Below are 72,089 nucleotides of genomic sequence, written 5' to 3' on the forward strand. Positions count from 1 at the left end.
AGTACACGTAATTGACGTTTTTTATACCTTATATAAGCAATCTTCGTAGTTTCAAAAAATTTAACGACAAAAACAAAACTGTCCAAATTATTCAATCGTTTCGCGTTGCAACGCTTTATAATTTTTAGGTTTTAAAATCGTCAAAAGATGCATATAATGGCTATATAAGACCATGGTAAATGTTCAGTATTACTGTTTCCTCACAAATATCATAACTAAAACGAAAATTTGCGAATCTGAAACAACTTTTTTCAATTTTGTCAATTTACCAAAGCGTGAAAAGATCCCTTTAAAAGCATGTGATAAAAAAAGATCTGACACTCGTTGTCATATCATACCTTATTTTATTACACTCGTCAAGGAAATACGTTTGTTAGCTCGCCTTAGGCCTTCTTACTAACAAAAATCCTGATCTCGTTTAATAAAATATAGTATGATATGGCAACTCGTATCCGAGCCTATACGTATTATCTGTATAAGACAAATCAATACAGGATTCCATATACAGTTACAAAAAGTCCAAACTTCAATCTGCAATTGGCTTACAAATAGTCAAATCTTTCTTTTTCAATATGGCCGACAAACATTTAACAAATACTTGATGTCTGGCTTCCGCTTTTCCATTCCAATAATGCTTGTTAATATATACCATGCTGCATCATGACCTTTGGCTCAAAGTGTGTCCTTGACCTATCATCTAAAGGTTGACAAGCCTTCTTCGCATGATGAACATTTGTGACAAATTATTATAAAATCTCACAATAAAAGATGAAGTCGCTGCCACGATAATCTGTTTAATAGCAAAATGAAACGTTTTACCCGTATGTGGGACTTTGACCTTTGAGTTTGGGGGATACACGAGACGCATTGAGTTTTCGTAGTGAAAAATTTCGAGTTGTTATAAAATATAATAATGAAAGATGAAATTCGATCAGCAAATACCGTTTTATGACCAAATTCGACACTTAATCTGTGTCATTATTGCCATTTGAAGCATTAGACGATTGTTTCGCGATATGCCTGCTCCTAAATGGTGTTCTCTTGTGGTAAATTTGTAAAATTACTTGATCAATGACAGATTTTAAATTTTGATAAGCTGTTTTTGCCCACTTCGACCGTCGACATCTAATTGTGAAAATTACCTTAACGGTAGTGAGACGAATGCCAACGCGACATGTCAAATGGTGTTCATTTGTGGTAAGATATGTCAAATTGCATGATGAATGACCTGGTCACCGCTACATATTATTTCCGCAGTCGGGACCGTCGAAAATTTCTTAAACGATAGAAAGCATTTGACTTAATTCTAAAATGCTACATGAACTAAGTTCTAAACGTAACCTACATTGTTACATTTTTAACTAGTTTGTACACAGTGCTACACACATATAATCCACAATTTTATCTTAGTACTATCTTACATGTTAACATGTCCAAGAACGTATGCATAATAAACAGTGAAATCGGTTCGTATGGGAAACTTGTACTTTTATTCACATAAAGATGATTAAATATGATATTCAACACTTGTTTCCCCTGTATAATTTAATGATGAATACGGAGTCTTTTTCTGAAAGATCAATGAGATAAACCCATGTCAAGCATTTTAAGGCGATCAATGATTGTCGGTTGATACATAAACGCATGTATCTAATTTTATAACGTAAACGGCGTGAAGTTTTATCTTTCAATGCTTGATTGGTCACGACAACCAGAAGTGAAGATTGCATAAACAAAATAACTAATAGTCGGTGAACACAATACGGGATATTTATAATACATTTAGGTATGTATATAATATATTTAATAATAAATATAAGTGTAAATTGTCAAGCTTGCATTAAATGAAGATCAATATATCATTGAAAATAACGCTTGCATTTGCTATATATTTGGTCGAGATTATTGTTCTTTTTCACTGTATACACTTATAAATAACTTCTTATCAATATTTAAAGTGGGTATATACGATTTTGTCAAATATTTATGAGTTTATATAAAATGTGTAAACAAACTTATTATATATATATATATATATATATATATATATATATATATATATATATATATATATATATATATATATATATATAAATATATATATATCAATATAAATTAAAATAAAAGTTAAGAAGAGCATGTGTCGAAAAATGCGAAATAAGCCAGATATTTAATTCAAAAAATGAAAACGGCTGTATAGCCGAATTCGCCAGCATGTATACCATACATGTACGGTGTGAATCTAAACTTAGTGTAACGGTTTATTTGAATTCCTGCAACGATATCTATTCATACGACACACGAACACTAACTCCGACCCTAATACAAAGACGAATGATTCGGTTATTGTAGGAAAATATGTACGTCGCAATCGGCTCGAGGCGCTAATTTGTCTTTGCTGCATTTTATGAAATTCGGCGTTAATGTATAATTTTTCTTGCCCATTGTATGTTATTGTAACATATTTTATCAATATAATACAATTAAACACATATAAAAAATCGTATATACCCGCTTTAAACATGTACGACTATTGCAATAGTTGACGCTGTATCAACATATTTGTACGATTTTCAACATGTATTGATTGCCTTTTGAGATATAAATAACCTTTACTATCTCCGCGGAGGTATCTGACAATACCTGAATACGCGTTGAAAGCGTCAGTAGGAAATGAATCATTCTCGGTATGCAGTATTTTTTCCATGCACAACAAATAACATATAACTCTAAGTGAGTATTTTTTGTTATAATGTTCGCGGCAGAAAATGTAAGTTAACTACTTTAAATGATTCAGCTTCGAATGCTGTAAAATTCATTGAAATCTTGTTAAATAAATAATGGTAATGGTAATGGTAATTTGCTCTCCAAATGTTTGAAATTAATGTAATACCAATTTAAGGAAACAACTATGTTGCTGCAAATAGTCAAACAAACAACCGCGCTTATGAATTATGATTTCGGAAGCACGCTAATTACTTTAGTAATAAAACCAATACCGGAAATATAAATCTTAGATCTAATCTTAGATCTAATCTTAGCATATTTTACAATTTTAGTGGGTTTGACAACCGTTCAATCAGCGCATATTAAACCTAAAAACTTTAACACTGAACAGTTGTAAATACATGTGTATTTATAAATAGATAGCATGCAGATATGCTTGCTAATTTTAGTCTACTCTTTATGTTTCGCTAGGCGCAGATAGGGCTTTACAATACACACACTAACGTACTTATACGCCTTTGACAATTGGTGTGTATTTTGTTAAACAAAATGGGTCTGAATGCATTTAAGGATAACCTCATATTGAATTGTAAAACACGAAAATATAAAAACATTCATTCAACCAATAAATTGGAGGCTTGGTTACATTTATTTATGTGCGATACTACGTAATCACGGACTGTGAGTGATTACAGTTGTACGATTTATCAAGCCACGAGCATTTCATGGTTCGAAGTGACTTCAAAACTAGCCATCGCTGGTTATACTTTTAATTATGCTCTCCATATATATAAATGACAATACCTGAATACGCGTTGAAAGCGACAGTAGGGAATGAATCATTCTCGGTATGAAGTATTTTTTCCTTGCACAACAAATAACATTCAACCCTAAGTGAGTATTTTTTGTAATAAGGTTCGCGGCAGAAAATGTAAGTTAACTTCTTTAAGGTTCATGGGAGGGATAAAATTCATAAAAACTTTGCTTTGTTTTTTCTTCATTCAATGTGGTACAATATGGTCAAACTATATATCATTTTAAAGGTAAAGACGGATAGAATAACATAAACACATTTGTGGCATTCAATATTTTTTGCTTTATTCATATTTTTGTTTAAAACCAATACATTTGTACACTAATTTACAAAATATCAATCTAAAGTTAGGAAGGATATGCACGACCGTAATTTGAATAAATACAAAGCTATATACATATACAAGGTCAAGTTAGCATAATTTCACAGGAAATTATTGTCGGAAAACAACAAATGTGTTATTATTCAACTACATTTTTGGATAATTTTCCTAAACAAAGTTCTAAAAATAACTAAACTGAACTACTTTTTAAAAATCCAGGTATGGTGGATAATAAGATTCACCATTCTATTGCAAGGGCTTAATACTTTTGCTAAAACCAAATGGAAAATTTTAAACCATCTCAAATTGAAAGAAATTGCATACGACATATACAATTGTAAATAAATATAAAGAAATAGGTTTGGCTGGGCAGAAATCATTGTGATAAGAGGAGATATTGCTCATTAATAACAAGATGTTATGAGTTTTGTGCAGACGACTCTAGAAAGCATAGTTTTTTACATAGAAATACACAGCTAGATATCATGGTTTTTTCTTTCTTCCTGCCTGAACAACTACTGTCCTTGTACCATTATGAATAATGTGTTCCTTTTGGCACACCGACTCTTCTTATACATTTGAATATCGATATCTTCTAGCCATTTTGAAAGCGTGGCACTCGATGTGCTCCGTAGAAAAATGTGCATTACAAATCGGTCGAGATCACGTGAAGTAGTAAGAAAACGTGGTATGTGTATACACATACCTGAGAAAACACATCATTTTTTGACATTTCGATCGCGACTAGTAAAACAACTGTTAACATTAATCAGGAAGAGATCGCGCTTAATAACAGAAATGATCACACAGAGATATAATTACTTACCCCATTTCAAATATTTTCCAGCTGAAAATTTTCCCCCACACGTCTTTTTTTAATGTATTTGTATTGTTTTTCTGGAGCCGAAGTGCATCTCACAGAATATCCATCCGACTTCCGTTGATTTCACTTTCGTTATTACAAACTCCGTTTAAAAGAATTATTTTTACATTTAGGTTGTTGAAGCGAATTGTTATTATATATTATCAATAAAAAAGTATACCGTGATGAATTGAACGGAGTTTCGTATCGATCTTTCTGTCAGTCTGTAAGCGTACTATTTTGTGCGCAATAATACAAGTGCATGTGATTCGACAACAATTGTAAACATTGGTGAAATGCTTCTTACAAAGTTATTTTATGGAGTGTTTATAAGGTCTGATCATGAAGCTTGCACACATCAACGGAAATATTACAATTCAATTCATTTGTCATCGTCAACCGTTTGGAATGTCAATTAGGCGATGAGTAAAATCTTAGCATGTTTCTTTCGATTTTATTAATTTAAAAATGGCTGCCCCCATCGTCATGAAATAACATGTGTTGGAGTTTTGATATTTCTAGATACGTAAACTTCTTTTACTTTTTAAGCGAAAATTGCCCTCATCAATGTCGATATTATTAACTAGTTATATAATTTTCCGCCGAAAAACGTTGAATAAACATCATTCAGATTTTTGAAAATAATGTCTTTTTTTGTGTTAAAATCGCTTTGTATTTTGATTGATTATGTCGATGGTATGAGACACGTTGCTGCACAAAATTGGTAGCAGTTTGAAGGAAAACCATATTTTCAAGCAAATATATATACATTTCCAATGTGGCACTCTTCGTTTAGTCAAATTTGAGTTCAATGCTAGGGGTCCCACATTTTTCAAACTGAAGCCTCTACATGAACCTTAAATGATTCAACTTCGAGTGCGATAAATGATTAATTAACACAGTGATTCACGAGAATACAGTAGAATTCATTGAAATCTTGTTAATGAGATTGAAATGTTTTGAAATAAAGTAATGGTAAATTTTTCTCAAAATGTTTGAAATTAATGTAATACCAAATTAAGGAAAACACTATATTGCTTCAAATAGTCAAACAAACAACCGCGCTTATGAATTATGATTTCGGAAGCACGCTCATTACTTAAGTAATAAAACCAATACCGGAAATATAAATCTTAGATCTAATCTTAGCATATTGTACAAGTTTAGTGGGTTTGACAACCGTTCAATCAGCGCATGTTAAACCTAAAAACTTTAACACTGAACAGTTGTAAATACATGTGTATTTCAAATACATAGCATGCAGATATGCTTGCTAATTTTAGTCTATTCTTAATGTTTCGCTAGGCGCAGATAGGGCTTTACAATACACACACACGTACTTATACGCCTTTGACAATTGGTGTGTATTTTGTTAAACAAAATGGGTCTGAATGCATTTAAGGATAAACTCATATTGAATTGTTAAACAAGAAAATATAAAATCATTCATTTAACCAATTAATTGTAGGCTTGTTTACACATGTTTATGTGTGATGTTAAGCATGTCATGGTTCGAAGTAAACTTCAAATATATATATATATATGATATATGTATGTATGGGGAGCATATAGTTGCCAGTTTGTACTTCCGTACTTCCTTCCGTCACACTTTTTTACAGTTTCTAATAGCGCCTTCAATATTATACCGATCTCTAACATATTTGGCATGTTGGTACCTTGCATAGACCTCTTCCTTTTGATGAGGTTTGACGTCACTGGGGTCAAGGTCAATGTCACCAAAGCTAATAATAGATTTTCAGTCACACGTGTGTTACAGTTTCTCAAAGCGCCTGAATATTTTACCGATCTCTTACATATTTGGCATGCAGGTACTTTGCATGGGCCTCTGCCTTTTGATGAGGTTTTACGTCACTGGGGTCAATGTCATTGATGCTAATTATAGATTTTCTGTCACACTTTTGGTACAGTTTCTCATAGCGTCTTCTATATTTTACCGATCTCTTCCATAATTAACATGTAGGTACTTTGCATGAACCTCTATCTTTTCATGAGGTTTGAAATCACTAGAGTCAAGGTCTGGGTCACCAAGGCTAATAATATATTTTTTCTCAAGGTCACAATTTGCTTACAATTTCTCATAGGGCCTTCAATTTTTGACCGATCTCTTATATATTTTGCATAAAGATACCTTTCATGGGCCCATACCTTTTGACGAGGTTGGAGGTCACTGGGGGCAAGGTCAAGGTCACCGAGGATAATAATAGATTTTCTCAAGGACACACTTTTTCCATTCAAATTACTCATATATCGACAAAGCATCATCGGGAAACATCCATCAGTTTTACTGATATCCTTGTTGTTCATAAAGTTGTTTAATTCAAATAAGAAATTGAGTAATAATAAAGTGGTATTATTTTATCCTCAAATCATGTTGAAACGTGGTAAAGTTATAATGTTCAAGTTTTATGTTATTTTTCAGCCGTTTGAACAAAACATGTCGTCCTATTTCAGCCCAGACACTCCAGATGTCGTTTTACAGAGCCTGTTCAAAAAGTACGATTTGGACAACAGCGGCTGCATCGGCCGTAAGGAGCTCGCTAATTTACTAGAAGACGACCTCGGTGTGACAAGCGACTAAGCGGACGTGTATGTACATCTACTGGACAAGGACGGCAGCGCGAAAATCAGCCCTAACGAATTCTGCGCATGACTTCGACGCAACGAGCGATTCAGTATAGTGAGCGACACATCACGCTTTTATGCGGTTAGCAAAGCCGTCGAGATGTTTCCAAAAATATGATAAGGATGGATCGCAGTGTATTAGCTGTGAAGAGTTCAAAGACGTGTTGACCGAGCTGGGTCACAATAATGACTTTGAAGCCGCATTCAATGCCATCGATAAGGACGGAAACGGAAAAGTAGCCATTCCGGAATTATTGAAGTGGCTAAACTGGGTTCCGTTAGATTGACACCGTCTGTAATTTTGAAATGTAACGTGTATTCACGTAAGATCTAGGTTCACAAAGTGGGAAACCAGACCGGTCTTGTTACATCGTTTTATAATTCAATAAAGCCATGGAATTTTTTATGACTTGTAAATAAGTTTTATGTTGTTTTGTATTGTGCTGTTTTGTGCTGGTTTGTTCTGTTTGGGCGATTGGTCACTTGCCTTAAATAAAGGACCAACTAATTGTTTTTCATAAGAATTCAATACTGCTCCAGCAGCTGGAGTTTCACTTCTTTATATTGAAGCATATTTTTCTTTTTGTGGGAATTAAATATTTGTTAATTTATTAGGACTTTTAACTTTTATATTTCTGTTTCGACCAACATAGCAAAGGGAAACAAACCAAGCAGGGCACTGGAACCTCCTACTTCACTGAGGGTTTTTACCTATCTTGGTGATACTGTATATATGAAAGTATAAACCATTCGTATACAAATATACATCAAGTAACAAAGATTTCATCCTGCCTAATTAAAATTAATCCCGAACACGGTATTGTGTCATAATAATGTTTACATCAACCAAAATAATAAGCACTATCATTTATCTTACACCAGAACTTATGTGTCGGGGTTTTCCTTTGAACATAACAAGGGAGAAAAAATCTTATCTGTTTGAATCATTTAGTTTATTTCTAACATAAATAAACGAAAACAAAACGTGTAATACATTCCCGAGTTTTGTTACACCTTTAATCTAGGCACATGTGAAATGTGATATTTTTTAATTCTAATGATAACATGTTCAAAATTTAATGTTTTGGGGCTTTATAAACTAATATAAAACGCCTTAAACGCTTGACAACAGATGTGCCACATACACCTATTTTACCAAGAAAACTGTTTGAAAACAAACAAAACAACTAACTGTAACTAACCGTCATTTCTCTTTCGATAGTCTTACCATCGTAGATTTTATCACATGCCATACTCTGGTTCCCATGCTATATAACCATTACAAATAGTTTTATCTTACACATGTGTAATATACTTTTTAAGCGTTTTCATTGGCTTAGTTTTTGTTTATTGACCAATCGCATTTTTTATTTTGCTGGAATTACGTTGCAACGACGTCACGAAATGTAAACAACAATCGGGACTTATCATTATGTTTGCGTTAACATTTATTTAATTTGCTAATGTAAAAGCAAGTTATCAAAAAGATCTGACACTCGTTGTCATATTATTTCATATTTTATTTAACTCGTCCAGAAAATATGTCATTAAGCTCGCCAAAGGCTCGCTTACTAACAAAATGCCTGAACTCGTTATAATATGGTATGATATGACAACTCATGCCAGATCCTATATATCAGGAACTTTTAAGCAAAGTCGTCGCCCGGTTGAAGACCAGCTCCCACCGTAAATGTATTTTCATATACATATATTATTAGGTAAACGAAAACTTTCATAGTAATGCAAGAAATTACAGGAATGCCCAATCGGTTGGGTATGCACGACATCAATTGAAAAATGAGCCGCGCTTTGAGAAAACTTGGCTTAATGCATTTGCGTAGTGTCATCTCATATTAGCCTGTGCAATCCGCACAGGCTAATCAGGGACGACACTTTCCGCTTTTATGATATTTTTTCGTTTTAAAGAAGTCCCTCCTTTCAGAAAATCAAATTTAGGCGGAAAGTGTCGTCCCTTATTAGCCTGTGCGGACTACACGGGCTAATCTGGGATGACACTTTACGCACATGCATTAAGCCCCGTTTTCTATTAACGTGTCTCATTTAATACCAAAATATAGCGATTATCTGTACACTTGCGAGGTACTCAAAATCTGTTCTGGTTTTATGTTGTTTGCACATACCTTTTTTCACTTTGCTTCTGATTAGAAAAGGGATAAGCGGACTTTGCACGCTGTTCAAGCAAAACACATTATACAGAAATGAAGCAATATAAACAAGACATGGATTAATGCATTTCCATCAGGTAAAAAGGTAAGTTGGTAATTGAAGTTGTTTAGATAAAGCGTTGTCCACTGTTTATAGTTCAGTCGATAAGTCGTTTTAAATATCAAAAGCAATTACTCCAGTATATTTTGCTTAACTCGTTTTCCCCAACGTGACATAGTCGAGTTACGTAATCAACATTTTATATGAGCATTTGAATAAGGATAGAACAATTATAAAACGCACAAAAATCACGTCAATTGACGCATGATATTTTCACAATAAAATGTGATAATATCTTTTATCACGATTCCACTTGTATATATCACATTCAACTCACGTTAAATGCCGCATGCTATCTACACAATTGACAAATGCGATGACATCAAATTAAAAAACTGACACGTTAATTAGCGAAGATCAAATGTTCGTAACCTTTTTCATCGAGACATAATAAAAAAACTTAAGTCTGAATTAACAAATTGTGATCCAGTAAAAATATGTTTAATTTTATTAAACAAACAATGACGTCAACCGAAATCTAGCAGGCAATGAATCAAGCTCGTTAGTAAGTCTAAGGGCATTCAAAATAAATTATTTTGATAGACACTCAATCAAACGTTGTATAAAGCAATCTTCTTAAAATCGTCTTTGTCAATCTGAATCAATATAAACACACACAAAACAGTAAAAACCAGCTGTTTTAATATACAGATATATAACAATCACAGAAAAATAGGGTTAAGTCCTAAGCTATATTTGTGGGCGATATAACAGAGTACAACATATACACCAAACAGCAACGTATAAACGTTTTCATACGGGCGTCGCCGATTGTTTTAAGCCGTGTCATGGAACTTATGCCATCAGCGACCTTCATTTGCATTCATTTGCGCTGTCGCCATACGATTAGCAAGCAAAGGATTCGAGGTCTCATTTGCAGTCAGGGTAGCTGCTGAACAAACTGTGCGCATGCGCCGCCTGGCCTTTGTCCACATATGTCACGAGACTCAACTTCGCATGACGCGGCTCATTTTTGACTTTATTATTACTGAGAAGTGTGCATATTTTCCCCTAAATCAAAGTTTTGTACTAATATTGGATGACAAGTGTATTATCTTTAAGGACGAAGATGCAGAACTATTTAGTGGCACATGCCTTTTACACACGCCTAGGTTAGGGCTGCAAGTAGAACAAATAACTGTCTAAAGCTATACATTAAATCACAAACACCGCCTATGTTTTGTAACACAATGGCAATGTGCATTCGCGTGTTTTTCGAAAAATGATTGCTTTGGAATGCACATATAACGATATAACGCACGCATCCGTATCTGACGCTAAAATGTTTTATACATGGCTTTAGTACTAAGCAAAACTTTCATCTGAAATATTTTCGGATAATGAGAATAACTCTAAAGAGTTATAATAATATGTTGATTAAATAATTTCACGTTAAAGATAATTATAAAGTTCAAGTGGTTCAATCACAGCGCAAATAGCACATGTTGCATTTATTCTCCATAATTACAGCAATTATTGCATTTAAACAGACATTGGTTCTTATAACACAATGATACTTAAGGAAAATATTTCCCAACAAAATAAATCAACATTATTAAACGCGTTTTCATTACAGAACGAAAATAAGTGAAAACCTCGCTTAAATAAGTATGTTTTTGTTTGTTACACATACCGCCTCTATTGAGGTCTTTTTTTCCCACAATGACTTGAAGCCAAATATATAATATCGCCTCAAACCGCTATTTCAAGCAGGGATTTCAATCATATACAATTGAGGCGAGCATTGCAAAAAAAAACGGTCTTCATATATCAAATTGCCCAATCCTAAGTGAAGCTATTTAACAGAAATTTGCATCTTTTTTAGACAACAGTGACCTTGACCCAACTTACCTAAGATACAGGTTTCGTTCTACTAGGTGCATGCAAACATAATTCTGATTTCAATCTTGCATTCAAACTGTATACTGATAGTACAGGAGAAAACATTGGCATATTCCTGCTAAAAGACTGGTCTTAGTTATAAGTCTTGGTCCGGGGCTTTTAATAAAGGCAATGAACGCAAATGTAAACTTGTTGATTACCTGAAGTGGTTATGAGGTTGTTCAACGCAATGATAAACATGAATTAATATGTATACAAAGGGACATAATTAGCCACAGAGTTATTAAAACGTTGTCATTGACCTCATATAACAATCCAGAACACATGTCTGAAGTTCCAAATGAACACCTGTAGTAAGATCAGTGTTATTAAGATGTTGCACAGTTACTTTCACAGAGCTATTTTATGGCTAAGAAATGTGCATACCTTGACCCATTCGTTGACTAGTCGAGCTAGTAAAAAGGAGTTGACATAAAAACACTTTCTAATGAAAGGGCGAACGATATTCACCGTGTTTACTGGTAGAGTGTATCAGTATAAGGCGTGTACACGGAATCTAACTTGTTAGAGCTCGGCTATTTATTTTACTGTTTTCGCGATGTCTATTCTCCTCTAGATGTACAAATCGTACATTGTTCAATTTGTTTTGTGTAAATCATAAGAAAACAACAAACAAAATAACTCATTCTAATCACTCTTGGTCTCATTTGTATTCACTCCTTTTTGCAGTGAATGCAATCTCTATAATATTAAAAGAAATTTTGATGGAACGCATCTTCGTGCCCCTACATGTAACAATCCTTGCAAAGGCTGGAAATTAAGTTTTTATGTATTTAATTTCAACAGAATATCCAAATTTATTCTTGATTTGTTTATTAAAACCACTTTGTCTATGTGATTTAACCCATCCCATATCCACTTTAAAGATAGTTCTCTATACGAGGTATATTAATAATTTAAGACTTTATGTTTAAAAACTATTTATTCAAACATAACATTCATAAAAACTTCTTATGCATCATGCCATTTTACAAACCTAATAACTGTCTCGTTATTAGATGCACGTCTTTAATCTGGGTTTTTTAATTATTAAATTTCATTTTTCTCAAATATGTAGCACTTTCTCTGATGATAAGTGCAACACTGGGCAATACATTTTAATTCAAAAGAATTAAACTTTTCCTCTATAGCCATGTTCTATCAGGAATAGTTATGTTATAAATCAATGTGTGTATACAATTGCATGTTTTGTTTTTAATGTTGTTTTACATGGTAGTTCGCGTGACCTTTAACCGGTTCAGACCGCCAGAATGTTGCTTTTTCATCGAAGGTACCTTTATTGAACCATTCGTTCGTCATTCGTGTGTTACTTGACGCACTTTATGTAGTATCCAACAGGTCATTTGCATTTCTTTCCAGACTTACGGTTTAGCCCAAAGAAAACACGTATTGAATAACATGTTTCGCCGGTCATTGCCCGGTCAGTAGTTTGACATGCATTCTATTCTTTGTAAACATGTCTCTTTCCTCATTTCAATCTCAACGGCCCATTAAGAACCCAATTAGATCTGTACAAATAGAAGATATAGGAATTAATTAGAGTGAAACGTCTTAGCCTGAGGCACTTTGTAAGACACAATACGCAAATAATGCTAACACCTCCGAACGGAAACATGGTAAAACAAGTGATGCAAATATTGTTAGAAACGGATGAAAATGTTTCCTGTAATCATCAATGGAAAGGAAATAAATGTGACAAACAGACCAAGCATTTTGTTCTCTAAAACATTTATGGAGAAAGGATGTGAAATATAGTCTTCATTTGAACATCTACCTATGGAATAAATTCCAATGCACGTTTTAAAGTGAACACGAAAAAAAACGTATCATATCGAACATTATGTTTTGTTGTAGTAATAAATCGATAGTTTAAGTTATAATTTTTTTATACGCCTGATTTATTATTTCGTAGTTATTTCAGCGTAATTTAAACATTCACGCAAAATAAATGGATTCTCGTATTCAATGTGTATCGTTCGGAAAGTAAAGACTATGTTTTAGGAAAGTTTCTATACGAGTCGTAATATTAAAACAAATAGATATGGCCATGTTATGTTTACTGTAAATGACAGATGTGCAGTTCATTTGAAGGTAACCATACTCAATCTAGAAAGACTGTTAGTGTATTAAATGAAGCCATAGCTTTTACACGTTACACTACCTAAATATAGTATCAATCCTAACAATCTATTGGTACATATCTCTTTGCTAATCCTATTCAAAATAAATAATAAACTTGAACTTTTCTGAAGTTATTGGTGTAGTTGAGTTATTATTGTCTGCATAGATAATAGGTCATCTTACAACACGTGTGAGACTTTCAAGGAGACAATCGCTCGTGAGAACGTCAACATGATCAATGTAAGTTTAATAAATATGATAAATACAACTGTTATAAAGATATAGCATACACAAATTTGAAGTTAAACGGTTTTGGGAAATTTAATCTAAATAGCGTTCATATTTTGTTGAATACATAAGCATGTGTGTAAAATTAACATACCAATACGAAATTGTGAAGGTAGTTTTAATTAAGTGTTTGGCTGGAATTATTTTAATAGAAATATAAATGTTTAAGCTTTATTATAATTTCAACTTTTGAGAACATTGGCTCTTATCTATATAAGTAAACTTGAATGTATTTTAACACGTTTGGTCTTTTAAAGCAGTGATTAATTTATTTATTTTGTGCATTGTCAGTATAGTCACAATACGTGGTCGCCATCTGAGGCAGACGTGCTTTATGTGCTCTTCAAATCAAATCAAAAGAATATTTATTTATTGTCGGTATGATATACAAACATTATAACATAAGCTATGAATAGCTTTTGACCGACAGATTACAAACACAACAATATAACAAATAAGCATATGCACACAAAGTTAAGAAATTACATGGACATGCAATTTATAAGTTAATTTATAAAAGCACGTTGTAGAATCACAGTGAGAAACATCCATAAAAGAAATATTCTAAAAATCCTTAACGGGGGTAATAAATTAGCTTATTTAAGAGCTGTGTTAAAGCTGCTGATCTTGACCCTTGACCCAGGGTCTAAAAACTGCCATAAAAGGAGAGAGGGTAAAAAACTGACATGGAAAAAAGAACACAAAAGTGCGACACTTAAAATAAGTTTAAAGAACTTATCACCTCAAATCAGATTTGAAGGGAACTGATCAGCAGCTTTTACACCACAAAAACGGTAAGTATTGTTAGCAAACAGCGTAATCAGATACACTGTGTAAATCTTAACTGCCGGTCAGTGGTGAATAAAGATGTGCTAATTGGTCAATACTTGAGAGAGAATAAAATCGATTTTGCACTTTTTACCGAGACATGGTATACGGATGATGAACAATATAAATTTGAATGTTCAGAATTGAATCAAAACGGATACAAAATACGTGTTGCAAATAGACAAAACAGAATAGGTGGTGGCATTGCTGTTGTATGTAAAAGTAATATAAATATGGTTATACTGAAACGCAGCTGTAAAAGAAGTTTGAGTTCGGCATATGGAAGCTAGTATTCAAAAACATTACAATACATGTCATTGGCGTATACAGGCCCCCGTCATTTTCAACATTTAGTCAGTTTGTCAGAGATTTTTGCTACTTTTCTGAAACAATTCTCCCGTCATACTCCAATAGTCTCATATCTGGTGAGTTTAATATTCACATCGATGAGAACAATAGCCCTGTTGTGTTGGAATTCCAGGAATGTCTTGTTGCCTTGGGTCTAGACAAGCATGTAGATTTTATCACTCATATCGGTGGGCATATTTTAGATTTGGTCATCACTGAGTCAGTTCAGGATGTTACTATAAAAAATGCGAAAAGGGACCATTGTTTTCGGATCATTTTGCAGTGAAGATTACTCTCGACATAGAAAATGAACACATAATACGAAAATCAGTTAAAAATAGAGACTTTATAAAAATTGACAAAAAGTCGTTCTCGAGTGATTTAAAAGATATTAATATTGATGCTGATGCTGTCGATGGTTACGTTGTTTCTTTTTAATCGCAAATTGAAAGCACATTTGAAAAGCATGCGCCTTGTACGAAAGTTATGAAAATCGGTAGAGCGCCAAAACCATGATTCAACAAAGATATTTACCGATTGAAATGTGCATTGAGAACGGCCGAAAAATATTGGTTACGACATAAAACTAGGGATCTTTATTAACAGTTCATACACTTGAGAACAAATTATGTAAACGCGCTAAAACGCGAGAAAACGAAAATTTAAATTGATAAAATTGCTGGTGCTAAAGGAGATACGAAGCGATTGTACGGTTTAGTGTCGGAACTCACTGGATCGAAGTCGACGAATCCATATCCAAACTGCGTTATGTGAGCAATTTGCTGACTTTTTTCTTTAAAAGATTTAAAACATTCGTGACTCTCTTAGTGCATTTGAAAACTTTCAGCCAACAAACAAAAATTCTCCAATGTTGCAGTTATTTGAAGATCTTAACCATGAAGAGATACGGAAACTGATTGGGGAGATGAAAACCACATCATGCGAGTTAGATATCTTACCCACTGATATTTAAAAAACTCATATTTACGCTCTTCTTCCTTTTACCACTAACGTGGTAAACATGTCACTGCGACAAGGAGTGTTTCCTAGCACATTCAAACACGCCATTGTTCGTCCACTTCTAAAAAAGGCTGGCTTAGATCTTGATCTTTCAAATTATAGACCTGTGAGTAATCTGGCCTTTCTCTCAAAACTGATTAAAAAAGCAGTGTTACTTCGTTTAAATGTGAATGTTGACGCGCATAAGCTTCTACCGAAGAACCAATCCGCCTACCGTCGGCATCATTCCTGCGAATCTGCCTTACTGAGGCTCGTAAATGACATATTGGAAGGCATGGAAAACCAGGAAGTAACAGCCATGATCGCAATTGACCTTAGCGCAGCCTTTGATACCGTGGACCACGACATTTTGGTTGTAGTGCTTCAGGCCCATTATGGTCTTCAAGACATCGCACTTGCTTGGATGAACTCGTATTTGAGGGTTCGTTGTTGCACTGTTCATGTGAATGACGGACGGTCAACGGCGCGCCCCCTTCAGTGCAGTGTACCACAAAGAAGTTGCTTAGGACCATGGTTATACCTTGCCTACACTGGTACTCTATTTGATGTCATCCCAGAAAATATATCAGTATATGGGTTGCTGATGATCACATTGCCAAGACAACTTTTAAGCCGTCCACTTCAAATGAAAAGAACGCAATCACTGAACTTGAAAATGTGCATTTACTATTAACCACTGGATAAATGCAAATAAATTAAAAATGAGCAAATCAAAACTAAGTTTATTCTCTTTGGCAGTCGGAAGCAACTCCAGAAAAGCCATACAAAGGAAGTAAACATTGCAGGGGACATAATCCAGCGAGAGCCAACAATGCGGTACCTTGGTGCATTCCTTGATGAATCCCTAAGTTTCAAAAAACATGTATCAATGAAATGTCGTTCTGCCATGTTAAACTACTTAAGAATCAAAAGCATAAAAAGTATCTTACAAGACAGTCCGCAGAAATTCTCATTGTCTTCCTTGTTCTATCACACCTTGACTATTGTAATGTAATTCTTTACGGTGTGGCAGAGTGCGAAATCAACAAAATGCAACGAATTCAGAATATGTGCGCCAAATTGGTTTTACAACGAAGCAAGTTTGACAGCTCGAAACAAGCGTAATATGATTTGCACTGGTTGCCGATCAACGCAAGGATACTATTCAAACTACTTACATTCATGTACAAGTGCTCAAATGATGAGGCCCCGACTTGCCTCACTAAACTGCTCACGAAACATACTCCAAATAGACAAGGTCTGTGGTCATGCGGCTCTAACATGGGTCCATATGACGTTCCGTTCAATAAGCGAAAGACATTCAGTAACAGGAGCTTCAGTACCGCTGGGCTGAGACTTTAGAATTCCTTCCCTCAGGATCTTAGACAATCGAATTCTTTAGAATCTTTGAAGAAGAATTTAAAAACTTACCTTTTCCGTGATTTGTATGCATTTTTCTGAGATCATGTTTTTTATCGAAATACCGTATGTGGTTCAATGTTTTAAATAACGCCGAATTTATCTCTTTTACCAGGTTTATCATTGGATTATTATTTATATATTGTTTAACTTGCTTTATTTTCAGCTTACTGTAAAACGCAATAATTAAATACTTTTACCAGGTTTATCATTGGTTTATTATTTATATATTGTTTAACTTGTTTTATTTTCAGCTTATTGTAAAACGCCATTGAATATGTATTTTCATAGAAATTGGCGTTTAAGCAAATAAAACAGTTTCAAGTTTACAAGTTTCAAGTTCATAGTGGTTTGACATCATTTAACAGAGTCCTACGATTTCGTCTATAAATTAAGGTTAAAATAAATATTAATTCTACATCGGATAACGAAACATTTAACATTGTGTACATAACTGTTATACTGTGTCAGTGCGCAGGACTATTCTGTTGGATGACAATTGATCTAACAATACATGTACAATATCACGCCGTTGACTCGAGCTTGAAGTGAACACACCTCTGGTAACATATAAAGCAAAGCATATATAGTGATTTGTGTTCTTGTTATACAATCTAGAAGATTTTGCAGTGTATGTTTTAATACTGTTAAAAAATTATCCCATCGGCAAATCATGCTAACTGTGAATGGTCTTCGAGAGAAGATATAGATATTACACAAGTTCAATTTGACAACATTACCAAGTATATCAATGTAGTATGTTATTATGGCATGCGTGTTTGGAAAGGATATATGCGATGCGACTTGTCCTGAAAATGTTAACAAAATTATGTTGCATAAAATCTACAGAATCCCGGGTTTTACGATGTACATCGACGCCACGTCGGAAATAGTCATATTCTTTTAAGGATGACAATAATTTATGTTTGACAGACTATGACTGTCAATGCGCCTCAAAAGCGAATATAAATAAAGATGTGTTAAAGAAATTGTTTCCAATTGTGTATGTGTATCGAGACCAATAGACAAGTTCTGGAGTAAAAAGGCTTATGAATTAAACGAAGATGGCTAATCGCGAACGGCATAATAGCTTGGCAACTGGGTAAAAGAAGAAACGATACGTAAACGAATATTATTTCGTTTCTGTCATACTCAAAACATACATTGTGATTAATAATTATATTTATACACTATGCTGCCCTCAGGTTCGAAACATTTGTGTTGTTTATGAGTAGTCTTATATCGGTAAATCTGTAATTTACTGTGTGTTTGGCTAAAGCAGAAGCAGTACGATTTATGTTCATTATTTATTATAATATATGATGTCATCAAATGCAAACTTATATGCACTTCTTTTTGCTCCGATATTAACAGAACAGATGAAAATGCTTATAACAAAGTCCCTAATTGTGCAACGATAAATAACTGTAGTTATAACTACTGTTTCTGTTGTTGTCAAGTTTTGTCCTTATACTGTTGACATATTTATATAACCGATTATTTGTTATCGACATTTATGTTAAATTCAGATGCGACTGACCCCAGCTACTAACTACTGACTAATAAATTCGTACATTTTGGTGTCAGATATGTCAGATATGGGCTCAATTGTATATGACACTTTTTGTTGGTTGTATAAGCTTATGTTGCTTTTGTCAGGTTCGTCCATGTTGGTTTACATTCATAGCGATAATTACATTTTTTTTTAAGAAATATATAAATATTATAAGGACAAATATATTAAAACAGCGAATAGAAATAGTAAAAAATTCAATTTTGTTTATATTTAAGATGTTTTATATGAACTATCGAATGTGGAGAACAAGTTGTATGATTTTCACGCATCTTCCACGGCTATCTCTTGCTCTCTTGTCAATTTTACGTTTCGTATTTCCGAGTTACTTACATCGCATTCTTAAGGAAGGGTTAAATACGTCTATGTCTTATTGTCACTACTTTGTCAGTTATCATGTATGCAAGCGATGAAAAAGCACCTTTCACCTTAAGAATGTTATTTCCTTGTCGCGGGGTGCACAAATCAGGGACGACACTTATATTAATTTTTACCTTCGAATTTACTTTCTTGTATTTGTTACAATTGATATTCAATGTGTTGTGACCCGGCTTCATTGTTCGTTTCCCTTAATATATTGTGTTCCTTTTTATATGACACATTTTGTATGCTTAAATCCTTTTACCATCGTTTTTTAATTTTCCATAAATTCGAAGATCATTTTGCATGTTAAAATCAACTACATTTGTAATCATTTTTTGATTTAAAGTTTTTAATTTTGATCAGATTAAATTAAATAACGTTTAAAAAAAGGACTAATTGTTAAAGTATTAAAAAGTATATTTATCCAATTTTAAACCGGGATCAATAGTACAGGTTCGTGAATGCTTATAAGAGGGTCAACAAATTATATGTGGGTAGGAATTAGAAACCATTAATATTCCTTGTCATGTCGGTTAAATTTTCTGTAAATATCAAATAAGCCGTGTAATTCCTTGATTTCATTAATTTTCTCAGAGCAATGTTGGATTTTCTTTTTTAAATCATCTTAAGAATATTGGTATATTAGAGCAGACACAATTGATACAAAGGTCATTAAAGAATACGTTCCTATTTAAGTTAATATTCAAACCACGATTATGTTTTATATAACAAAACTACAACACGTGTTACATAGGCATCATGCAATCTGAAGTACTCAGCTTGTATTAGAACACTGTCATGCGTTCGAAGAGGGAGAATTTTTCCAGCTAATGTTGACTGTTTCTTTTTCATATGTTTTAATAGCATGCACAATTCGCAATTGTACTCGCAAACTGATTTCTTGTGTGATTCGATTTCTTCACTTGAAACCGATCCGCAGATAATAAGCAATACGCCTTCAATAATGTTGAGACTAAAATAGTGGATTATGACCACCATCCTTTAATAGACAACGCCCCTTACGTTTAGAGATCTGTAAAATAAGTGCACTTGGTATAAATTTTGTATGTAGGGAATTGTCTTATATGTTCTAAACCAGAGACACGAGTTGTCAAGTTATAGTCAGTCCACAAAGGCTAATTAGGGTAAACAAATTCGAAGTATGAGCGAAAAGCAGAGGATAATCTGGAACGATACTTGACGCACATCGATTAAGTCCGATTTTCCGTGTGGCTATTAAAAGTACTTTATCCCATTTTCAATGCGACATTGACGGTATAACACCTTATGGAATATACTAGCCTGTATTCAACACTGTGGGATATACCTGTCACGTGCACGGACTACTTTTTACTTTACCACTGAATGATTTTTCATAATTAATAAAGTCGAGAAAACTTGAGCTTCAAAATTATTCGACCTTAAAGCTTAAAATTTAGTCATATGACAAAATATTTCGCCATTCGTATAATGAATCAGCTGATTGATGGCGTCATAAAATGACACTTATTGCGTCATTTTCCCAAAACAAACTTGTGCATTGTTTATAATCCATTCATATACTTTTGACATTTAAGAATGTACAACAAGCCATACAAATATCACTCAATTCATAAATAATCTGCAATATTTGCTATTCGATTTAATTCACGTTAACCATAGAGCTGTGTTAACTCTTAAGATGGTAAAAATAGCACCACACTGGAATTCGGAACGTCCCATTTTGTACACGGGGTTTATCCACTGATTTATCTGTTGCGTAATTGAATGTTTTCCATTATTTGTGTATTTATATATTAAAGTATTTTCTTGTACACAATAAGGGCATTTATCATAGACAAATAACATTGTGCAAGTTTAAACATAATTATGTTTGTATGCAGAAATCTGCAAATGCATCCGAGTTTACCAACGGTTATTATTTGATAAACGTCTCCGGTTCATTTTAACAACAGTAATGTTCATATAGTACATGATGTAGCGTGTTACGAATAAGACAATTTAACGAGTTCATATATTCATTTGATAATAGTGATAGGATGGCATAAGGGTCTTTATTTAACTATGCTAAAATAATTATTAAAGATCCTAGATGCAAAATCGCCAATTATTGAGTTAAATGGATTATGAGATGGATTTAAAATGATAATTAAAGGTAAGATACTAGTTCGAACGTGTTTTGGTAATTGTTTGTACTTTTATCGTTCCCTGTTCTCGGCGAAATGATTTTAACATGGGGGCCATTGATGCATTGGATCACACACGGCTTACCCATAACATTATATAAAAAAAAACACGTTCTGCGCGTCCTCAAATTCGTCGTCCGAAGTCGGAAAACGTATTGCCCTGCATATTAAGTCAAATTAAGTGTCAGTCGCTGCAATTGTCTGTTTACTCGTCGATAGTGTACATGTAGAATCTATGTTGACATCGATATCATTTTGTCAGAAGCAATCGCCGCCATATTGGATTTTGATCATTTCTTTCGAAAATAAAATGAATTATATTCAAGTAAAATCTTCTTTTCGCGGTCGGAATGTGTTACAATTCGCATGCTGCGTAAAATTGAATTGAGGCATATGGTGATATGTGTACTTGTTTTACAGTGTGTGTGAATTTTTTTAAGACTATTTTGCGTACCAGAACAAATACATTTATATCACTAAGCATGGTTACATTCGTAAGATTTTAAGCGATTTTTGAGAAATAATTAAAATAACTGTTAGGCTAAGGTTATTAGATCTAGTTATGTTAAATGTCACGTTGAAAAAAATCAAATCGGATAAATAGAATACTAGGATTAGCGTTGAATACAGAGACGTTTATGTTGCTCGGCTCGAACGCCGAAAGCGCTCGCCAATGCTCGCGCTCCCGGCGTTCTAAGGTTGTATCAATCGTTGCAATAAAAAAAACCTATTACGCTACTCGCTGTTTCTAATTCCGTATTACCACACTAGCCAGACTTCTTTCTTCAATCCATTTAATGATGTCACATAACGCGCACCGAAAATAGGAAACCCCAATATTACGCAATATATTACGTAGTATATCGTGTGACGTCATTTCTGTGACGAAATACAATAGTTTTATTTAAACTCTCTGCAATGGAATTTAAGGACAATCGGACGTGGTGTTTTTAACAGTAAACTATTTGTTTAAAACAAACGAATGCAGAACGTTTTTCAGAGTGTGTGTTTATCATGCATCAATATAAATTTGAATAGGAATACAATAAGATAGTGTGGTTTTAAATAAGTTTCGATAGAAACATGGAAGAATAGAAGTGGAAGTGCATATCGTTTCAACGCTTTTGTTATAAACATCGAATCAAAGTTATCTACTTAATTGTTATAAACATTGGATTAACGATGTCATTAAAGTAAGCGTGTCGGAATCCTGTGTTCCCGGTTTAAATGTTTACACGGTAATTTACATAAACTGTATTCATATGCGTCTTAAATAAACAATTGCGTACCGTTGCAGTCATTGTTTTGTCTGTTTTGTTAAAGCAAAAATACAACTGTTAACTGTTTTCGTTAGTTGTGTATATAATAAAAGGAATATTACGCTAGTCAATTGTTCCAAGAGTTTGTATTCAGTCGAGTGGCTTGTGTTATTTCGCATCACACTCGAGGCTCCGCCTCTCCGTCTTATCCATGTTTTATAATGACATAGAATTAGAAATGTATGTAGGTTATTTCCTTTTGAAATATTCACCAAATAAGCTCCTTCTTGACTTAATAATAGACATCATGTGGCCATTACATGTGTGCATTTTATTTAATCTTAATTAAATCACCTTTTAATCTCATTAGTTCGCGTTACAAGCAGCAAATAACAATTGGAAAAGCATTTCCAAACATTCTTAACGAGGCGTCTAAGACAGAGTTAGGCCACATTTAGGACCTTACTCTTACATGCACATTAGATGGAAATGGACGTACATTTAGACGAAAAATACAGGTTGACGAAAATATCCCCGTATTAATAATAATTCAAACGAATCTATTGGAAGAAACAATCAATCAAAATATTCAAGGTACTTGCTTTTTGGATGTTAAGCCTCTTTTTCGAGTATTAAAGCCATATATCTGAGACTATTCACTCCCTCACCCCTGTGTAAACTATATAACAGGAACAAAGTAAACATAAGTAAGTCACAACTAACCTGCATGTATTCAAGTTAAAACGCACTTTGAAGGACAAAAAAACATTTGTACTTCCGATTCCCAAACTGGTTATGTGAGCTGTCTGTGAATCAAACCCAGGATTCGTAAATGCTACCCTTTAAACTAAGTTAAGAAGCCAAGCAACATTCCATGTAGAAATGTTGGTCATGTTTCTTATCAAGTATTATCGATGACCAAAATCCAAGAAGCCTATATTTATATCGAGCATTGTGTCATTACAACAATTATCATTATTTCGATCGAGTCTTATACACTATACAACTGTCACGTAATCGTTCCTAGTTCTTGGACGACACATAGTTACTAACAATGTTCATTACTCTTAAATTACCGGTGTGTAGCCTATCATTCGATATCTCGTCATGCGCGTATTGCCAAGATGACAAGTTTTGCATTAACTACCATTTTCTCGTGTCGCGCATGGGACAAGTCGGTCCCTCTCTATTATGTTGGTTTCTCTGCATAATGTAGGATAAAATATTCAACAACACCATGTATCAGTTTCTAGTCCAATTTAATGTCTGACTAAACTAATATTTCAGTTATACAAATACGATGTGATTGCTACTTGATTGTGTCTTTGTCCAACTGTACACCTCTAAGTCTAAACGCTAACCGACTATTTCCCTCTAACATTCGCCCCGTGAAATTCAGTTATGAATCCCATTGGTCAGTAATACAAATAAGCCGCTTGGCTGGATTACTAAGAATCCCATTGGTCAGTGTTCTATGCGTTCTTATTTCTGATTGGATATATTACTTAAGGTACTGAATCAATGAAGCCCTGGGAACGGGATAAGCAACCCACCTAAATATTTACAAGCTTTATCCAACCCTTTGATGAGAGATTTAACTGAATAAACACGTTTGCCTGACCAATACAAACATACCCGGCCTTGTGTCAACTATACTATTCTTTGATCTCTCCCTCATCGATAAGCTTATTTGAACATATGTGCACTTTGTGACTGTCATGTTTACTGGCCCTTTTGATAAAATTTTCAATATTTCTTATATAAGGTAAACCCACATATTCCACCTACAATTTTTAACCATATTGTGACACAACTAAGTAAAGTAAACCAATAAACTATAAAAAAAAATTCAATTGAGCAATGGTCATTTTGTAACAAAGTTTGCTCCAATAACTTCAGGTGTTTTCAATCGTCAATAATAATCAAACTTAAGTGTTAAAATGTTATTATTTATATGCCCGAGAAATGAAAATATAAAACTCAAATACGTGGTGTTTAAGTATTTCACAGAAAATATGACAAGATGCAAAAACATGCAAATGAACCACAAAAGCCATCATCTGTTTCTAAATAATATGAATATGTTCAAAGGTTAATGCTTGTTTACGGAGTCAGTGAAGAGTTTGTAAAGCACCTTAAATAGCGTTTCACTTAACTGTATGGAAAACTTGATCGCATAAATGTCATACGGATCAAAGTCAATAGGATGTTGCCTTTTCGCATTTTATAAAAATACAATTATATTTAAAAGTAATGACACTTATGCAATTTGAGATCCTTTTCCAATATCACCTAGAGTGAACACGTGCAATCTAGTTGTTCAACGCCTTATTGGGCGGGCGCATCTAAAATAACTTTAAATATAATTATCTCCTTTATTGTCAATGGTATACCAACAAGTGCCCAAATGTACGTATAATAGATCAGTTTAAATTCTCAAAACAAAATTAAATGCACTAAAACTTTATTTGATAAAAGCCTATATGCAATAATATTTACTATTTACTCTATAATAAAATCATACATGTATTTTGCGTTTTCAAATATATGTACCTATACTAATGTACTTTATACTACATTTGTAAGATACTTTTCATAATTCCTTTAATAATAGGAACATCTTGAAAAATATTCAGTATACAACGATATGGATGCTATTTTTTGTGTTCGCAAACGTGTATCAACAATTCGTAGACAAGTTGATTGCTAACATAAAAATGGTCTTTTAATAAATGAATATTAGTTCATCATAGTTTCTACGATAATTAGAAAGCTTGTATTTTTTTGTTTTGGGTTCGGGAATTTTTTTCCTTCTGAACAGTCAGGCAAACAGGAAAAGGCCGGTCTCATTTAATGAAATTGCTGGGAGATGAGGCCATTTTAAGTATATCATAAATTTGCTGTGATTTAAATAGGGGCTCGTCCCGTGTGATTTAAACTTGAATATAAAGGAACGACAATAGCATACCAGACAGACTTAACAAACAAAACGAGATTTAAAAAGTTGTAAGTCGAGATTATGCGCTAATCAACCGCAAGGAAGCACAGACTGTCCTTCAGCCTTCGGCACTCAAGCAATTATCCTCGGTCGTGTTAAATTATCGCATTATGGCGAATAGCAACTAAATAAATTAATATATACACGAACTTTTAAACACATCAGTTCTTTTAAGTATACGACGTTTAGCAAATTTGAGTGCATACTGCTGCATTGAATATTATATAGAAAGTTAAAAGGAAATAATGAATATAAATGAAGTTTATTATTTATTACTTATAATATTTATTTAGAACGCTTCATAGAGGGTACAGTTTTGACATTATACAAACTATATATGTAGAAAATCTAAGTAGTTATTACATACGCAACGAGGTTAAAGTAATGAACTCAGACGGTTCATCAAGCGATATCGATCTCAATTGAAATATTCTCTCGAAATCACAAGAGAAAAACTTCAAATAACGTTAAGATCAACGTTCAATTTAGACAAGGTTATCAAAAGAAATCGTAAGCCGGATTCGAAAATATGTACCATACACCTGTTTATATCCGTAAATGCCTGTCAGTAAGCATTTTCATTTAGAAATGACGCATTTTCAACGAAACATTCCATAACAGCGAAGAGAGTCGTTCTGTTGCAATAACCTTCATGCTTAAAAATTACAACAATCGTATGAAAAATGATCATAACTAAATGTATATCGCAGTTTGTTATCGTAAAGTGGCAATTAAATGCATTCTGAATAAAATAATATAACAGTGTTATCAAGAAATCCAAAATCAAGTGTAAATATAAGGTTTTAGTTTGGTTGCACTCAATCGATTTAGAGCGTAATGGGCGAATCGGCAAAAGCATGGAGCGCTAGCTCCGATCATGCATTTGCAAGTTTGACTGTTTCGTGAACGCAACTAAAATTATATTTAATCTTTAAATAGGTACGAAAATATTTAAAATGAATAAGTTATTATAATGATGACCGAAATCACTATTTGCTTTGGCTATGGTCTTCTCACTTACGACCTAAATGTAAATAATAAATAGCTTTAGTATTCAATTAAAATTCAAGTTTATTCTAATTGATAATATGGTTTTCTTAGGTATTTTAATTGTGTATATATAAATATTGCCACGACTGTCATAGTGTTGGTGTTGTTGTTTCATGAAAATTACTAGTCTTTTGAGAAGTGACACTACTCTTAATATGTGAATGATTTAATGCGCTAGCATTAGGCTGCACTCAATGGACGACAGATGCAGCCTTGTTATATTCAGACAGCATTACTTATTTATAGGCAAGTTGACTTTGTATGAAACCAGCTCTCTATCGATTAAAGTAAACAAGACAACCTACGCTTCACAGTTTTGGGAGGCTTGTTAATATCTTTATCAGGAAATTGAATAAACGTTTATTTTTGATGAAGGTGGGAAGCGCTGATTGTTCGCTAAGTTGTATGTCATCAGTTATCAGTCACGTGCGTGTTAACATCGAAAGAGCATGTGACACAAAACAATTTAAGACGCAACTATTACACACATGCTATATATATATATTTGTATATGTATATGTATAAATGAATATACATATATATATATATATATATATATATATATATATATATATATATATATATATATATATATCCTAGGTTGGGAGAACATTTTTATTCAACTTTTTGTCTTGCTGTTGATATTGCTATTCTACCTAAACATTATTAATGTGTACGTTACCATATACAATGGCATGTTAAAAAGATTTCTAAATTCTGTGAAGAACTCACATTTGATGCAACGTAATTTCATACCAACTTTGCAGCCATTACTAGCGTCAGTTTTCATTATGTTTCCCATAAAAAAAATCCTTTGAATACATTACTTAACATAACTTGTATGGTATTGTATACATGTTCACATTTCATGGTTTAATTCATACTTATGTATAGATCATTGTATGGAAACTTATTCATATGTTATGCAACAATTTGTTTTAAGTGATTAAAGCAATGTGTGCGTTTGATATCGGACTGCATCACTATACACATGATATATAAGCACGAACACTTTATCAAAAAAATCAATTTCATGTCAAAAGAATGGCATGATTTCATAAAAATCTAGTTCTGTATTGTCAGGGAGAGAACTCGTAATAATTTGATTTCCATGACACGATGTCGTGCTGAATTGATCGCTACTGACTTAATCATTTTAAGAGAGGAAAACGTCTGGTGGAATAAAATTTACGTAAAAGTTCATGTGCGCTTAAATACGCAAAAGCTAATTGGTGCTGAAAATGTGATTCATTGAAATGAATTGCTCTATATGATAAATATTAAGCAGTGGACAAAATTGACAACCTAAATACGTTGCAGAAAACGGACGCCTTCGCACGACGTTAGTGTATGCAGTTATCAAAATTACTTCACTGTACCCATACAATTTATTATATATATGTCGCAAACATGAATACATGCCAGCTATGCCATACCAATGTTTTGAATTTCCATTTATCATGACTGTGAACAGGGCTTCAGATTTATCTAGAGTCTAGAGGTCATGGGTAATCTTAACTATCTATATTTGTGCAGAAAATGTGTTTTAATTACGCTGTATTTATTACCAAGTATTTATAATAGCCATCTCCTGAAATATGTATTGTGCACAAGTGTCTTACCTATAAGTAACATAGCTCATTTATTGTATTACGTAACAAACATTCATGTAAATTGATGGCATGGTTTCATCAATGTTCAAATGTGCAAAGTGTATACATCTTAAAGGGGCCTTTTCACGTTTTGGTAAATTGACAACATTTTAAAAAAATGTCTCAGATTCGCAAATTTTCGTTGTAGTTACGATATTTGTGAGGAAAAGGTAAAACTGAACATTTACCATGCTCTAAAAAAACCATTATGTGCATCGTTTGGTGATATAAAATATTGAAAGTTATAAAGCAATGCAACTCGAAACAATTGAATAATTTGGAGAGTTACGTTGTTGTCGTTATATTTTGCGATACAAAGAGGATTGCTTATATAAATTATAAAATACATCAATGCTGGTTTGATCAGGGATGGCCGAGCGGTCTAAGCGGTAGACTTTTACTCCAGGGCTCCAGGGCTCAGTGGTTCGAGCCCCTATGAGGGCTACTTTTTTCTTTCTTTAATTTTATTCTTGCTTTTTTTTTTAACCGGAGCCTTTTAGATCCATGTTTACATTATATATATATATATATATATATATATATATATATATATATATATATATATATATATATATATATATATATATATATATATATATAAAGCTTTTAATGACACACTTCAATACATGCAAAAATCTGTGAAAAGGCCCCTTTAATTTGTTATATTCTTTACACCCGTTACATTTCCCTGTAGTCTCGGGAATATTATTTCATTTTTAACTGACCATGTGCCTCAAACGTAATAAACAACACCAAAACGTTAAGTTTCGTCAAGATAAGTCTGTGTGAACTGAAACAGGCTAATCTGGGACGACCCTTTACGTACATGAATTAAGCTCGGTATTCCTGCAGCGTGCCTCAAATATTTCTGCACAAGCGGCACCATTCATTACATATTCTATATTTTTACAACCTGTTAGTTTAGTTTCGTATTCAACAAAAAAAATAAGTTGTCTTGAATTGAAATGTTTAAGAAATTAATAGATTAAATGCAGTTACATTGAAATGTGTAGGTTGTTAAAGCCCCGTTGAGTTTAATTAGTATTATTGCATAAACTCTATCTATAATGCCTACTGGCGAGGTGCAGAAACTTGGCAAAAGGAGGGCTTGAACGGGAGAAATCGTGCATTAACAATGCGATTCACGTGCCGTTCAAGCCCTGTTATGTGTTTTTCATATCCATAATCTGGTTCACGCGCAGTTACTTCCCTTCTCCAGCCTTCGACGACTTTCCAAGCATAAATGGGGAACTGAATAAGCACCATATTCCTCATGCATGCAGGGATAATGACTATTTCAATCCACTTTTCATGTTATATCATCTGCACTCTCTTGACAACAGCTTTATTTTATTGGCAACGTCAATGAAGTTAAGGTTATTTACTCAACACTTTCAAAAGACTATGCTGTAAATGTAAGTGTTTATGTACCTTCAACGTTCCTGATGTAAATTCCAAAATAATTCCTCATTTCTTACTTTGCGCGGCTGCATTTCAACTTTGCATTAAACACATTTTAAATCGAAAACTGTCTATCCGAAGGTAAAGCCTCGTCATTTCGGATGATGACCAAGTGAGGCATATGTAACACACAACCTTGAACTGTATTGAAATAATCGAATTATTTTGTCGATGTCGAATGAACAAAACATATTGTTTTCAATGTTATTTCAAATTATTTTGGTATGTGTGATGTGTTTATGCAGTAATAGCGAAAATACACATTTTCTCGGACATGACCATCTGCGGGCGCTCTCAAAATCCGTCCCTGCCCTCGTGCTGCGCACTCGGGCAGGAACGGATTTTGAAAGCGCCCGCAGTTGATCATGCCCTCAAAAACGTGTATAATCCCTTTAATGTAGGCTTGATAAACTAGTATGCTGCACGTGACTTGTATCAGTCGTAGTTTGGGGTTTAAAGAAGAACTTCATATTATTGTATTAGCAGGCTATTACACGTATCGAAAACAACAACGAAAAGTGTTGATTAAACAAGACGATCACACAATTTATGAAACGTTATTTTTCATAAGAGTATGATTCGCATACATATAAAGTTGTATCATACTTTTATATTACTTGTCATAAACTGTTGTTTCATAACGATTACATTTTATAAAATATTTTTACCGCATTAAAGTCGTTTTGCACTAGCATTTATACAACTTAATTTAAGATCGCTAATTCTGCTAAAAAGGCCAAAAAATACCAAAATGCCCGATAGAACAATTTGTTTACCTCAGGATTGAATAAAAATATTTCAAACACTTGAGTGACATTGTATATAATGTATTGATGGTACTGTATGTCCTTTAAGTAATGTGCTAATCAATGAGATTGATGCAGACTTTGGAGGTAAAAATTGTAGGTTTTAGCACATACGCAAGTACGCATCCCCTTCGTCCAAGAACATGATTTAGTTATGAAGCTGTGTTCTTGTACTATTGTTCTGAGTTACTATTTTAATTGCAAAATATTTCTCAAGACTGCCTTTATATTAGAAAATGCCTTCGGGTCGTAGTTTTTACTTCTGTTACAACGAAACGCGAACTTAATAATGTGGGAAATAGGAAGCCATATATTGAAACAAATCCTAACGACACATTTATAGTATTGTGTAATAATCATCGGATGCGACGTGTGTCTTATTTCGCGAAGCATATCTGAAACGTCACCTGTTTCAGCACGCTGTTATTTTAATAAACATTTTAAAATCGTTTATTTGCCGGAAGAAATAGACGAATGACAATTTTATTTCAACACAAAATACATTAATCGAACCGAACATAACATGAAAATAATGAATATGTTTAATCAAAACGTTTCATTGTTTTTTTACTTATTAAATTATTTTTACAAAGGGAGAAAAATTACATGAATTTGCCAGTTTACTGCTTTTAACTTGTAATCCCAGGCCTCAGATATTGAAATACAGAACACACTATATAAAGGGTGAGTTTTTAAGAGGTTACTTTTACAGGAACTTTCAATAACAGTATTCAATAGTGCATTTAATAACCATATTCAATAGTGCATTTAATAACTGTATTCAATAGTGCATTTAATAACTGTATTCAATATTGCATTTAATAACTGTATCCAATAGTGCATTTAATAACTGTATTCAATAGTGCATTTAAAATCGTGAGTGTGTTTTATTCGGATCGCTAAATTCTGATTTATCATCATCAACTTAGTTATGTTTGACATATTTGTAACGAAAAATGTTAAAGTTGATTGTGTATGTTTATACAAAATGTTAATGTATAAGAGGAATTCCCAGTCCACATTCCTGCACTGCATACAATATATTAATCATTTTGGAAGTTAACATTTTAAATCAACTCACATTTGTTTAAACGTGCTACTACTTAGTTACTGTAAGAGTAACACGTAATGCAACGAGATTTTTAAGAGTCGTGCACCTCGACTATAATGATGGCCTTTAAAACAACAGCTGAGATAAATTACAACGCGTTACATTATACTTATCCATTATGCTTTCAATTTGTCAGTCACATTGTTCGGCGTGTGGACCGAGATCTGTATTGTCTTAGGTGTCGGCCACAACGGCTCTATTACTATGGCCCACGCAACAGCCGCCGGTAAAAAGTTAAATAGATATGTTCGTTTTTGTTTGTGACATATATATGCACTAAATATATTAATTGCGTTGTAATATGTTGCACTATTGTTATGGCCTTTTTATGAACCTGATTTATTTGACAAGCAATTAAACCGCCTTAGTTGTTCATGTACGAGTATATTTGTACATTAACATGTTGTTGTTTCAGTTAAATATTGCATATGAAATATTCTAGTATTGTCAATCATATTATTCGCAATATACTTTATATACAAGTTCAGGTTCCCTTGAATACCGTAAATGCAATTGCGTTAAATTATTGCTTGTGCACATGTCCTTGTTTATACTTTCTTATTTCCTTCCCCGAATCGAACTCAAAATTACGTCGAACCAATATATCCGAAGGATGAAGCGAATATCCTGAGACTTCGGAATTTTGCTGTACAACCTGTGCAAGTCCTCCAAAATCAAACTTATAAGCGTATCTCTTCCCATGAACCTTCGACATGATGTTCTTGTCATAATAGTAACGCAGAGCCCGACTTAACTTGTCGTAGTTCATATTCGGTTTGCATTTTCTTTCGCCCCATTTTCTGGCAACCTCGTCAGGGTCTAGAAGTTTAAATTCACCATCTCTACCTTCCCAAGTGATGTAACCGCCATTTGAAGTGTCCGAGAGTAATTCTAACAAGAACTGCCATAGTTGAATCTGGCCGGAACCTAAATACAAAAAAAAACATTTACATGTAAATATTATATTTGAACATAATATCCGGGACATTTCAAAACATTTACGAAAAGAAAAAAAACCATTTGATTTGTATTCTGATCATTTAGCATACATTGTATACATGTTGTAACTATCTCTGACATTAAATGTGTCTTGTTCTGAGAAAAATGGACATAATGCATGTGCGTAAAGTGTCGTCCCAGAATAGCCTGTGCAGTCCGCACAGGCTATTCAGGGACGACACTTTCCGCTTAAACCAGATTTTCGGTAAAACGAGACTTCCTTTAAACGAAAATTACTATGAAAGCGGAAAGTGTCGTCCCTGAATTGCCCTTGCGGACTGCACAGGCTAATCTGGGACGACACTTTACGCACATGCATTTTGCCCAATTTTCACAGAACAATACACGAATAGCTTACAACTTGTTGATCTGGTATTCAAAAGGTTCACTACGCCACATATATTTTGTTATATTCTGTCTTGTGGTTTATTGTTTAGCAAAGTCAATCGCATTGTCTTAGAATAAGATCAAGGAAATGAGTCGCGTTTTGAGAAAACAGGGCATAATATATATACGTAAAGTGGTATTCCAGATTAGCATGTGCAGTCCGCACAGGCCAATAAGGGACGATACTTTCCGCTTTTATGAAATTTTCTGTTTAAAAAAGTCACTTCTTATCAAAAATCTAAGTTAGGCGGAAAGTGTCTTCCCTAATTAGCCTATGCGGACTGCACAGGCTAATCTGGGATGACACTTTACGCATATGCATTAAGCCCAGTTTTCTCAGAACAAGACTCAAATGTTCAAGCCCTAACGTGTTGTGTCCATATTGAAAAAAGTTGCACATATGTCAACATAATTTGTTCCGTTCGTGATAATAAGAATGGTTATAATTGTTTGTATTAATACAGCGTACGAATACAAAAAATACATAAAAAGCCATCCCTTCGTGTTTGCATCGTAATTGTTTCTTATTGAGGAGGCGAAATGAAGTAAATATCTATGCTACGTTCAGTACGAACGCATCGTATACAACTATGTGATACTGGGCACAGAAACGATTGTTAGGTGACAAAACAAGGCGTGTCTTCTTGGCATGATCATTAATGTTTCCAATCTTCTTTAAAGTCCATTCGAGCATAGCACAGAAAAACATACTAGCAAAAAGGAAGTTTAGTATACAACTAACTATTGCGATCGTTAAGAGAATAAACAAACACAAGTTTAAATTAATTATATAATTTGGCCGAATTTTTTTTTGGATGTACTTCAAATAAAAACATAATATAAACACAAAGGTATTAGACAGTTCAAAGACAGCCAAAAACCTACCTTAACATAAAAATAACAAGAAACCGTCGGAGGCGGGTGATGCTCCCCAAAGGTTTTTTGTCACAATATTGCACTATATATTCAGATTAAAGGAAACGTCTTAAGGGCACAGTAGTTGGGGGGACAATAATTTTTTAATAGAAAATTTCAAAGGGTCATAACTCTGTGAAAAATCATCCGACCAGAACCGGCTGATAATATGCACATCTCCTCTTGGTAGTGAAGCTTCCCATAAAGTTTCATTGAATTCCAGTCATTAGTTGCTGAGAAATAGCCCGGACAAGAATTACACTATATGTACAGTTAATGGAAAATTTCAAAGGGCCATAACTCTGTGAAAAGTCATCCGACCAGAACCGGCTGATAATATGCACATCTCCTCTTGGTAGTGAAGCTTCCCATAATGTTTCATTGAATTCCGGTCATTAATTGCTGAGAAATAGCCCGGACAAAAATTGTGCACGGACGGACGGACACATGGACACACGGATACACGGACACACGGACGGACAGACGAAGCGGCGACTATATGCTCCCCCAAAAAATTTTAGGGGGAGCATAAAAATATGAAGCTACATTAACATAAAGTAACATGACAATTTCATTAATGTGTAATATTCATATATCATGCAAATACATTATACATAATTAACCTGCATGATATAATACCATTTTTTTCTAATATGCAGTTCACAAATCAAATTACTTTAACTGATAAGTGGGGGAGGGAGGGTTAGTCCGCTCCGGATAAATACTAAGGCGCCATATCGAGATTTCGCAATCGGGAAAGAGAGGCCTCCATTTATAATTATTTAATTTTATTAAAATTAGTGACATTATAGACAAAACACATTTTAAATATGCACGAAGCACATATAATTCTTGATATGGTTTAATTTTATCAAAATTAAAATGTGAGGCCCTTATCAATTATGATAAGTGTATTAGATTTTATGAGGCGTTTGTAGTGACCCGGTGTTGCTCTAAAAAGTCAAATAAAGAAGTCAGAAGCTGGTTTTATTTTAGACACATAGTATCTGAGATATGATTCCGTTTACTGCATATAATAGGTACGTTATACCTTGGCTGATTCGTGTGGCATCTATATCCTGGCAATGTCCGCTTTGTATTGGACACGGGCGGTCAGGTAATAATGGTGAATGCTGTTGAGGATTTTTAGGACCGGGATACCCTGTAAAAACAATGCATACAAATGTAACAAACACCTTATTGTGTCTCAGCGCCAGACCTGCATTTGCCTTAATGCGCTCTCTCAACGTTTCTTTTATAAAACCGGTTAACTATTTTGAAAGAAATCAGTTCGTCACCTGTAATCATTGTTCATTAACGTATACCATAGATATGTTTATTTTTTTAAGCAATATAATTATAAAATGTTATCAACAAATACCCAACTATGTGATATTATATATACCATCTATTCATTCAAAGCGATTATAAGTCGTATAAAGACATCAGCAAAGTGAAACATAGACTACATTCAATTTAACAATTTAAACGTTACGTTAGCATGTAGTCCTTCATGTATGACAATGGACCGCATCTTAAACAGTTAAACACACGTTAGACATGACGCACGCATACACAAAATACACTAAAACATGAATAAATCTGGGATCAAGTACCTAAAACAGTCAGTGAAATGCTATTCAAGGAGCATCGATAGTCACACTTGTCCAAGCGTAATTCACAAAACATTTACAGCTGTAAGTGTAAGTTGCTCTCGTAGCCGCAGAACGCAACTTGAATAGCAGTAGAAGACAATATGTTCTAGTTTAATTACTAGTTCTAATTTAATTACTATTAAATTAAATAAATAATTTGATATAAACCTAATAGAAAATTTCTGAGACACTATGAAGTGAAACTAAACAAGTATCAACGACATCTCGTATATAATTAAACAAACACACGTTTAACACAAAGGATCATTTAGTTTAATATGCAGATCATCGTTATACAAGTACACCAGACGACACGAATATTAAATCATACAGAATGAACTAAATTAGATCATAATTATGATATGACAATCTTGTTCTTATGTCAAACATTTAAATGTATATAAAAATCACCTCAAAGCATCACATGTCTTATTCCATCAACATACATACATTTAAATTTACAATAATTACATACTCAATTGTTTGGTGCTGACTATAAAAAAAACAGAATCGACAAATATAAATATACATAAACTTACATTGCTCGGCCTTTGAAGAAATTGGTTGATTGTCGCCATATCTTCGAAGATGTGTCTGATGCTCAGAATTTGCCGCAAACGGATGCCCTGACCATCTACAAGAACCATACGGGACCCTGCATGTGCAAGGAATACCCACAGAACCGCTGTTCTGTTCGTATTTTTTATTACACACTAATCCGCTGGAACACACAGGCCCAGTTTGAAATTTTGAATCAACGGTGTTGAAATTGTTGAAACCATGACTGTGGTTGTATAAACATCGGTTAATGGAATTATCACTGAACTGCACCGGGAATCTAAATTCTGAAAACTCTGAATTAAGTGGTGAAGACCCGTAGGTTTTAGGTAGTCCATCAACAAAATGACCGGTGCTAACATCCTGTGCTAACCACTGCTGCGAAGCATCAAACTGTCTGTTACATCTCTCCAAATTCTACAAACATATTACAAAGACAGAAGTTTTTGTCTGTATACTAAGTTTTGGGTGTTGTTTCAACAGGAAAAGATGAAGAATTGGTTATTAACCCAAATCTACATAAACTTTAGCACGCATAATTGTATACATGTACACATGCATTTATATACATTTATGTTTTATGTTCAATCAACCATGGTATATTTGTCAAATCAACAAACGCAACATGATTATATGGTAAATTCCAATCTACGAATATTTTAAAAATTCGCAAACGACCTTTGGCTTTAAATAAATGTTGTTGTTGTTGTTGTTGTTGTTGTTGTTGCAGTTTTTCTATTATTTTGCCAATCATTATTAAAAGTCCGCTTAAATATTGCCAGTATTGCGCATATTCTGAATAACCTTAAAGACTATATTATCATTAAAATTTTGAATTTTCCAAAAGACGTTACTTATCAAAGCAACGCAATGTTAGACTATAATTCGTTCTAAGGCAACGTAACGTGCTTCGTAGATATTTCCTTAAAGTATTAATTGTCTTACCATTTTATATGTACCAGACAATCCGCCTGTTTCCGATTCAACTGTCTATCTTTCCAAAGGCTTTGTCAGATTTCCGGTAAAGTGCCAAAGTCCGACCAAGAGAGTACAGAAAAAAAGACAAAACGTTTTCCGGTCTCTATGCCTTATACGTTGGACCTTGGGACATTAAGAAATTGATTTGTAAATAACAGGTCCTCTTATCTAGAGTTTTATTAACACATCTTGCTCATTCAATTAATAGTTCATCCATTATTAATTAAGATGGGACATTTTAAGTTTCGCAAGTATCTTATTCTCAGATCCTTAGCAGGTTGATATAAAATCTGCATATTGAATTCTGCTCACAACCAATATAATGTCTTTTGTTGTATTTCGCAGCGATAATTAATTATACGTTATTGTCATAACAAACGTATTCGTGCAATATTAAAATGAGCGAGGTAATTATCCATTTGTCGAAGAAAGCATGCACAGCGTATAGCTTCATTTTTTCTTGTATGACTGCAATATTAGTTTTTTTTCGCATGAGACGTACACCTGAATCGTAATAAAATTATGACCATAAGAAAAACGGACATGTGATTGGCAATAATCAATGTAAATTATCATAATACTGTTATATCATACAATAGATTCATTTTGTGAAAACTATAATCTGATCTCAAATAAATATACTTCACAAAAAAACTACGCCTAAGAAAAACGATATGTGAACGACTAACTTGAAAAGAGATCTAAGCAAATTGTATAGTCGATACTGCAGTAATATATATATATTATCATTCAATTGAAAAATAATTTTCGATTTACAAAAATATTTTTGGATTGCCGATTACTTAAGATACGCAATAATTCGATTCAATTTTGAATTTATAAACATGTGTGCAATTAAAATTAGATAAACAATTACCGTAAAACTTTCTTGCTTGTCCGATAGTTATTTGAAAAAGCGGATTATTTTTAAGCCAATAAAAAACTCAAGTAGTATCATTTTAGTATTTCCGTCGTTGGATAGCTCTTCTATGAATACTTTAATATTTCATGGTTTATGTGAATTTGCCAACTGCCACAACTCAAAGAAAATTAATTACAGGAATCAAATTCCAGTAATAAGCAATCGCCTACACCTGCGTTTTTCATAATCACTAATTGTCTCTGCAGTTGATTTACGAGGTAAACGTTGGTTATTGTTTTCTTTTATGTATTCTGAACGAGCAGGTGGTCTCTCGTTTTATAAAACATGGTATAAATCAGGACACTTGAGAATGAATATTTGAAATTGATTGTATTTTTCATAATCTTTTGTTTGTTTTATATAAAATTCAATTGTTAGTACCAGCCATTTTTCACAATTTCTTGTTAGAAAAACCCACGCATTTGTACACTTTTATTTCAATATGGCTCAACTTTCCAAAATCAACAAATTTACTCATAACATACAGTGTGATTATAAAAAAACACCATTAATACGTCCAGAAAATATGTCCACAAGGTCATCTACATACAAGAAAAATATATGTCGTACTACACACATATAACAGCAGCTTGAAAGCTTATGACGCAAAGACGCACATAGAGTTCATTAATGGAATGCACGTGAAATAACTATAACTTTAAAGAGGTACAATAAAACTGCAATTACGATGTTACAGACATACAGATAAAAATGCTATGTAACTGACGTGACGAATCACACATAGTGTACCAGTGTGCAGGATCAACGGGGTTCCCAGAGGTAAACACGCCGTTTACAACTTTTTTTTGCAAATATCTCAAGTTTTTTTAAATACATTTTCAAAACATTTTGCATTGTGTGTCGAAATCTTAAGATTTTAGAATAAATCATTGAATACGTCTGAAATATGTGAAAAATTTCACGTTTTTTTCTATGTACAAGCAATCAGTATAGATAACAAAAAAGTGAGTTTCGCTTCTGTTGTAATTTGTTGCGGGTTGAGGCTAATTTTGATCTAATTTGACTGTCCTATTTCGCTACTTACAGACCCCAGCTTGTTCTGTCGCCATGAACAAAATACCTCATACCTAGAATTCCGAAAAAAATAAAACTTATCTGACCCCAAAATTTAACATAATATAAGACTTTGATACCTGAACAAGAAATACACAATTGAGTTCTAACTCATATTATTGGCCTCGCACTGAAGTGCGGCGACTAGAATGTAATACGGTTTTTTTCGCTTATGGGAGAAGTTATTTAACGGATCAATGTATATATTTTTGTTGTCAGAATATCTTGCGTAGTGGTGATTTTTGTGTAAATTATTGTAAATAAGTACTGCATTTGTGCCTATTACATTTACTACAACATTTATTGCCAATAATGCAAAGCTAATTATTTTAATTAATAACTGATCACAGGGACTGGGCAATATTAAAAGATCACAGGGACTGGGCAAATACGCGAACCGGTGAAACTTTCTGGTTTTGTATAAAAATAAAACTTCTTTGTTCCACTATCATAGCAACCACCTAGTTACTAATAAAGGCGCTATAGAGCGCGACACGTATTATTAATTGTAATAATGAGTCTTGATAAAGGAAGCAGCCGCTTATCAATGAGGAGCACCATCACAGCACCCCAGTCTCATTTCTATTAAGTCCTCCTACAGGTTTTTTTTAAGAACCACATATAGAAGGCCGCAGGTCTGACCCGTATCTTGCCAGTGGTATAGACCCTTTGGTATGGACCTTTAACCCCCTCACTATCCAGCGTTTAAACTTCCGGGTTTACATTTAAACCGACTATTAATAGCTTATTAATATATTAGTTAGAAGGTCATTTATCAAGCGGTTCCGTAGTGTAGCTGTTACACGCTCGGTTCACGTGTGAGAGGCCCAAAGTTCGAGCCCCAGTAGAATCAAATTATTTTTTTTTTGTTCTATGTTAACTTTTTGTTTTGATGTAGACATTTTAGTTTAAATAAATATGCTGTTTTATTGTAATCATTTTTTGTTTTTATTATGCCCATGAAATAAATGTGTGAGAGGGTGGAGGGGGGGGGGGTCGCAAACACATTTAAACTTTTACAGTGTTTTCATATCAATGAGTACTCAACCCCTATCGTAAATGAGCAACGTAAAAATAAGTTCAGAATCATCTCCCCTTGAAGTTGAGAAAAATATGAAATTACGCTTACAAGATGAAGCGGATTTTTTAAAACCTACATAGTTCTGTTCCATTAATGAAAACTGCACACGGATGCCAGTAAAAAAAGGAAACCAATATAATTAAAATGAACTATGAAATAGTTGGGGGTTACAACACAAAATCATAGATAATGGTTAGTTGGGGGTTATAACACAACATCATAGATAAAGGTTATTTGGAGGTTATAATACAAAATCATAGATAATGGTTATACCAGAATCTTTTTCTATTTTGTTTAAAATAATCGGCGAATATATTAATATTTACAGTAGAAACAAAATCGTTCCATGTAACTTCATTAAGTGCCTTTTACAGTGAAATTCCCGACGCCCTTTGATGCGTTGCATCAATACTTATCTTGTCATCACATGAAACTTATAGATTAATAATTCATGGGTACAAGCTTATAAATGAATGAATCATTGAATGTGTCAGAGAATCATAATAAATATGTAAATATGTCTACAGTACTTATCAGTAAAAATGCAAATGGTATTTTGGTACACGGTTATCATTTTGTAATTGGTTGATTGATAGTTAATAAAACGCAACCGCAATTCAACACAAAATGACACGCAGAATAAATAAATAATAAATCTTCGCCATTTATGGAACATAATCGAAAGAAAGCCGCGAGATAAACGTGTATTTGTATATTGATCGACAATGGCCCGTTGGATCAGAGCTTAGTATGGATTTTGTTATCTAAATATTTCGCAATTAAAATTTTCTTCAAATGTGTTTTTTAGAGCGTCCTCAAGATTTAAACATTTTCTCTGACATTGGGAAATTAGAATCTCGCTGCCCACGGCGCGGCCATTTTAAATGTAGTTTAAAGAATGGCAACCATTCAACCAGAGATTGATTTACGGAATAAATCGTCTGCTGATCCAGAGTGTTTCCGAAATATGAAGAAACGTGATACAAATTAATGATGTGGCTGTAGAACCTTAGCTGAACATAGTTTTAAGAAGATAACAAATGAGTCGTGTTCTGAGAAAAGTGGGCATAATGCATATGCGTCACCCGATACGACTCGAGTTAGTCTGTTCAACAGGCCTTAGGTTAACGGAGTTAGCCTGTATGGACAGGCAATGGTATTACCGTCATACCATTTGGTATGTGGTAAGCCTCTAGATAACCTGGCTCATAAATAAATAGTCAATTTATAGATAACGAAGGAAAAGGGATTAGGCTACGGTATCTCGATCTTCTCGATTATGTATTAAAAATAATGAAAGAAAAACGCCTTTTTAGGTCTTAAACCAATAAAGAATGGAAATATTGATTATAAATTTATATTCTATTCAATGAATTTAGAACATCTTAAGACTGAATATAATGAATGCTAAAGTGAATCTTGTTACCGCGTGGTTTATTTGTAATACATGTGAAATGTACAACAGATTCTTAATATTGAAAAACACTATGCATTTGTTGATATATGTAGTTAAATTATAATTAAGTATGCAATAGCAAAAATAATAACAAACAAGAAGTGTGAACGTAATTTTATTTAGTTAATTTTTTAATTATTTACCCATATATTTATCAAATTATTAATTAATTCATTCATTTATCGTTCCATCCGTCCGTACGTCCGTCCATCCGTTTGTTTGTTCGTTTGTGCGTTCGTGCGTGTGTTTATTGTTTGTTGGTTGGTTGGTTCGTTCTTTGGTTCGTTCCTCGGTTCGTTCGTTTGTTTGTTCGTTTGTTTGTTCTTTTGTTATTTCGTTCTTTTTTTGGTTAATTCTTTTTTTCGTTCGTTCGTTTGTTCGATCATTCAGCCGTTCGTTCGTTCATTCATTTATTCATTCATTTATGTATTTATGTTTTATGATTTTTTTGTATTTAATTATTTATCGTCCGTCCGTTTGTTTTTTCAGTACTTTGTGCGTTTGTGCGTTTGTTCATTGGTTCGTTCGTTTGTTCATAAGTTCGTTCGTTCGTTCTTCCATCCATCCATCCATCCATCCATCCATCCATCCATCCATCCATCCATCCATCCATCCATCCATCCATCCATCCATCCATCCATCCATCCATCCATCCATCCATCGCCATTCCATTCATTCATTCATTCATTCATTCATTCATTCATTCATCCATCCATCCATCCATCCATACATCGATCCATCGATCGATCGAACCATCCTAGCTTCCTTCCTAGCTTCCTTCCTTGCTTCCTTCCTTGCTTCCTTCCTTCCTTCCTTCTCCCCCCTCCCTCCCTCCCTCCCTCCTCCTCCCTCCCTCCCTCACCGTCCCTCCCTCCCTCCCTCCCTCCCTCCCGCCCTCCCTCCCTCCCTCCCTCCCTATCTCCCTTCCTTCCATCCATCATCCATCCACCAGCCAGCCATTTATTCATTCATTTATTTCTTGATGTATTTAATAATATATTTACTTATTTTGTGTTCAACTTTTTAGCTTCTTTTAGTTAATTAAATGCATTTATTTTCTTTTTAAATATATTGGTGTAACAAACATACAAAATAAAATAAAATTATAAAAAAACGTTCTAAATTGAAATAGCGTAAATTGTTAAAAATATATATTTAATAGAAAGGCGATTAAACCATACTGGTCATTCAGTAAGATGCTTGATAAATATTAAATTATTACGATTATTTGCCATAATGTATGTATATGTAAATATGTGTACATTCAAAACTTGTCCGTATGTAAAAGTCTTCAGGGAAATAACATCGGTGAAGTACCATGGGTGCTTTTCACAGTATAATACAAGTTTAAACTCTTACAGACGAGAAAAAAATTCAAGGCACGTTATTAAATAACTTAATAATTTATGCCCAAAGTTGGTTTCTATCACAGCACATACTACATTTGAAATAAACATTTACTTGCAAGACATCTAATTGGACAGAGATGCAATTATATTCCTTAATAAAATACTATTTTTAGCCTGAACTTATCTGTTGACTTTTAAGTAAGATATTATCTGACTCCATGGGATGCTTATTAGCTGTTTTATTATTTACTTAATTGTATGTGTCGTCCTCAGTTATCTCCAGGTGTCTAGAAAATCACTTCTTCGACTTTGATGTCATCTATAATCTTCAATTAAAAAGTCAACGGCGCTATTTTCAGACGATTTTTTATTTCAAAATTGGATTCCATATTATTTTGTATATGCTTTCTAAACAAACATGTTACAACAATAAAACAGCGGAAGCCAACATTGTGTATTAGCAACCTGCTGTGGTGATCCCTTTCTTATCCATTTGAGCGTCAAGTTATATAGATCAGACATCGGCCAGCTCCCTTATATAGTAGTCTGACTTAAATTTTCTGTCGTAAAGTATTGTGGTTAGATTGTCCAATTAAAAAACGCAAGTAGTCATAAATGTGTGACTGGAATGTGTGGAAAGATAACTGCGTCTAATTAAAATACTTAAATACCATATTGTACAAACGTTCACATTAAAATTCGCTAATCACGCTCTGTCTGGTTTAACTTACCATTGCTAATCCCTTTATTGCCCCCAATTAACAAACCATATCTACTAGTCAAGTGATCCAGTGTTGTTTTGACACCTTATCAGTGATCTATCGGCAAATTATTGGTTTTATCGCGCTTTCACACCATTGTGTTTTTATGATAGGGGTCACTAATTGCTAGCGATAGATGCATCGTAGTGAAATAAAAACAGACTGCTTGTGTATTGCCCATTTGATGTGTTTGATATGCGACTAAAAACTGAAAAAATCAGTAATTTAAATATAAACGTTTTATTTCAACCTTATTTTTCACGATCGGGATATGCACCGAGCATCTTTAAAAAAAGGATATTTATTGCTACCATTATCGTAGTTTCATAAAAAAATAAACACATGTAAAAGTCAATTGCTTTGGTAAATTAACAACTTTTTTAATGTAATTTCGTATTAAATCTTTAAACTAAAGACAGTCACAGTTAAGATAATCAATATACTTTTAATATAAATTGAAACAAGAGTCAAATAAATAACCTGTGGCATTTGTTTTCGCAGCCTCGTATTGTTACGCAATCGAAATTACGGTTATCACCATTATTAAAAGCGGCTTTATCGCATTAAGGGTCCAATAAACAGGACAATGTAGCATGACATACCGACATCAATCACCCTGTCGACATGAGATGTCATAACCCAAGGCACCCTTCCTCCTGCTATGTGACGATTACACCAATTGATTTTTGTAACTTCATTCAACATTTATTTTGTTTTAACGTGGCATTATTAACATAATATGCATTTAATATAATACAGTACAAATAATACAAAATATATAAAGAAATGAAATAAAAAATAAATAAAAATAAAAATGATGATAATGATGATGATGGTGATGATGATGATGATGATGATGATGATGATGATGATGATGATGATGATGATGATGATGATGATGATGATGATGATGATGATGATGATGATGATGATGATGATGATGATGATGATGATGATGATGATGACGAACGCAGAAAAGCTCGAACGCACAAACGAACGAACGAACAAACAAATTGACGGACGCATGAACGAACGAAAAAAATAACAAACGAGCGCACGAACGACCGACCGACGGGCTGGCCCGCTCGCTCGCTGACTGAGTGACTGACTGAGTGACTGACTTAGTGACTAACTGAGTGACTGACTTAGTGACTGACTGAGTGACTGACTGAGTGACTGACTGCCTGCCTGCCTGCCCGACCGACCGACCGACCGACCGACCGCCCGACCGACCGACCGACCGACCGACCGACCGACCGACCGACCGACCGACCGACCGACCGACTGACCGACTGACTGACTGACTGAGATTACGAACGAACGAACGAACCAATAAACCAATGAACAAGCTTACGTACGCACAAACGGAATGAATAGATAAATAGATAATAAATAAAGAAAGAAAGAAATACAGGAACGAATGAATAAACGCATGAATGAACGCATGAATGAATAAATAAATAAATACATACATACATACATACAAAATACATTAATACATAAATAAATACATTAATACATAAATAAATGATTGAATGAAACCCTGTTCTGTCTACAATTATTGATTATTATTTTTGGTATTTCATACTTTAATATAATTAAACTACAAACAAATCCATAGTGTTTTCAAAATTATTAATCTATTCACTATCAGTGTGCAATAATTATATTTAATCTTAAAATGTTCTAAATTCATTTAATAAAATATAAATTTATAACCAATATTTCCATTCTTTATTGGTTTAAGACCTAAAAAGGCTGATCAGGGACGACACTTTCCGCCTAAATTGGATTTTTGCTAAGAAGAAACTTTATTTAAACAGAAAATATCATAAAAGCGGAAAGTATCGTCCCTGATTAGCCTGTGCGGACTGCACAGGTTAATCTGGGACGACACTTTACGCACATGCATTATGCCCTGTTTTCTCAGAAAACGACTCAAATATTAAACATATGAGCCTTATTTTGTTTGTGATCTCAAGGGCTTGCCAAGTTTCTGCTCCAGTGGTATAATTCAGCATCGTAAGTGTTATTCGTGCTCCAATTAAATAGTCCAAAAGAAATAGTCATTTTATTCTACGAACGTATATTACATTCTGATAACATCTAAAAATCAGGACAACTGCGCAAAATATCGTTAAAGAGTTTGATTTTTATAGAATTATCGATAAGTATGTTAATAACAGCCTAATTTAAACAGTTGTGTTAATAAGTATCATCAGAAAGATTTCAACAGCTATTGCTTTCATTCCATACGTTTAGACAATTTTTAAAAAGAATGAGCGTTCAATGCACTACATTAAATACCGTAAGAAAACTATGGCAACACATTTAAGACATTTCGATACATAAACAAACACAAACTAATTACAAAATGTGAGCATGATTTTTTTTAAACAAAATAAAGCGTATGCTTTGGATACTAAAACCCACACGTATACATTCATGAGTGATGACCGTGGAAAAATATGTATAATATTTGTATAGTATTGCTTTATTCGGTTTACGCGCGATTATTTATATTAGTTTGATGTAATGGTGCATAAATTTTCATGCATATTTCATTGGAATGCTAACACACAAACACATACCGATTACATATCAAATATGGGAACGTTTGACAGTCTAATAAACATATGCATTGAAGGATTGCTCAACCAATCAGTATGACATTGACCTTCAAAGAACTTGACCACATACAATATATATTGACTAAATGAAAAATCACACACTTACAGAAAATTTAGAAAAACACAAAAGCTATGAAATACTGGAAAAAAATATTATGTACTTAGAACTGCCGTTCACTGTTCCTTATCATGGTATGATCTTGTATAATACTACCCGCGTAATGTGAAAGTGGGTCGTATGCGTTGTGCGGTTACACTCAAGCCCGTCCTACGAAATCTCTCAGTCCGGTCAGGAGCAATACTATCCGCAATAAAATCATAGAATTATCCGCGGTCTCATTAGCGGATGTTTATCACTTGACGATAGTCCGCGGATGCGCAGGCTAGGCTGGACCTACACAAGAAGCATATAACATAAGACCCGTTTTCGCATGACGCGTGTCATATATCGTTCAATGAAATCCAGTAATGATCCAAAATAGGACAATAACAAAGAAGACCACATATTTTATTAACGAAGAAGTCATCATGATTCTAGTACTTAGAAATTTTTCTCAACTCAAACCATTAATAGATGAAGTTTTATTTCAATCAGTTTTAGTCGTATAGTCATTGTTTTCTACACATTGTCAAGACAAGAACAAAATAAATATCAAAGAAATATTTGTGGTTCTTTTACATCGCACTTATATCCAAGTCTTCTATAATTATTTGGAGTTTCATTTGATTACTTTAACAACTTCCGAGTGGTGCTCTGAAAAAATAACATTAAATAATGTAATTGTTATCTGTACGATAAAAAGGGCAATAAATCCATCTTCACTAATGAGGGATGTATATGTCTTTTACTTTCTATCAATGTTCTCTGAAAAATAAATAACCTTTCAACTTAAAGCGGTTTTATAAGATTTAAATGTCGATGCTTTATTATATTAGCTTTAAACCAATACATGACATTGATTAAATCATGATTTAAATTATATAATGAGAAAATTTTATATCAAAATCTTATAAACTCGCTTTGTTGAAATTCATAGCGACAAAGCGATAATCTGTACTCTCGCCTATTTGTTGCAGAACATAAAATAATGTCTTAATGTCGTGTGAAAATGCCTTAACAGAATAGAGGTTAAACTTAAACAATGTATTTTATATATATGTTTTATTATACGAGTTGTCTACGATAATGGATGCTATTTTCAATTAAAAAACTTGAATTTCATAGATCATCATCATCATCATCATCATCATCATCATCATCATCATCATCATCATCATCATCATCATCATCATCATCATCATCATCATCATCATCATCATCATCATCATCATCATCATCATCATCATCATCATCATCATCACTATCATCATCATCATCATCATCATCATCATCATCATCATCATCATCATCATCATCATCATCATCATCATCATCATCATCATCATCATCATCATCATCATCATCATCATCATCATCATCATCATCATCATCATCATCATCATCATCATCATCATCATCATCATCATCATCATCATCATCATCATCATCATCATCATCATCATCAACAACATCATCATCATCATCATCATCATCATCATCATCATCATCATCATCATCATCATCATCATCGATAACAACAACAACATTATTATCAACATGACCACCACCACTATAATCATCATATTCATCATCATTTTTCTTATTTATCATGTTTTAATTTTATCATTATTATAATGATGCTTACATTAGTTTTTTTATATTTTTATTTTTCTGTCTTTAGAGAAAGCTGGGATGATTGCAGGGTCCGTAATGGGTGGTGCATTTTTCCTTGAAATTCTGGTGCTAATAATAATGCTTCTAAAGAGAAAACTGAGAGCCGTTGCCGTGGATACCACGAGGACATTCGGCAACGAGTCGTCACGGGAATAATTGCATAGACTGTGGATTGATAGCGTGCTTTTTGTTTAGTAAACTTATTATATTTATTAAAGGATGCTTTATCATTTTATTGTGAAATATTTAAGCGGTCAAATTTCTAAACAAGATATGTTGCCACTTATCGACTAACTATTTGTGTGTCGATCCATCCGTCCGTTAATCTGTCCGTCTGTCTGTTTGTTCTAAAAAGACTGTATATGGGTCTGTAAAAAAAGATCGAGTACAAGTGTTCTTTTTTTCATTACTTTTATCCGTTTCTTTATAATCACATGTATTTTACTGTTGTTTTTTTCCCAATTAATACTTTATCAAAGGCACAATAATAATTCTAAAATTTATTTAGGATATGCTAAGGAAATATTTGCAAATTATTGCACGAACTATTGCTGAATGTAGCGTCAACTATAATGAGCAATTATTATATACGCCGAAAGAATTGATATGACAGGAAGTGGTATGTGAACAATCACATGTGTTATAGTAATGAAAACCATCTTTGTCATTCTGGTTATGCATCGAATGTGTTTCATGGTATAATAAGTAATATATAGTATGGACACATGTTTTACTGTAAGGCTGTTTAGTATTAGGATGAGCACTCGTTAACTGTGTATAAAAACATTTTCTACAATTGAGCGCAGGACATCAAACTTATTAAATCTTTTAAAACGTGACAACGGGTTTGCGTGCTTCCTCTGGCATAATTAGTTGTATGTCAAATGGACAAACGTATTAATGTAAGACTGTTAAGTTTAAGGACGTCTATCATTGCCTTGTCTTGTTTTGTTAATAATTTGACAAATTAAAAAACATTTTTTTCACTTTGAAGCATATCCGTTACTTTAATTGGATCTATGGCATGTGAGGTCTGGTTCACATGCATTGCCATTCACGTGCATAATTCGTATTATTTTATTTGAGCAAGGATTTATGTACGCATAAAATTACACAATAATAGTAATTACGAGCTTTAAATATAATACATCAAGAACTTTAATATGTATTTTCGTGCAATTGAGCACTCATGATGCTGTTGTAGCTAATCGATTTTGATAATACGAATATATAAAGAAAGAATATTGGCAGGGTCTAAATGAAAATTATTTTCGTTTTACCTACCGCTCAGGTTTTCATTTCGCAATTTGGGTTTCACAAATAAAGCGGTTTATAAAGATGAAACCGCGCCGAAAGAAGTAAGGATAAAGAATTGCAGGGAGTACAATTTTCGTCAAAAGTTTAAAAAATAATTACATTCAATTGCTACAGCGCCTATTGTCATTGATTCTTGATTGCGTTATTTCCGTTTGTTTTTATATTCTAATAAATGCTTCGGAGCGTCATTCCTCCTTCATTTTCTTGTGATTTTCACTGAAATTGTAAATACTACCTATTATCAAGTGCAGGGAGAGTATTTTCAAAATTGCACAATTCCTCGAGGATATATTGCCCTTTACTTAATATAATTCATAAAAGCTTCTTTGTTCAATCTTAATGTGTACGTTCTGTCGGAAACAATTCACCCATGTCGGATATGCACTGTCTATGACTGTTTATTATTCTCTTTAGATTTAGATCGTTTACGGTTTCGTCTTTAGGCACGTCATATATTTTGAATCCGCATGCACCCACATGACATCAAGAGAATTAAAACATGAAAATTTTGTGTTAAGTAATAGCTTGTTTTCATTAACATTTTTCTCAGTTGCATGGAAATGTTAAATGTTCTTCTTCTTCATTCTTGTAAATGTGTGAAACTGAATATAACTATCACGATTATTATCAGTATACGGTAATTTGTATGCAAACTCAAATGTTTCATATGTGTCATGTGCTTTAAAATGATTCTAACATTATTCTGTGCCTTAGCAAAACGTTGAATGCTCAAGTAATCCGCGGCTCAATGCCTTCGTTATTTAGTTCTTGCAACACATCGTTATTTTATCATTTCAAACGTTGAAACAAACAAGTAATTACCAATTTCATTATCGTTAACTATCGTGTAAATTTCTACCTATAAACTGTTGTTTAGCAAATAATCGGTACTATTACAAGCATATAAAATTGTGAAAACATATATTAAATCACTTCTTTTTTGTTAGTATCATTGCAAATACATTTTTCCTAAAATCAATGCCGAAAAATTCAACCACTTGCTACAACGTTATAGAAAAGACTAATAAAGTGAACATCTTTGAAATTATATCAGAATAAATACAAGTTGCTGCATACTCAAAGACATTATGGGCACATGTTTGCATAAATCCTTATTATTGTTATATTTTTTTAATTGCAAACATTTAATAGTGCATGTTGCAGCTGTTGTAAAACTGAACGCTTGAAATTATATATTTCTTCTATACTAAATATCGTGCAAATAAGTTATAAGCAGCCTGATAAAAATGATTTCCGTAATATTACTTAAATATTTATATTGGTGTTAAACTTGCGTGTAAATTCTTGTTATTAATATGAACGACGATGTAGTTCACTACTAAGCGAAGGTCGTTGACAGAGTTGCAACGTAGACTCGTTCAAATCACGACCTTATGGTTTCTCTTATATTATATGTTAATCACAATATTTCAATGTCTGCAATGGGATTCCTACATATCCCCATCCTGACTGTTTTTCAACACAACTGTTACAAAATAAGTAAATTAAAACAATGAGAGCGTGATTTTTGTCTTAAAAATATTGATATTCTGTCATATATAATATTTGCACGCGCTTGGAACGCTGACAAAAATAAGAAGAAATATACATATCATAGAAGAACGTCGAAATAACGCTTATGGTGACCTCCGCATGGTCGACAACAAAAATCGTACCGTTGTGCTTAATTTCTTTAGAAAGACTTCACTAGAAAACAATGCAGTAGGTTCGGCTGTCGAAGAACGCCGAGTTGTCTGTGACCCATTCCAGTGCATTTCAAAATTCAACTGTGATCCGTCTGTATACCTCTGGAGTTTTACTGCTTAGCTTCTGAAACTGCGACAGCTTTAGGAGACCCAATGCATACTATCCAGCATGTCATAGCGAACCAGAACGTCTTAAGTCTTCAACTATTCGCCTTCAATTAGCGACCTGAGGCAACAGTAATAGCCCCGTTTCGTTCTTCTGCGTATATACCTCAACTGCATTGCTGCATGAGAATGCTACCGCATCACGGGTCGCCGAATGAGCACAGTGTGAGCGGACGGTATATACATTACAAAGAAATGGTGAAACATACCATTTATGCCTAGCGTCTAGAAAAAAGGCCTTTGCAAACAGCGTAGACCCAGATGAGACGCCGCATGATGCGGCGTCTCATCAGGGTCTGCGCTGTTTGCCTAAAGGAATTTCTGTAAGAAATATTCTAAATATAGAAATAAATATACTAGACATTCCTAATTTTGAAAATAAATTGATCCAATTTAAAAGGATGGGAGAGTCCACTAGGCATAAATGGGTTAACAGATTGTTTACACAATACACGCACATACATTAATTGAGACATTTACCAACCAAAAGTGATAATCCTGGAAACAATAGTGTGTTACCGGTTAACACGCCAAACGGTAACAGATGATATGAGCAAGCTCAATATGTGAAAGTGTATGCGTCCGACTTTTCCGTACTGAAACTTTGTCATTCATCAGGCTATTTTAAAATAGTGTACGACAAATGACTTCAATCATACGACAACGTGTTGTATGTAACCTCCTCCTCCTTTTTACAATCGTCAGCGTCTCACGTAGAGATCGAAGGTCACATGTGTAGATATAACAACTAAACCGTTCAGTAACTTCATCATTCAAGACGCAATTTTAAAATAACTTTGCAAATCGACCATTATGAGACGGTATGAAAAGTCTAGAAACTAAAAAAATGATTTCTAAATTAAGATTGAGATTAAAATACATTAACATTCAACTCTGATACAGAACTGATACAGTTGGGTGTTACCGGACGCGACCAGTTACGGATTGCATTCAACTAGCAAATACTTAAGTTTTAAGAATCATATGATTGTTATGAAACAATTAATAAATTAGTCGTTTAACAAGAACACGACTTCTTCACCAGACTTGGAAAGAACCAAGACAGTGTGTGACCTGTGAATCAAAGTTTTAATAACGCTTGTCTGGCCAAGTGAAAAAATTTGCTACATAACCATAATGAATGCATATAAAATCTTACAACCGGACATATGACCTATTCCATCAGTAACTTGTTAATGTAGCAAATGATTTTGAGTCATACGTAATAGCCTTATAACAAAGAATATAAGTATGTATTAATATTGTGCAATATTCCTTGGTCATACGATTTCAACATATCACAAAATCGCACACATAAGTTCACCTATTTAATACTGTGTAACCTTCGCATTAATGAGATGGCTACCGTCAAGTTCAAAATTAAGAACAAACATTGCTTTAATGTAAAAACAAATTACTTTTCGCCCGCTAGACGGCATATTAAGAGCGACCCCTTATTCAACAGCCTTATCTGTATCATATAAGCACTCGGTCGAAAAAAATAGTTTTATTAAAAGTGTGTTAATTGAGCACTAATCACTACCATGGGCTTGGCAAAGTAAACCTATTTCATACAGAAGATGAAAACCCATATGAGCATTTGCAAAATTCTTGTAACATTTCTAGGTTAACGCACAACACATGCGATTTTTAGACCAAAAAGTTTCAATTGTTTCTTGTATATTAATGCAATTCATATCAAATTTACCGAACTGGATTTATATATAATGGTTAATCAGCACACTCTTGTACCAGTGTATGTGCGATCAGTTTGCACAACGCACTTTTACATGAAAATAAAGCTTGCGGTTGCTACTTGTTTAAGCGTTCATGTATTTGATTTAAAAGTGCTCGCATTTGCAAAAGATAAGTAATGACCACGAACCATGTGTACGTTTTCTGTACGTGTTTTGTAAATGGATGTCCATTCTTTTTTTAATACAAATGTTAAATAAAACTCTAATTACAAGAAATGTTTGAAGACTTGTAAATACTTAAAAACGCAAAACAAGCAGACAAACTATTCGATTGTTTCAAACAAGGCTTAAATAAAATAAATAATTTGTCTTACAATTTTACCATTAATTACATGTTGTTTACGGCCATGAAGTTCAAAACAATAATATTATGTTTATTTTTTTAACACAAAGTATTGTCTAAGGAGAGAAAATCTGCATATGATATTGGATATTTTCGAAAATTGTACATCTGTTGAGTACATGCACGTTTTTTTCTACGGTACACCGCAGAACATCATAGCATAAAGCTCTAACTTGCTTACTTAAGAAATACATTAGTTAAAAATCTATACATGTTTAAATCTTAAATGAATTATGAAGACATTATGAGTGTTTGATTGTAGATGTTGTATACGGAAAAAATGCTCTTTTCTAATGTGTTTCGGTATGAAATAAATTTCAATTCACATTACATTCTTCAATTGTATTATATTTATGAACCTTTCACAATTTACCAAAATCTTGCACATATAGGCACGTCAAGAGACGCGTTCTCGAAAGAAATGCTTTTGTATTATTCGTACTTCACATAAATACACATGTATAATGTTTTAATTGCCATACCTTTATGACGATTTACAGCAAAACAGAAAACTCTTCAACTATTTGTGCTTATTAATCAGCATCATTTTAATTATATTAATCATGTGAATGTGTTAAGTTGCGGATTTGACTTTAACTCGGTAAACATTAGATTCTGTGTGGCTCTATTCGTTAGCTCGAAGAAATCTCGTATGAACGTTTCTGCTTTCGTTAAGAATTATCAGGTTCGCACGTACTTCTCAAAGACAACGAAAAACATAATTACAGAGACTATTTTGGCAAAAACTAAAGTGTCAAAAGACAACCAGTAACAATATACATATTTATTTCTCGCACACACATAATATGACCATTCACGGGAAATTAAACTAATCGTTTGCATAATTATTTGTTTGGATTTGATTTTCTTTCTGATATTTTTAGGTTTTTGAATATATTGTATATTGCAAACTTAAACCTTAATGGTAGGGTTGTAATGAACTAGATATTTCATGAACATGTATAAAAAATCTGTTCAGTGTGTTTTACTACATGATGTTTTTTTTCATTGTCAGATTAATTCTGTCATAAAAGTCGAAACATCTAGTTTGTGAACTAATGTTTGCTATGAGGACTCGATAACAAAAACTTTCGAAAATTATCCATAAAACAACAGCACCTCATTTGCAACATGACTGAGACAGATATAAATCACCATTAGCAACGGATGTTACAATAATTGGACGAAATAATAAAACAGAGTTTATGAAACAACATGAAGCAATAACTAGCTTTCAAACCTTGTTTTTAAACCGTCATCATAGAGTTTTTTATTTTTGATAATTTAGCAGTTTTTTTAATTATCGTAATATTAGTCACATACGTCACATAAGTAATTAAATGCTTATACCATCACAGTACATTTCGACTGTGTACACAAACAGGTAATATTGACCAGTTCACATTGTTATAAAATTTCAATGTTAGAACAAATTTTAAAAGATTCAAAAAAGAATGCATGGCAGCAACAATGTCTGACCATAACCTTTTTTGGCTTAAAACTTACTTGAAGAGTACTAAACTTGTATTTGAGTACGGGTTTAATAATTATACAGAATGTATTGATGAAGTGATTATTTTTCGTGGTTTCCCTACATTATCCATAAAATAGTATACTCAATATGTACTAGAGCAATACGCTTGTACTTTTGGTATGATACTTATTTTCAGAAGGAAACGACAAGGTCGTCCAACGGCAAAAATAACAAGTGGAACGAATTCAAAGAATTGTTTGTGCTCGAAATCTGAGACGCAATAAGAAGCTGACAGGTATTTCACTCGTCACACTGCTTCTGGAATTGCTTTTCTAGGATATACCAAATAAAGTGGTATCTGTCTGACCTTTAATTGCTCGCCTTTGATGAGGATGTGTATTTCTCCGTGAAAAAAACATATACTCCGCTAAATTAACATAAACCTGGTAATCAGATGGAAAACAACATGAGAAAACCTTATTCATGTGAATGCTTTAATCTTAATTAAACTGGTACCCCGATCACCGTAAAACAGAATAGTTTGTGATTTGCTGTAAATTATGTGCTATAAAAGTCTGGTATAAATCTGGTATAAATAAACCATAAAACGGTGTTACAGCTTTTACTACGGGCTATGACAACTTATTTTCAAATAAATTACCAAACCCTCTTTAGTAATCAATACACTCATACTTATACAAATCTACCTGGATTTTGTTTTACTTTTCCTATTGGAGATGTGGTAAAGAGCACTCAAATTTTATGTTCATGTGCGACAATAACTTGCATATTAACGCTGACAATAACGATGTACTAGCGTTCAACAATTCCCTAAATTCCCAAAAAGCTGGTGAGTAATGATGTCGAAACAGCGTAATCTGTTATATTCTGCATTGGAGTTGTTACCACACGAAACGCTATCTCATCTATGACTGAACGCTTTTCACATTATTCTCCAACATTATCCGTGGTCGACCTTAAAAAGACCACACAGAAAATACATGCTTCAAACCAGCGCCTATCGTTAGCGAGACTGCACGTCATGCGGGATTGTGCTCTTGCATTTGTGGTTATTTGACTAGTTATAATTACTCTCGCACATAATTTTCAAAGATTAGCTAAAGAAAAACCTTAAAAAATGTATTTTACGTAGACTTTAGACATCTGCCGTGATAAAATCAAAGCCAACCATAGAATGGCATCAGATATGTTGGCGTTTTCTAGGCCACTTTGTAAATTTTAAAGAGTATGTAAAACGCAAGTATAAAACATTCAACTTTAATTATTTGAAAACAAGAGTATTCTGAAATTCCATGAATGTCAGCACAGACGTCCTCTGCTTTTTTATGATTGGCATGGAAATAACTTATATGTATTATGTATCCTCTAACAATAAGCTATGTTGCACAACACCAAGTGTTTTGCCGTTATGTTATAGTGTTTTGTAATATTTGTTTGTAAAATTTTTGTAATACTTACAACTCCTGTTTTCAACGCATTGCCTTATTATCGTTTAACGCCGATTAATGTCTTCTTATATAAAACTGATATACATATACAACTTCAAATAAAGGTATGAAATGTTGTATGAAACTACAAGGATATTGTAAATTCTGCGATTATTGACCAATTTAAACCTTATATGACAATTATCTTGGCAGTTTAACAACCATTCTTCAGCAAAAAATATATAAATGAGGTTGCAATATGTTTTACCAAAAATTGAAAAACCAACAAAGAGTCAACGAAAAATAAGAAATAGTTATTTCTTTCTATCATATAATAATACAAGCTGACGGTAACCAAAAATACGCGCCCTGAGTTTTTTGTAAGTTGTGTTTTAAGTATATGTTCAACACTATTCGTGTCCTACCTGATTTAAGCCGAACAATATATTCAATTATTGTTCAATGAATTAACTGGATGATATTCAGTTAGAAAATGCAGAAAATAAACGTAGCAAAAGTAAGAATAGAAAAACACGAATATGGAAAAAATTATCATGTTTTAAAAGAGTATGGTGGTTTTGTACGCTTTGGAATAGGTAAATGTTGGTGCATCTCTTACGTCATATAAACTCGTGTTTTTTTTTTAACAACAAAACACATGTCTTCATATTCCTGAATTTGACCTTTTCAAACTGGAATTAGTACAAATTACATAATGACAATTCACATAATAATTTCTTTTAAAGATCCTGCATAACGTATACAAATCACGTAAACTGACGCATGTGATTATATAATCATTCCTTATAAGAATCCATCCATTTTATAACGTACCAAATGACGTTGACAAACGAGTGTGTAATCAGAAAAACAAGTTACCAGATACATTTCAAAAAGTTGTATAAGGGTAAACAATTAAAGTCGGTGAGATTTCGTATCTAAAGTAACAATTTAATACAGGTTATAGAAATAATAAACAATCGCGCATTACCATATTCCTCTGTGATGCAAATAGCTAATCAGTGTTAATAAATCTTAACAAAAAGTAAAGATATCGCTTTTTCTCGACGATAAATCCTTCCTTTACGGATTGTCACTGAACATTTATGAACATATTACGGAACTTCCATTTTTAGATCTTCGTGAAATATTAGAAGTGCATGTATATTTGAATATTGTAAGTGTAATAGCTGTGTCTACGACATCCATGTGTGCATGTGCTGAGGCTATTTTAAACTAAGGTAGTTTTATGATAACGAAAAGAACGTACATTTTTACTGCTAACGGAATAATTATAATTATCTTTTGAACTATCTGTATTACTGTAAACATTATACAGTTGCAAAGCTGAACGTTTCCAAAATTGTTTATACATCCGTTGCATTTTACCAGAGTTGAATACTGTAAAGTAACTTGGAGTCATCGTTGACTTTGATTTACACACTGTCAAACTCCCCACGGCTCATGGCGATAACCACTGCCTTCACACGAAAATCGTTCCAGATTTGGAAGGATTTTTATGTTTTAAAAATTATATAATGAAAAGTAGTATAATTTTCCTATATATTACGAAGATAATGTTTACATTTAGATTCATAATAAAAAGAAATTACCTTAATAAAACAAGGGTTAAACTAATAACGGGTAAATTATTGTACCACGTGGCTCGGCTATGATAACATGATTGGAAATAACGGCAGGGATTTGATATCTAGCTATTATCGAAACCAGTCAAGTCTCTGCACGGAGGCTCGAACACTGTAGGCCTAGTTTAAACACACGCTTCCCATGTCTAGATCTAGGCACCAACAATATAAATATCAAAGTGTAACATTGTACGCCTTACTCCCCTAACTGAAAATCCTTGATCCCCATTGCCCTGCAACCCACATTGTTCAATAACAACTCAGCAAAAAAAGTGTCTTTGTTCCACTTTCATAGCAGTTAGTTTACATAATTGAAGCAATTTCAACAATTATGCTCCAATTACAATAATACTTAAGGCAAAGAGCTTCCGCTATGAGGACTGACGACTGGAACGGTATTTTTCACAAAACGGAAACGATTTTTGTTTCTTCCTAAATGAATCCCCTTGTTGTTTGATACACGGCTTCCATTTAGTTGGTTTTTAACAGTATACCGAGATTGCAGATACTTATCACAACGTTCCAATCAGCTTCTTAGGACGGCATGCCATAGAAGTTTATAATACCAGCGAACAAGATGATATTACATTCGAAATCCCATATCATATTTTAATTAAACGATACTTCAATCTGAAATTATGCAAATTTAAATTTAATAATCTGTGAAATAAAACACAAAAAGTAATAGTATATAAAGATGAACATATCGAACGTTCAAGAACATATTACTATTGTTACAATGTGGTAAAACGGTAATGTTTATTTCAATCAAACAAGGTATTGAGGACTCACTTGAATTTAGCGTTCGATGTTGGGAACAAAACAGTTCGTGGTTCTGATGTCAACGCGGAATGTCCACGGCGATCGAAATAACAGACAAATAGAACTGTCAAAGTGCTGAATAAAAGACTAGCGAGCAAGAATTTCATCCGCTATAATACTTCAAGAGTTTCTCTATTTCAATCTGTTTTGTCACACCTTTACCACTGACTCATTTACATTTGAAATTCAAGGGAAGCACAATCCTTACTGATCAATGAAGCAACAACTATTTAATAGTTTACATTATAATTAGCGTATATATTTTGACATTTAAATATTAACAAGTAATAACAATCTATTTTTGCAAAAATAATATCAGAAAACTGATGGATGCTACCCGATATGCGCTTTGCATGTATACAGGTTTGTTGAAATCATAGGAGCAAGAAAAATGACATGCGATTGCAATGACAAAATTAATATTTGAAGCGGAACAACGTGACTGCGCAATGCCGTCTTAAACGTGATTGGCAAGTCTTGTAAATAAAGATCGCGCAAAAGGCAATATTGCAATACGATTATAGGACAAATGAAAGTTTAAAAAATAAATAAGGACACATTTTATTGTTAGCATCAGCTGGTTGCATATTAAGGGCAACATGACATCATCCATTTTCACTAAAACAACAAAGACTCTTTTCAGTACAAAATAAAATACATCTTAAATGCAAACCTCTCGAAGACACAAGTTCACTGTCTTCAAAACAAACCAATTGTTCTTTTCATACAATTCTTCGAAAGCAATTTTACTTTCTGTCAGAAATCTCGCATAAATGATGACACGAATTCAGCAACTAGTTCACGTTTGTATAACTGATGCCTTCAGAGTGCTATGAGAAACGCAATAAAACCGGACAATGTTACGAATCGGAATTATCTTTATGGCGCTAGACCTTTTCTTTAAAAAAAATTCTCATGAGATATAGACTGTGATTACAGTTATATCATCTCTGTTTCCTTGTGGTTCGTCTTCATTACATCGTATAATTTACTTTTTAAGATAATAGAAAATAATACGAAATGAGTCTACACAAAAAATAAATCAAACAAAATTGTGCACGCAGTTGCACTTGTAACGTCCGTGATGATTATTTATTTGTTATGTGAAATGACATCGAAAAAAAAATGCAAGTCATTAATATTATGTGAGTAAATTGTGGAGTATTTACTTCAGCTTTGGGATACTTAGAGAAATTGTTGCATGCGCTTGAAATAACTGATCGAAAATGACACACATTGTACACTGATTGCAAACAAAATACTTCTCACTGCCGATTGGGCAATCTTAACAGTGCTTGCACAACTTGATTTAATAAGTTTCATACTGCATATTTAATCTTAACTTTCCGCCTAAATTGGATTTTTGCTAAGAAGAGACTTCATTTAAACGAAAAATGTCATAAAAGCGGAAAGTGTCGTCCCTGATTAGCCTGTGCGGATTGAACAGGCTAATCTGGGACGACACTTTACGCACATGCATTATGCCCAGTTTTCTCAGAACACGACTCATATTATTGTGTAGGGGTCTGTGTACCTGTCTTAACTTGGCGATGGACAAAAACTCATTCCGGGCATCTCGCCGCTGTCCAAGGAAAGGCTTGACTGACGATAGATAACAAATAAGGCCCTTTATTATATAGGATATAAGGACACTCTTTATGTATGTACAATTTTCGTATTTAAGTCTAAATAAAAATAGTATTACTACATGACAAACGATTCATTTATTTGACGCATATGACAGCATCCAGTCGTTAGCATCTAAATATGGCTCTGCTGCGTTAATTTCAATCGTTAAAACTAATTTGTTATATAACTATGATGAAAAACGCATTAAGAAATGAAAATGCCGTTAGTTAAATGTATCATTTCAGTCCGAAATAACACACAATATTTTGTCTAGCATTTTAGCACCAGTCCATCATTACGACATTGGGATTGTTTGAAGTGAAAGAAGATGGCGTTGATGTGTTGGTTAGAAATGCATTATATTCAGGTTCAATGGCGAAATCTTTGCTATTGATACGTTAGAGATCAGAGAAAAGAGTCTCACATTATGTACTTTTGAAATTACTCCAGAAGAATCACCGGTTATAACACGGATATAAACTATATGGTGAAACTGCGAATCCTTTTTAAAATATCTATGGACTGCGGCATTTAACATTTTACGCTTTTTCAAACAATACCACTCCTGAAGAACACAATACATTAAATGATGATAATTTGAATATTTAAGAAATAAGTTGTACCAATTGAAGAAAATGACATCTTTGCAACGAAATATTTATTGTTGTATTTAATATAACGTTAACATATCTGAACATCTCATTAAAGACACATTATACTTCACTCTTGATGTATAAGGCCAGACGTTTTATTGAGGATTTTGATTGACACATTTGCCAAAATACAATTGATTAGTGTTCTGAGAACATTGGGCTTAATGCATGTGCTTAAAGTGTCATCCCAGATTAACCTGTGCAGTCCGCACAGGCTAATCAGGGACGACACTTTCCGCCTCAACTTGATTTTCGGTAAGAAGGGACTTTCTTGAAACTTAAAATACCATAAAAGCGGAAAGTGTCGTCCCTGATTAGCCTGTGCGGACTGCACTTTTCGTACATGCATTAAGCCCGGTTTTCTCAGAGCGCGACTCAATTGGAACTGCGCTTATACAAATCGAAGGGACAAATGAAATTTAAATTCAAATATTGTATAAATAAACGTTATTTTTATGAATTGACTGTCCAATATTAGTGTGATGTATATTAATGTCAATAACTAAGAATGCACTCCAGTGACATGGGGGTGGCAATTCATTTGTGATTCCGAAAAACACTGTCTTTTTTTCTCTACATAGAAGCATTAATTAGGAGCATGCGAGGTGTAAGTTTCTTGTTTTATTGCCGTTGGTCTTAAAATAATCTGCTTGAATAACGAAGACAATACCATGAATTTACACTAAAGACGAGTAAAGTTTACATTTTATAAAATAATAACACTTTTGATTGCAACAAGAAGTGCAAATTTTTAAATAGGCTTAAAAAACGGTTTATATTTGCCGCTCGAGAGCATTGACCGAAGCTTCAACCATGTTTTTGTTTGCTGTCATGTTATAAAGGCTTTAAAAAACAAATTCGCAAGCAGAATCCATACTCTGTTTTAAGACGTTTATTTTACCTGTTTTTGTTAAGTCAGTGAACTTTTGTTTACCACACTGACACATGATTTACCACATCAGCACCTGTCAACTGTATACGGTATCATCGCGATTGCTCTAAACATAGTAACGTGTATCAAACATGCGAGGCGGAAAAATGAAAACATGTCATTGTACTTTTTTGTAGGCACTGAACATTTTTTAATTATTGCACACACCTAGGCTTGTGTAGACAAGTGTTATGTGTTAATTGGACTTCAACACATGTATTACATATTTCCCATAAGTAGAAACATGGATAGTTTAAAATGTTTGGATCATCTGCAGGTCGAATACGTGTTGTATTATAATTAAAAGGTATATATCCAAGTAGTCATGGGCTTCAATGTAAATATAATTTTCCATACATTAATAGGTTGTGCGAAAATCAATTGCGTTGTCTCTCATTTATATTGCTTGAGGTCGGCATACATCTATAGATTGCGCGAAAATTGAATTGCATATTCTCTCTCATGTATATTTCTTGAGATCGGCAACAAGGTACACACATGTCAGCTTCCACAGATAATAGGGACATGCAAAATACTGCGTTCCGAAAAATAGTCGCACATTTCAGCTACACTTGATATACAAACAATCTTAGACTCACATTTGGCTCATTTTTAAAACTGATGAAATCCCACGTTTTTATATTATCTGTATATGACAAATGATTTTATATACATTAGCAAAAAGTCCAAACTTCAATCTGTAATTGTCTTTCAAATAGTCCACGCTTTCTTCTACAATATGGCTGACAAAGATTCAACAGTTTCATACTAGATGTCTGATGTCCGCTTTTCAATTTCAATAATGCATGTAAATATATAACCTGTTGCAGCATGACATTTGGCTCACATTGTGCCCTTGACCTATCATCCAAACGTAGAGAATCCTTCACCGCATGATCAACATTTGTGTCAAATTATTTTATAAACGCACAATAACAGATGGAGTCGCAGTCACGATAATCTGTTTAAACGATAATCTGTTTAGTAGCAAAATGTAATGTATTTTTCTGTAAGTGAGACCTTGACCTGTGAGTTTGGGGGAAGGGTGCTCCACAAAACGCATTGTGTTTTCGTAGTCGACACTTTTGAGTTGTTATAAAATTTCATGATGAAAGATGAAGTTCAGTCAGAAAATACCGTTTTATAACCAAATCTGATCGTAAACTTCTTAATGTAATACTGCCATTTGAAGCATAAGAAGATTGTTTCGCGATATGCCTTCTCATAAATGGTGTTCGCTTGTGGTAAATGTGTTAATTTACTTGATCCGTGTCAGATTTTAAATTTGGATAAGCTGTTTTTTGCCCAATTCGACCGTCGACATCTTATTGTGAAATTTGCCTTGAAGGTGTTGAGACGGATGTCGACGCGACATGTCACATGGTGTTCATTTGTGGTAAGATATTTCAAATTGCATGATGAACGACTAAGTCACTGTTTCATATTATTTCCGCAATCGGGACCGTCAAAAAAAATTTAAACGAAAGAAAGCATTTGACTTGTTTCTGAAATGCTACATAAACAATGTTCTCAACATAACCTACATGGTTACATTTTTAAGTAGTTTGTATACAGTGTTACAAACAATTAGTCCACAATTTTATTTAAGTACTAACTTACATGTAAATATGTCCAACAATGTATGTATAATAAACAGTGAAATCGGTTCGTATGAGGAACTTGGGATTTTATTCACATAAAGATTATTAAAGATGATTTTCAACAGTTGTTTCCCTTGTATATTTTTAAGATGTATACGGAGCATTTTTCTTAAAGATCAATGTGATAAACCCATGTCAATCATTAAGGCGATCGATGATTGTCGATTTAAACGTGAACGCGTGTTTCTAATTTTAGACAGTAAAAGGCGTGAAGTTTTATCTTGTAACGCTTGACTGGTCACGACAACCAGAAGGGAAGGTTGCATACACAAGTTAACTAAGTATCGGTGAACACAATACGGGATATTTATAATACATTAAGGTATGTAACTATGTATAAACTGCTATATACATAATGTATTTAATTTAAAATATTAGTGTTAAATGTCTAGCTTGCATTAAATGAATATCAATATATCAATGAAAATAACGCTTACATTTGGTTGTATATTTGGTCATGATTGTTGATCTTTTTCACTGTATACACCTATAAATAACTTCTTATCAATATTTAAACATTTACGACTATTGCAATAATTCACGCTGTATCAACAGTTTCGGACGATTTTCAACATTTATTGATGCCTTTTGTGCTATTAATAACCTTTACTTTCACCGCGGATGTATCAGTCTTTGCTACAATACCTGCATGCGCGTTAAAAGCGACAGTAGGACATGAATCATTCTCGTTATGAAGTGTAGTGAAATAAGGTCACTTCCAACATTTCCAGCTCTTTAGCGACGCGGTTAAAGTGTCTGACCACTCTGGAGGTCGTGGGTTCAATCCCCGGCTTGAGCTCAGTATTTTCACATTAATGACGACGAGGCAAAAAAAGAACTGTGAATGCGGGAATGGGTCTGAATTGTTTAATTGTTTCTGGGAGGGCCATTCGGATGCAAGACATGCTGTAGCGGGCGTGGCTGGGCATTGAAACATTAAAAGAAGGAGGAGTGTAGTGAAATAAGGTCACTTCCAACAGCCTTGCTGTTGGGCTAACTCTTTAGCGACGTGTTTAAAGTGTCTGACTACCACTTTGGAGGTCGTGGGTCCCATCCCCGGCTAAACATTCAGTATTTTCACATTAGAAGTATTTTTTTCCATGCACAAAAAATAAACTTAGAACCCGAGGTGACAATTTGTGAAATAATAATTGTAACATAACATGTAAGTTGAACTTCTTTAAATGATTCAGCTTCGAGTGAGTTAAATGATTAGCTAACACAATGATTGACGAGAATACAGAAGAATTCATTTAAATGTCGCGAATGACATTGCAATGTTTGGAAACAAAGTAATGGTAATTTGCTCTCCAAATATTATACCAATTTAAGGATAAAAACCGTGTTGCCGCAAATAGTCAAACAGCCACGCTTGTGAATTATGATTTCGGAAGCACGCTAATTACTTAAGTAATACAACAATTAAAAAAAGCCATACCGGAAATATAAATCTTAGTTATGATCTTTTATTTTACAATTTTAGTGGGCTTGAAAGCCGTTTAATCACCACATGGTTAACCTAAAAAATGTACCACCGAACAGTTGTTATTACATGTATATGTATAAATAGATAGCATGCAGATATACTTGCTACTTTTAGTCCACTATTCATGTTTCGCTAGGCGCTGATAGGGTTTTACAAAACAAACACATGCACTAATGTATGTGAGAATCGGTGTGTATTTTGTTTAACAAAATGGGTCTGTATGCATTTTAGGATAATCTCATATTGGCTTATTAAACAAATAAATATAAAAACATTCATTCAACCAATTACTTGGAGAATTAATTTGACATATTTATGTGCGATACTACGTAATCACGGACTGTGCGAGGTAACAGTGGTACGACTATACCTTAAATTTATGAAGCCGTGAGCATTTCATGGTTCGAAATGTAGTGCAAAACTAGTCATCGCTAGTTATACATGTTATTGTTTATAAAGTTGCTTAATGTTGAAACGTGATCAAGTTATAATTTTCAAGTATTATGCTATTTTTTCAGTCGTTTGAGCGCAACATGTCGTCCTATTTCGGCCCAGACACTCCAGATGTCGTTATAAAGAGCCTGTTTAAAAAGTACGATACGGACAACAGCGGCTGCATCGGCCGTAAGGAGCTTGCTAGTTTACTGGAAGACGACCTCGGTTTGACGAGCGACCAAGCGGACGTGTACGTACATCTACTGGACAAAGACGGCAGCGCGAAAATCAGCCCTGACGAATTCTGCGCCTGGCTTCGAAGCAACGAGCGATTCAGTATAGTGAGCGACACATCACGCTTCTATGCGGTTAGCAAAGCCGTGGAGATGTTCCAAAAATATGATAAGGATGGCTCGCAGTGTATTAGTTGTGAAGAGTTCAAAGGCTTGTTGACCGAGCTGGGTCACAATATTGACTTTGAAGCCGCATTCAAAGCCATCGATAAGGACGGAAACGGAAAAGTAGCGTTTCCGGAGTTCTTGAAGTGGCTTAACTGGGTTCCGTTAGATTGACACCGTCTGTAATAATGAAATGTAACGTGTGTTCACGTAAGATCTAGGTTCACAAAGTGGGAACCAGATCAGTCTCGTTTTATAATTAAATAAATCGATGGTATTTTTTCTGACTTGTAAATAATTTTTGAAGCATATTTTTCGTTTTGTGGGAATTACATATTTGTTAATTGATTAGGACTTTTAACTTTTATATTTTTGTTTTTGACCAACATAGGAAAGAGAATCAAACCAAGCAGGGCGCCGTGACTTCCTACTTCACTACGGGTTTTAACCTATTTTGGTGATATATATGAAAGTATGAACCATTTGTATATGCATTGAGTAACAAAGGTTTTAGTCCACCTAGTTATATTTCATCCCGTTCACGGTATTGTGTCATAATAATGTTTGCACCAACCAATATCATAAGCACTGTCATTTATCTTACACAAAGACTAATTTTTCGGGTTTTTTCTTTGAACATAACAAGGAAGAAACAATCTTATCTGATTATATTTAGTTTATGTCTAACAAAAATAAACGAAATCAAAACGTGTAATTCATTCCCGAGTTTGTTACAACTTTAATCTAGGCACATATGCAATGTGCTATTTGTAATTCTAATGTTAACATTGTTCATAATGTGATGTTTTGGGGCTTTATGAACTAATATTAAACGCCATAAACGCTATACAAAAATGTGCCACATACACCTATTTTACCTAGAAAATTGTTTGAAAACAAACAAAACAACTAACTGTAACAAACTGGTCTTTCTTTTTCGATAATCTTACCATGCTACTTGTTTATCAGGATCTTTTAAGCAAAGTCATTGCCCGGTTGAAGACCAGTTCCCACAGTAATTGTATTTTCATATACATATATTATAAAGTAAACGAAAGCTTTCATAGTAATGCAAGAATTACAGGAGTGCCCTCCCGGTTTGGTATACGCTGTATCAATTGAAAAATGAGCCGCGTTCTGAGAAAACTGGGCTTAAGACATGTGCGTTAAGTGTCATTCCAGATTAGCCTAGGCAGTCCGCACAGGCTAATCAGGGACGACACTTTCCGCTTATATAGTATTTTTAGTTTCAAGGAAGTCCTTCCTTACCGAAAATCAAGTTTATGCGAAAAGTGTCGCTCCTGATTAGCCTGTGCGGATCGAATAGGCTAATCTGGGATGACACTTTACGCACGTGATTTAAGCCCCGTTTTCCCAGAACGCGTCTCATTTAATACTAAAATTTAGCTATTATCTGTACACTTGTATTTTTATAATGAAATCAACTGTCCGTTAACCACAACAAAATCTAAATGTGTGTTCATCAGATGATTTACTTAAGTGAAAAGTCGGATTATATTACTGTCACGTTCAGGTGTACACCAAGTATATATATTCATAATGATACCCTTTTTACCTGTCAAATAATGCACTATTACATGCACTTCTATTTTTAATAATAGTCACATGCGTGTTTAATGGTTCTCAAATAAATTGATATAATGAATCCTCTCATGCATTGTATACCAAGTTTCATTATTATATTGTGTGTCCATAAGTTATTTTGATTTGCGGTCAGATGAACAAATGAGTAAATATACTGATAAGGCAGACAGAAGAAATCCATTAGCCTTATAAATATACCAACTTTCATGGTCTGATCTTATGTAGAAGTTGCGAAAGTACATTCTTAAAAGTGGTTCTATTTTTAACAGTGACCAGACCTTTAACCTCTGGTGAAAACCGAAAAGTATTGCATATTTACCACACTTTCCTTTATTAGTATACGAAGTTTCGTACAAAAACACTTAATTTATGCATACGAAGTCGCGAGATCCAGTTCAAACAGGTTATCTTTTGAACTTAATTTAGATTTTGAGCTTTGTAAACGCATTAAATATACCATTTTGAAATTGTTTTATTGCACGTGATCGAAATACTAGAATACACGAAGTGGAGATTCACATGCAAATGGTAAAGCCAATTTTTTAGTAATGCCATGTCTTTCGCTTCTCACAAAAAAGCCGGAAGCACGGTTAAAACGCAAGTTTGTCGAAGTACATCGATGCCTTTTTGCAGCGTATACACACGTTCGCACACATCTTTGAGGTCGTAATCTTAAATCGACCCTGAAGGGTGACATGTACATTTAAACGCGCGACACACTGTATACGCAGTTTAATATTTGGCATGAAATTGTTTCAAAACCTTCAAATAATGATCACAACAAGAACAATTTTCACAAAGTAAGACTGATAATATGTTATAACTTCCTAGCACGGTCCCTCCTCGGAACCTCAATTCTTAGTTTAAGAAATATATAACAAATGATGGTTTTGTTGGTTATGATTGGTTGGAGTGATGGTCATGTTTTTTTTTTCAATCAACTAAATGGTAAGTAGTGAACAGGTATCTCATTTTTTAGCTCATCTATTTTTTGAAAAAAAGAACTATTGTCATCACCTTGGCGTCGGCGTCGGCGTCCGGTTAAGTTTTGTGTTTAGGTCCACTTTTCTCATAAAGTATCAAAGCTATTGCATTCAAACTTGGTACACTTACTTACTATCATGTGGGGATTGGGCAGGCAAAGTTAGATAACTCTGGCGTGCATTTTGACAGATATATGTGCCCTTTATATACTTAGAAAATTGAAAATTTTGTTAAGTTTTGTGTTTAGGTCCATTTTATTCCTTAAGTATCAAAGCTATTGCTTTCATACTTGCAACACTTACTAACTATCATAAGGGGACTGTGCAGGCAAAGTAATGTAACTCTGACTGGCATTTTGACAGAATTATGTGCCCTTTTTATACTTAGAAAATTGAAAATTTGGTTAAGTTTTGTGTCTAGGTCCACTTTATTCCTAAAGTATCAGAGCTATTGCTTTCATACTTACAACACTTACTGACTATCATAAGGGGACTGTGCAAGCAAAGTAATGTAACTCTGACTGGCATTTTGACAGAATTATGGGCCCTTTATACTTAGAAAATTGAAAATTTGGATAAGTTTTGTGTTTTGGTCCACTTTACTCCTAAAGTATCATAGATATTGCTTTCATACTTGGAACACTCGCAAACTATCATAAGGGGACAGTACAGGACAAGTTGCATAACTCTGGTTGTCATTTGGCGGAATTACGGCCCTTTTTTTACTTAGTAACTTTGAATATATGGTTAAATTTTGTGTTTAGATTCACTTTACTTCTAAAGTATTAAGGCTATTGCTTTCAAACTTCAAATACTGTCATGCTATCATGAGGGTACTGTACCTGGCAAGTTGAATTTTACCTTGACCTTTGAATGACCTAGACTCTCAAGGTCAAATTATAATATTTTGCTAAAATTGCCATAACTTCTTCCCAATGCAAGATTCTTTTTGGTCATCAAATGTGGGCGGATGAAATATTTGTCCAATCGTAATCATTAACAGTTCCGATGCAAGATTCTTATTGGTCATTCAATAGAAATGTCTGACCAAGCTTGCAGACCGTCTAGTGGTATTCCAACAAGTTGAGTTACAATAGTGAGCAAATGATGAAAAACTGTTATTGTTATGTTATGAAATGTGTGTTAATTTGATACTCCTTCCATTTATATATCATTGAATTACATGCTTTACCCTTCAATTCAAATTATTGTTATTGTTTAGGTCTTTCCGTCAATGTACTATATTTGTCAACGTCTACCAATTAATTGACATTCACATCCATGGACGTTTTTGCTATAAGCCAACGCTTCATACCAATACTGGTGCACCGTCAGAATAACCCTTTACCACTTTGATACATATTTAACCCTGTACCACTTAGATAGACCACTTAGATACGTATTTAAACCTTTAACACTTATATACGTATTTAACCCTTTACCACTTAGAAACGTATTTAACCCTTACAACTTAGATACGTATTTAACCCTTTACCACTTAGATAAATATGTTCACGCATTTGAAGTCCATTAGAAAATAATTTGTTTTTTAAGACCTTTCTTACTAGATTCAAGTTGTTAAGGCTTCTTCTCCAAACCTTGATACTGATGAGCAGCAAACAGACCAAAACCTGAACAGACTGTTAGTCACTGGCAGGCTATTCTGATTTTATGCTGTTTGCACATAACCATTTTCACTTTTCTTCTTAGTGTGAAAGGAATTAGAGAACTATGAACGCTGTTAAAGTCAAACACAGTATACTGAAAAGAAGCAATATTAACAAGAAATCAAGTCATGTATCTCCATCAGGTTGAAAGGTAAGTTGGTTATAGAAGTTGTCAGATGAACCGCTTTCCCCTGTTTATAGTTCAGTCGATAAATCGTTTTAAATATCAACAGTTATTATTCCAGTATACTTTGCTGAACTCGTTTGTATTAACTTGACTGAGTCGAATTACGTAATCAACATTTTATTTGAGCTTTTTTTTTATAAGAATCGAACTATTATGTAACGCACACAAAAATCACGTAACTTGACGCATGATATTTTCACAATTAAATGTTATAATGCTTAAGCATCTTTTATTATTTATATATCGCATTCAACTCACGTTAAGTGCCGCATGTTATCTACAAAAATGACAAAAATGATGGCATCGAATTGTAAACATACGTAAAATGCTTATCAAATAGATGCTGGCTCTGCGATATATTGAAGAAATGTATGTTTATTGGAATATGTGTCCATAACTTTTAACGGACAAGCTGTTTCTCGTTAACTTTTTTTATTTCATCGCTCCTAATAAAGTTGCAGTTTTGAGACATGTGCTGTATTAGATCATAGACATTCTGTATTTTAACTTTCTTACTTAACCTTTTAATTATATTTCTTCAAGTTTTTCTTTAAAATTTGTTGGGCCATTTGTATTTAATATAAGGATATTTACATACATGGTGAATGACAAGTGTACTATTATTGTATTGTTCGAATGCATGTGCACGTGTCGCAACTCCCGACGCATTGTATATTGCGTTTCAAATCTAAAAAAAATCCAAGTTTTATCCGGATGACGCAGCAGATTTTCATATTGTCAATAATGACAAGTTCATTTTACTGCCAGTTGCATAATAATCATGCAGCTATTCATTTATCAGTGTTTCTGATTTTTATTCCACCTTATTTTTTCATTACTTTCAACGGAAATATGTTCGGGTAATACGAATACTAATACTAATGGATTAACAAAAAGCGTTTAATTAAATCATTTGAAGTTTTTAAATCATTTTTAAGTTCAATTGTTCAATCACAACGCCATTAGCCAATGTTGCATTTATTCTCCATAATTACAGCAATTATTGCAATTAAGCTGACATCGGTTCTTTAAAGGCAATTATACTTAAGGAAAATATCTTCCAACAAAATACATCAACAGTATTAAACACGTTTTCATTAGAAAACAAAAATAACGAAACCCTCTCTTAAATTAGTATGTTTTTTGTTCGTTTCACAACTCTATTGAGGTCTTTTTCTCTCACAAAGCCTTTATGCCAAATATATAACATCGCCTAAAA

At 33.6% G+C, this 72,089-nt stretch overlaps 2 protein-coding genes and 1 long non-coding RNA gene across 3 annotated transcripts; 2 read left to right on the forward strand and 1 right to left on the reverse strand.

Annotated features, from left to right (window-relative positions):
* The first annotated feature begins 1,677 nt into the window (after positions 1-1,677).
* Positions 1,678-7,772, forward strand: LOC127846684 (uncharacterized). The gene is made up of 2 exons (XR_008033611.1): positions 1,678-1,786; positions 7,198-7,772. It is a non-coding gene; the product is annotated as an uncharacterized LOC127846684 (long non-coding RNA).
* Positions 7,773-15,193: 7,421 nt separating this feature from the next.
* On the reverse strand, positions 15,194-39,518 carry LOC127845946 (protein FEV-like). The gene is made up of 5 exons (XM_052377125.1): positions 39,514-39,518; positions 36,514-36,629; positions 35,371-35,481; positions 32,674-32,945; positions 15,194-15,295 (listed from the first exon to the last, which is right to left on the reverse strand). Exons 1-5 carry the CDS (start codon positions 39,516-39,518, stop codon positions 15,194-15,196), a joined length of 606 nt encoding a protein of 201 aa, XP_052233085.1.
* A 24,799-nt stretch (positions 39,519-64,317) lies between these two features.
* LOC127845241 (uncharacterized) lies at positions 64,318-66,946 on the forward strand. Its single transcript, XM_052376050.1, has 2 exons — positions 64,318-64,431; positions 66,114-66,946. Exon 2 carries the CDS (start codon positions 66,129-66,131, stop codon positions 66,600-66,602), a length of 474 nt encoding a protein of 157 aa, XP_052232010.1. The 5' UTR covers positions 64,318-64,431; positions 66,114-66,128; the 3' UTR covers positions 66,603-66,946.
* Positions 66,947-72,089: the final 5,143 nt, after the last annotated feature.

Source organism: Dreissena polymorpha, chromosome 9 (genome assembly GCF_020536995.1).
Source record: "Dreissena polymorpha isolate Duluth1 chromosome 9, UMN_Dpol_1.0, whole genome shotgun sequence".
Classification (NCBI taxonomy): domain Eukaryota; kingdom Metazoa; phylum Mollusca; class Bivalvia; order Myida; family Dreissenidae; genus Dreissena; species Dreissena polymorpha.

Coding starts and splice junctions, on each gene's coding strand:
- LOC127845946 (XM_052377125.1), bottom strand. Junction 35,482..36,513: donor TTCTTCAAAGGCCGAGCAAT/GTAAGTTTATGT, acceptor TTGTTTTTACAG/GGTATCCCGGTCCTAAAAAT. Junction 32,946..35,370: donor TGCCACACGAATCAGCCAAG/GTATAACGTACC, acceptor TTTTGTATTTAG/GTTCCGGCCAGATTCAACTA.
- LOC127845241 (XM_052376050.1), top strand. CDS start 66,129: ATGTCGTCCTATTTCGGCCCAGACACTCCAGATGTCGTTATAAAGAGC.